The sequence below is a fragment of the Argentina anserina genome, chromosome 1, assembly GCF_933775445.1.
Source record: "Argentina anserina chromosome 1, drPotAnse1.1, whole genome shotgun sequence".
Lineage (NCBI taxonomy): Eukaryota > Viridiplantae > Streptophyta > Magnoliopsida > Rosales > Rosaceae > Argentina > Argentina anserina.
In genome coordinates this window covers 6,977,519-7,044,487 of record NC_065872.1, presented here as the reverse complement: position 1 = coordinate 7,044,487, position 66,969 = coordinate 6,977,519, and the positions used below count along the sequence as shown (strand labels likewise).

Below are 66,969 nucleotides of genomic sequence, written 5' to 3'. Positions count from 1 at the left end.
TTTATTTTAAAAGACTACCTAAAGAATGGGTATAAAACGAACTATCCCTAAATTATATGATCGATAATACCCGATGTCGATCTTCATCATGGGATATAGCCATATAGGACATGCATATATCCGGCCATGATTCCCCCAGCTAGCTCTATGAAATAGTGAAGTCATTTCGATGATAATGAAAGAAATACGGGGGTTATCACTCAAGTTATAATTATGTGATAGTTCATGAAAGGGCGATATATATCAAAATATAACATGCACTATTGATGCATACACTGTCTACGTCTTTTTTCTTTTTCGCTAATATAAGATCGAGTTAATCTATCACAAAATTATATTTACTAGCTTGTCGGACACCAATGCCTAGCTATGTTGTTGTTCATCAATTTGTTTGTTATCGATCGATCATGCATTCGAGTGACGTTGCAATATCATTTGTGCCCCCGTAGCTTAGGGTTTGAGAAAGAAACAAGTAGCTTTTAATAGAACTATATATGTATATATATATATATATAGTCATTCTTGGTTGCGGAGGTCCACACCAATGTTTTGATGCGGATTTCCATTCCATTTTTTCACAACTTTTTGATCGAATTTTCTCATCTCCATCATCTAGTATTTAGATAATATTGTGTAGATCATCTTTGCAAAAGTTCAGCTAATTTGGTCATCGTTAAGACCCTCAAAATTGCGTTATTCTGTTAAAAATATGAACGATTCATGTTTGACATAATTCAGTACGTTCATTTGTTTTTCACGTTTGAAGGTCTTAACGATCACCAAATTGGCTGAAAGTTTGCAGAGATGATCTACACAATATTCTCTAGATACTAGAAGGTGTAGATGAAGAAATTCGATCGAAAAGTGAAGAAGAAATAGTAATCCGCACCAAAATCATTGATGTGGAGCTTCTTAGCTGAGACAAAATCACATATATATATATATATATATATATATATATGAATACTGTGTATATATAGCACTTGTTATATAAACCATCCCAATCAAACTACAGTCTACACGCTAAAGACACGGTTTGCTAATATGTCTGCTCCTTTAATAGCTAAGTTTCAGAACTTATCAATCAAGGAAAGTAACCATACTGCCTTGAATTAAATCCTCGAGGATTCGCGGCCTCTCAATAATCGATAATGTGCCGATCATGTACATAAGCTGAAGATGTATCACATATATTCGAGAAAAATGTACATCACTCTTTATAACACAACTGTACTATTGCTATTGTACGAAAAATCTAAGAAAATCTCAAAAGAAAAAAAATTACCTAAGAATTTATATACAAATATAATTAATTCAATAGGATGAATGGTTGTGTTAAGCTAATATAATGTTGATTAAGAGATTGCTCAATTGACCTAATGTTGGGACCGAGTCGGCCGACTCTGCTCCACCATTGATGCATGCCCTGTTCTTACAACATCTTAGACATTCATTCTTATGTTCATGTACATTTGTTTTCCATATACAAGACCAATTAATAATGGTCCAATGTTAAAGGATAACACTTACGCACATACGTAGCCTCTTGTGTAAACTAGCAGAAGATGAGTTGCATAATATATTCTATATTCAATAGAATGGTAGTGCCCTAGAGATCGAAGAACGAAAATTACAGGAGGGGAAAAAGAGTGGTAAATAAAGTAATAGTGTGATGAGGTGATTGATGTACGAGGAAGCGTCAACGCCGATTTCTAACTGTCTCATTTGCCCGGTAGACTGATCGACTTAGAGAGCGAGAGGGATAGAGAGATAGGAAAAGGAAACATTATTGATCGAGAGGCAAAAGCAAAACATGAGCAAAGCGGTAAAAGCAAGCAGAGAAAGCGGGTTGGGTTTGGGACACTAGCTATATGATGAGAGACAGAGTGACAGAGAACAGATCGAGCTCATCCTCAAAACGACATGATCGACCAACTCGATCTCTTTCTGATATCCAGACACCAACTATTCATGGCTACTAATTCATAATGCATCAATGGTCCCTCGATTCCCTTTGTCCTTTTTTTCATGGCAATCGATTTATTCTCATATTTCTTTTTCTTGGACGATGCTTCCCACCCTTTTTTCTTCTTCTTTACTTTTGAACGCACTTGCAATCGCAAAGGGCTATTGCTAGTTTTGGAGCTGACCACAACCTTACTTGGTGATGATCAGATTAATCACTTTACACTGTATAATAATCACCAAGTTCATAACAGTATACAAATGACGTACAACGTACAAATTATTAGACTGCACAGTCATATTTTGTTAAGTTAAAGTTGTGAATTTAATTAATCGGTTTAATTTTAGTATTGCTTCACTCGTTTCATTACAATATGCTAAAATGAGTATCTCACGAGTTGAACACAGGATCTTTCATATATAAAGAGACTTGTGTCACTAGACCTAATTGTATTGGGTCACTCGTTTCATTGTGCATGGCTTGCATTTTTGGTTACGTGAGATCATGAAATTCAAACAATTAATCGTTGCAGGTTAATGATGCTAATTCAATATTAGCTCCGGCCACCGGTCCAAAAAAACAAACAAACTGTATACTCAGTATATTCCTAGAACTAGATGCCATGATAACTTGAAATGAGCCCAAAACTCAATTAAAAAAGAAAAAAAACCATGATATTCTCATTTCTTGATTGCAAAGTTGTAAACTCAGCCAAGTTGCATAAAGATAAAAGATATATATCTCTTATAGTGCCATCATCGATCCAGTTCAGATTTCCACAGTATTTATCAAGGGAGATCGATTATGACATATACTTTTTCATTAATATGTAAAGTAATTCATGGCGTTACATATACGCTTTTTGAAGCAGGTTTAAGAACAGTGACTTATCTAAAGAAAGTTAAAAACAAACCTTGCTTGGTTTTATATACTGTACGTATAAACTGAGTCTATGATGCTTACAGCTGGGGGCCCTTTCTCCCCAGTTCAAATTCACCTCAGCAGTTCCAGAAACTATACACAAGTCTCTCTGTGATGCTTGAAGTCGATGATGGTGATTTTATAGGAGTGAAATTGGACCTACCTATAAATCATGTCACAAATTTGTTCATATTCTGGTTCTCATACATCACTGATACTTGAGACCGAAGACACAACTGTAGCTCAATTTTAATAGTTTGGCACTGCATGTTTATATATATATATATATATATATATATATTTGACTATTATCCAGATAAAGTAATTAATTGATCCTTCGTTGGATAAGGATACGCGCCTATATTGTTCAGAAATCAAAATCAGATCTAACCTGTATGAATGTTCGGTAAAGGCAACTATGATTGAAACACTTATGGATCTAGTGGTGAACAATCCTAACCAGGGGTGTTTTGATCAAAATTCTTCAGAGCTGAGTTCGAGTACCAGAGAATACCGGTACCTAACCCTAGAGGTTTTTCATATCTCTTTTATTTTCTTCCTAGTGTTAGTAAAATGTCACTTGATTATTTTAGCTGAACTATTTTCTGTTTGAGTAAATAGAAAAAGAAAAGAAGAACTGATCTAAAACAATCATCTGCTGCCACAATAAGTGCAGGCAATTTATCTCCATGAAGCCAATGTCGAATTAGCACATATATTACAGATCGAGGATGAGCATGTCAAAAAGCTTTTCTTTTGTATTTTTGGTCCTGGCAATAGCAAGTTGACGTACGCCACTCGTAGATTCTAATAGTATCCAAATGAAGATGACAGAAAGCCCTCAACCCTAGCTATCTAGTAGCTAATGAGTTCCATCACTCTCCATGAGATGACAACGCCATATATGGTTCTTCGGTCTCAAATTTCCCAGATCCTGATCGACTCTCGGGAAAATTATTATACGTTTGAAAATTAACAATGAGATTTTGAAGCGATTGTAATTTTTTTTTTTATACATTCAGCATGCCATTATAAAGATAAACTATTGTGAGAAGAAAGTTGCATACAAGGCCAGTAGCGCATTACATACGTACATATATGCTGCCAAACCCGAGAAGAAGAATAAAGGAGAGAAGTCCTTCAATTTTTGTATACTTTGATGAGAACATTCACATTGGACTTGAAACTTAATTACTAGCTTGTTTTCTTCATGTCTGTAATTAATTAAATAAGAGGCAATCCATACCAGGCATACCTAATGATGTTAAGCACCAACAAACCAATTTCCTTAATCGCTTAAACCTTTCGATTGTATTTTTAAAAATAAGCCTCGTGAGTCATTCACTCCACCAAACCGCCTAGTATTTTAAAGTTCACTCCTCCCATTGGTCCAGTAAGTTGAATTAATTAAGGTTGAGTCGACGCAGATTTGATTAGAGTATTATGCAGAACGCCGTCCAATTCAAAGGGTTCATTTCAGACGTAACTTCCTTGAAGATTTGTTGTTAATTTAGTGAAACAAACAAACAAATACTGTTCAATTTGAAACAAATTAGCAATATTTATAGGAAACTACTAGGTTTTTTGTCATCTGTAAGCATGGACAGGTCAGTGAGATATTAAACTAGGAAATCATCTTTTTATATATAGTCGTACCTAACAGTTTCCCGAGCTATTAAACGATATTGCATGTAATAATTAAGTAATGAGTATGAACGACTAGGTAAATAATTAGCTCTAAATTAAGTTTAATTGAAAATTGAAGAGATGGAGACACATTAGAGAAGCACTTTTTCTACTTTCCTCGATAATCATTAGAAAATAGGAAACATATTTAGTACATTGTTATATTATATGATTTTCTTTTCCTTTGGCAAAGAACAATAGAGTATTGGTCAAGTTGAGAAGGATGCATGTAAACTTGGATGTCACTAAATGTGAACTAGGACGTCGCTCCTCCATATTTTACATCAAATTCTTCTAAATGATGAGAATGGACACAAATTATTAGCTCAATGTAGAAGCTCTCTTCAGCTCTCGATTCTATTGGAGCATAGAGGCTAGAGCACAAGAAGGCAAAAAAAAAAAACACCGTTTAGAGTGTTGACTGTGTATGATATCTCCAAAGAGATATGAACAAATCATGATTAGAAAACCCTAGCTAGGCCTTATCAATAAAATAGGAGAAATATGAAAACCCTAATTAATCAAACAAGCAGAGGCATGCACTATGGGTATGGCGGGCAGAATCTTAAGAGTTTGGTGGTTTTTCCTTGGGATTTGAGAAGGAAACAACAATGTCCTTGTCTGGAGTGGGTCAATTCACTAACATTCTCATGGTATATAGCTCCACCCTTTTCGAGATAATAGTTTTACACTCTCCCTTTTCGATTTTATTACTTTCCTCTTTTAATCATTTTCATACTCTTTAATTGTTCTTAATTTTTTAATGATGATAAGCATATATAGAATAATAGAAATACAGGATACAACTACTATAGCTCTGCATTTCTCATCAGATAAACTTCTGATGAATTCACTTTGAGTCTCCTAGTTATAAAATTTTCGATATTGATACTTCATATCAGATAGTACCTCTTACAAATTTAAAAATTTCAATATTTCATCAAGATGCTAACAGTTTTGTTCACTGATAGACGTACGTATCTTATAAATGTCTATTTGCAAGGATTTCTTTAACTAGTTAACGCTGCCAATGAAAATTTGTTTACATACATAATAAATTTGTGTGGATCTTGAAAGAATAATCGAGTAAAATGAATGGCGGTGAATTGACGTCAGTTGTTAGTTAAATTGCATAGTACAAATTAGATACTCTGATCTTGTGATTTACAGATGCGCATTGAAAACGGTTTGAGCATCAAAAGCAAAAAAATTAAAAAATTATTCGTTGGCAACAGCTTTGGGCTTGGAGGCCTTTTAGGCATGGTTGGCCCCATGAAGAAAACGACTTGAAATTATTGAAAGCTTAAGATGATAGAGCAGCAGCTAGCACCAGTACTACCACCTCTGATCACAAAAATGGAGGTGCTGCTGCTCTGTATACATATCTCCAAGGTGGTCCTCTCCGGCACATCTGGCTGAGAGTAGGGCGTCTACGTGGCACTTCCGGCAGGGGATGGCCACCGGCCACGTGAGCCGGGTGGTCCAAAGCGACGGAGCAGGGTTTCGGACGGGACACGTGTTGGTAAAAGATAGGGTGACAGGCTAGCTGTAGGGTAAGGGCATTGCATGGGTGAGGGGGAGGGATCGAGAGAGTGAGAGAGGTCCTTTTGGGAGGGTCGGTCTTGCTTTGGTTTAGGACTACAAGAGAACAACGAAACCTCTTTTTCAATCTTGGTGTTTTTCTCATTTAACTGTATTTTGTACACTTTACTCGATAGTTCATCCAAAGCCATTGCCTCCGGCTATATGGTGAAAGAAATGGAAGATGTACTTTGGAGCATCTATATGGTAGTCCAAGATAAATTTGACTGATGCAAGTTCTGACGTACAAATGTAACGATATATTACTTTTGTGTCTTTTGAAGTTGGCACTAGTTGCGGGTACCTCAAGCATCGTTTAATGAAACTATAAACAGCAAAGACTTGTGGTTTTGATCTACTAGATAAAGTTGATTGATTCAGCGCAAATGTCATTTGTTAAGTTGTTCAGAATATGAAGGAACGAGAGTTCTAACGCGCTAGTACGGTGATGTCGAATGAAAAGAACTGGAAATATTACTTCATTATCATGATTTTACCGTAACAACGGGATGTGATTCTTATTTGCGTACATATATAGGTTTCCTATTCGCATTCATTTGCTCCGGGTGTCTTCAATAAACTTTGACTCCATTCATAAATATACGATCGATATTCGATAATAAGCTTTTGAGTTGAAAGGATAGTAGCCCTATATGTAATATATAGTGCAAAGTAGACTACAGTCCAACTTAGGGTTTGGGCCTTTGAGTAACAAACTCTGATTGATAGAAGTCTGATGCATAATGCATTTGCATATACTGTCTGGATTGTTCTTTCGTTCAGTACCACATGTGATTCAGAGTTTGTTCTTTCATGTTGGAATTCAGTATCAGTACTCCTTGGGGCTCCGAGGGTAGACCAACAGGAAATTAAGGGTTCAATATAATCATTCCTCTTCGATTCCCACATACGGCGCCAATGTTAATGCAGTCTACTACGACGATGTAATTCACGCCACTACGCTAATCTATACTGCGTTGTGCTCCTTGCTCTTCTTCCTATCACAAATAGCACATCTCGTTAGAGTAGAGACCACGGTGGCGTGGTCTTCAACTCTCCGATGCTTAAGTCAGGTGAATGCTAATTTTGACAAAGTAACAGTGAGTAATTTAGCTTGCTTACTTGAAATGGTAAAAAGTTTGACCTTTTTAACAGCTGAGTAGAGATGAGCCAAACATTCATCTCTAGATGTGGGACTTGCTCCATCTAAAGGGGTTTTTTGAAACCATTTTCGGTGCGCGTGTCCGTAGTCGGATTGGGCCGTACTGCGGCCCCTTGCGCAGCTGACGTGGCTGTCCCCACACCGGTGCTGAGGTTTCGAGCTCCTCTTGGGCTTAGCTGTGCTAATTCCAGTTGTTGATTATGGTCAGGCATAAGCCTATACCAACATGTTAATTGATGATTAGATCGATTGACTGATTCATGCATTTAGAGATATAACTGAACTAATCTCACTACCCTTAACCATTTAACCATTCAAGTTAGTATCAGGTTATATTAAGTCGAATATCAAATAGAGCCTGATTGTTTTGCGGTATATGTGCCACAACGTAGCCTTATTAAACTGTGTATTGAGTTTTTTGAAAGCTTATTGCAAATCCAAGAATAACATAAGGTAATTAACCTGACATAACTTGATATAACCGTAATGAGTTCTTATCTACCGGAAAGTTAAAATCGTAGTTGGCTCATTGATCATGAGGGATCGATATATCCCATATTACAACAGACTAAGTTACATTTTGCAAAATATATAAAGGTCTCGATCTTGTCGTATGAAGAAGCAGCGTTGTATCTAGTTAAATCTGATGACCGTCTGAACTGTGATACACAATAGACAACTAGCTTTCAATTTAATATTCTTCGACTTCTCCACGTTGGTCTTGAACCACTTCTTGGTTTCTTTCCGGCCGTAATGTCTTCTTTCCTGGTAAAAGGGTAGCTTCGGAGGAATCGCTGTCTGGAAGCATAGTATTCCCGGTCCATAGGTTTGTCACGGGAGACGTAGTTATAAGGAGGAGGGAAAGAGAACGAACTAGATGTACTTACCTTCGTGTCTTGAGAGTTAATCATTGCCATCTTTGATTTTAGTGCTTGATATGTTTCTTTTCGTTTAACACTTCACTACCCATGCCACTATCCCGTAAGGATTATGTTTCCAATCAGAAGCAAAGAGGGATTACTCGATGCTCCATGGTGAAAATTTAAACCGTGTTATTACAAGATTTATAGCTTTCTTACCATTCACTCAGTGGCGAATCTTGAAATAAATTTTCAGAGGGTCCAAAATTTTCGGAGGGGTCAATATATATCAAAGTATATAATTAAATATTGATTTATACACAATTATACCATAAATAGAAGGCAATTATACCATAACTATATGTAATTGTACCAAAACTATATCAACTACACCTCATTTATAGCAATAATATTATAATTATACTATAATGTAGAGGGGAAAAAATTTCTCCCGCAGGGGCCACAACCCCCTCTGGTCTCTTCAGGCATCCGCCAATGCATTCACTCCTAACTAGGGCTAGTAATCTTCATATATCTGCATGCTTATGGCTATGTACACGTGTCACGATCTAATATAATGTAACCCGAAAATGTAGCCTGCATTACAGAAATGCAAGCTTTTTTTTTCTAACAATTTTTTTGGGAAGATTATAAAAAAGGGCAAATTATATATTAGTACTAAAAAATTATAAAAAGATCAATAAAAAAAATCTAATAATAAGATGATCATCTCATTTAAATAAAAATTAGAATAAAGTCAACAAGCTTTAAATAAAATTATAAAATAGTCCACTTCTTTTAATTTTTCTTGACTTTTTACCCTTTCTCACACTCTTCATCTTTCTATTTTTTGTTCTTCTTCTAATTTCAGTCATAACTTTGCCGTTCGACGATGAATTTGAGCGTGGTTGATACCGTTGGAAATATATGTCTTCCCTCTTTCATTTGATGTCATACCCACTCCGAACCGACTACCGTACAAGGCGCATAAACATCGCAAGGGGCTGCTGTCGTTCATAGTGGTGCTCCAAGTTTTTTCAGCGAAACCGGAGCCCAAAACTCCATAAATCTAGCTATTCTTTTCATTCTGAGCACATTCATATTGATATTTTTCGAATTTAACATAATTTTATAAATTTACAAATTTCTCTCGGCACCTTATGAATATTGTCACACTAGCAGTCACACTGGTAGCTACAGTGTTGTCACACAACATGTTACACTATCGATTACATTGCATGTCACACTGTCAATTACACTGCATGTCACACTGGCAGTCACAGTGATAGATACAATATTGACATTGTGACTGCCATTGTATTTGGTAGTGTGACATCACTTGTGACTGCATTATGTGGCTATGTTGTGATAAAATGAAAATGTGAAAAAAAGGAAGAAGATTAGAAAAGATAGAAATAACGAACATTCGATTGTTGTTATGTGATCTTGAACTTCTCAAATAAACTAATACAATCAAATATCAACATTAATGTTGTTACACTAGTAGCTGCACCAATAGTCATAATACTTTTGTGACTTCAAAACTAGTCAGCCACATTCCATGTCACACTCTCAGTCACACTAACATTGTTCTGTGACGGGTAATGTAACTGGTAGTGTGACTAATGTTGTGACTCGGCACAGTAATTTGTGAAACCCTCAATTCTACCTTTGCTGGACGAGAGTGGACGACCCATTACATTCTTTCACAAAACCATATAAATTGAAAGTGAAGAACCGAAGAAACAAAGAGACAAAAAATTATGTCATAAGGGAGGACCCATTGCCAGATGCGAATGCCGAAAGCTGTTTTCATAATTGAAATCACCTAATTTTTGTCACCGATCATGCGCGATCGCACCGAGGAAACCCATTTGACAAAGTTCCGGTCAATGAGGTTTTAATATGTCAAAACACATCTTTTCTGGTTGACTATTGGTACGGACGGTCAAACCATGTCCAAAATGGACGAAATTTTTACATGGTCCCTAAAAATATATATCCATCACATCTACTGGTGTCGATCGACAATATTTCGAAACTAGAATTTATTTGTGACTTTTTTTTGGAATGTTTTCCATGAATTATTTTATTGTTCTAAACCCTTAAATAATAGTATTATGTTTTTTTATAAAAACCCGCAAAGTTTGGCCCATAATAATCCGCAAGACCAGCTTTATATGGGCAGACTTGGATCTTCATATTTGTGAAAATACCCGGTCCGACTTGGCCCGTCACTTTATCTAAATGTACTAAGACCTGCCCATTGACGAGCATTGTTCTTGAGAATTACTAGGATTAACACTGATACTCCTCATGAGCATTACATTCTTCTGTGTATTGGGTTCTTGGGATGTAATGTCAAGCTTGAGCTGCGGCAGAGTGCAGGTACATCTCATCTTTGTAGCTTTGTTTGTCATGAAGATATTATGTTGTACCTTTTGATTTGGGTTTTCAAGTTATATATAGATGCGGCTTTTCCCTGTTTAACTTTGAAATCCTTGTAGTCATTTTCCTACAAGGAATATATCTTCTAATAGGATATAGTAAAGAAAATGAAAAATTTCCGGTAAATTAACTCACTCATTAGTTAGGCATCTTCAACAGTGGATATGTTAGTTGATTGGAATGACATGTTGGTCGGGCTCTTGTTTAATTTATATCAAAGTAAGAAACCCCATCTATAATATTTTTGTTTGTTTGTGCTGGATGATAGATTTTGTTTCTGTAAATAAATTCAAGTCATAAGCCATGCATACAATACCAAGGTGATCGAGAATGGTGTACGTGACGAAGTGAAATGGAATGGCATACCCAAAAAATGAGAAGAAATGGAAATTTAAATATCTAACCTTTTGCCATCTTTGTCAAAAGATGTCCATGAGTTATATGCAAAAGCTTGATTATGTAATATCAAACCACCATGATCCACCAAATATCATCAGTCATGCGTGATAACATTTGACATGGATTGAACGAATCCAAATTACCAAATACTCGTGGTTATGCTGCAAGTGCATGTGCATATAGTGCCATGAAACGCACACAAATGAATGAAGAGGAAGTGACACAACGACCAGGCTAACAAAGACATTGGTAGCATAACAAGATTGCTATTTTCAAGTGATAAAGCAGAATGTGACGTTTCACCCCACTTTTATTTTCATTCGAAATCACAAAACTATTGATTATATAAGCAAGCTAGTTGATTATCTGTCCTAAAGATGAATCACGATCGAGTTAGGAGCATCATATATTCATATTTATGTCTCTAGCTCTCTATGTACTTTGCGAAAGAGATGAATAAATGAGTATTAAGTTGGTTTTCTTTTTTGACCGGATATGTTGGGGGGCGTATTTGGTGGCTGAATGAATTCATTGAATTGTATTAGATTTTGGAATGTTGGCCTAAAAAAATATCACTCACAGTGTTTCTTCCTCTAAAGTAATTGGCCTAATGTGACCTGATCTTCTGTTTCGAATAATTTTTACCACTTAATCACCATATAATTTTGTTTTGTTTTGTTTGACTATCAAGAAAAAGCCAATGCATATACGTTTTCTTCTATTATCTTGGAGATATGGCCTATCGTCGCCAACACTATAGAATAAAACAATATAATCCGTGGGTAAGGTTCCGGGTACACTATTGTCAGCTCAGGTATGTAATGATTCAGGAAGGTTCCACACCAACATTATCATAGAGGTACATCATCTTCCAACTGTTCTAAAGTTCAAAAGTAGAAACCCAAATGTTCCCTGATCATTGACGTACGTTGAAGATAACCCAACACTATGAGTTGGGCCAGCAAGAATGATATGTCAGTGTAGCCAAGATTTATCTTCCACAATGAAGAAGAGATCATCACTCATTTGCATATTTGCATTATATTTTGTACAGCAAGACTTGTTTCTTCTCGGTATATTTTAAAGTTGTACACGATTAAATTTTCATGTTGAACTTCCGATCAAAAAGATTTTAAAGCTTAGCGAAAATCAGTGATATTTGGATTTTAGGATAATTAAATGAGCATAGATCGACTAGAGAAAAGAACACTATGATGCTTGAGATCCAAACAATACCACGTCGAATTAGTCATGGGATGAACATGGTGACCATGGTGACCCGAACTACGGATGACGGATACCATTTTCATCAAAGATGTCATGATGTCAAGGCATTGAAAATGATTCGTTTTAGCATTATAAAAGCATTCAACGAATAGATAATTGCACTGAACTACATCAAAATTGGTTGCACGAAATGATAAACAATTAGTAGTAGTTGCATTGCATGGCTGAGTTGTCTATTTGAATTATGAATCACGTTCGGTAAAGTGTCTTGATTTGGTGATACAATGTCTCTTGATGTCGTCTAAGGGATCTGCAATTCTGAAAAACTATAATAGTAGATTTGGAACAATGCAACCAAAAAACCGAAAGTTCTATAATGAAAATTCTTCTTACACGATCATGTCTATAAATATATATTAGCGAATAAGATGACATCGTGTAGATACACGATAATAGATATAATTTAAGAACAAAAATGTAAAACAATTATTCATATATGTAGACATAGTGAATACAATAAATTTTGATTTACGAGTATAAAAGCTTTTGAATAGTACTTGAAAGCGGCAAAATGGAGTAGCTTAGAAACTAGAAAGGAGAAGTATAAGAGGCTCTGGGCATTGAGGAAAGTTGGAGACTTGCACATTGAGATCACAGTGGTCACTAAAAAAAGAAAACAATGGAGGATCAACCATCAGCTTCTATGAGTCTCTGTCAACCAGAAAAAGGGTTCTCATGGGGTTTTTGACATTTAGTGGGAGAGTGGTGGAAGAATTTGGTAGAGGACCCACGTTGAGAGAAATCAAAGCACAAAGCATTTTGAGCATTAAATTCAATGCAATTCGATTATTGCATACAACAACAACCTCTTCCAATATTGGGTCTGGGTTTTTGATTCCTTCCATCTTGAAAATCTGTCTTATTTTGTGGCCTTTAAGGAAAAAGGCATAGTAGATAAGAAAAATCCCATTTTTCTGTTACCCTTTTCGAATTGGGACCTGAATTCTGCGTAGGAGTTTAGTAGTTGGCTTCCTCTTTTACTCCTCTTGTGTACTGGACTGGTTGGTTAACTGACTCTGATCAAAGAAAGGTCGAGTCTTTGAGGGATTTGCAGGGTGGGGAAAAATCTTTTTTGGGTCCCCATAGGAGTCATAGGTGACCATGCATCTTAGGAATTGGGAATTTTATCTGATCTGGGATTCATCAGATTCTGCAGATTCTTAAACCTGTTTCAGGTACAGTACTTTCTGAGAGACTTGATGTTGCTGTTGTTTTCTTTTCTTCATTTCATTCTCCCTCTTTTCCTTGTTTGAATGCTCCATTGCTTAAAATTTTCAGTCTTTAATGTGTTAACGGTGGTCAAGTGTGTCTTGATATGAATAGGTTGATGATATTTGATTCATTTGCTGTTTACATTGGATTATGATTGTCCTGTGATATTGGAGTTTTGGTAAAGGTGGAAGCTTTTTGGGCTAGTTTGCATCTGGGGTGGGTGATACGCTGATAGGTTCGTGTATATGTTGCTTTTAGCTTTTGAGTGAGTATAGGTAAACTAGTCAGTTCGAATTGGATTGAGCTTATTGGCTGCCACAGATTAAATATCAGAAGTTTATTGAATCATGAGCTTGAGTTTGCAGGATGATTTTGTGGTTTCTGCTGTTCTGTGATTAAAATTGGTAGTTTGTAACATGTGTGGTTAAATTTCTAGATCTCTGTCCCCTCTAGTTTCTGACTAGTTCATTTGCTCATCTTTTTGTGGCGTGCTCAATAAATTTGGAAATGATCCATGAATACCTCTATGCAACATATCAGTTTATCTGGTTCTTGTTTGTGAATGTCGTTGTGATGATATTGCGACATGAATTTGATTTACTTTCCTTTCTTCACTTTAACTGAATATTAGTGTTTTTCATACTGTTTCTCATCTTTGCTAACTGATTTCATAGTCTTTACTGGACCTGCTCTTTGATCTTTGTATCAACTCTTGAATGATTCTAACGTAGTCCTGTTATAGTTAATGGGATTAAAAATGTATATCAGTCACTCAACATCTTTTCGTATGTCCTGTATCTGCTAGCTGTTTGGCTTTAGTTTTTGCAAATGAGATATTTCTTTTTTTTCTTTTCTTTTTAGAGACAGGAAATAGTTTTGGCAGCCCTGGCAAGTAAGAGTTCTTGCATGGGTTGGCTGACTAAGATTCTGAAAGGTTCCAGTCATAAAGGGCACTATCATGGTAAATATGGACATGAAAGAACATGGGATGAGCCTCGAAATTCAGTGGTAATTACTGTGTCTACTTCTATAATGTTCATTTCTTCTTCTTACCCTTTACATTTAATTACATGGTGATCTATCTTTTCCCTAGAGTAGGTGGACTGAAATTTACACCACAGAAGTTAATTGATCAAAATAGCTCAACAATTAAATTCCTGCAGACTGATTATGCTAGCGGTACTGTTATCTTGTATTGTGCTAAGTCTATTTTTGAATTGCAGGAAGAAGACATAGATTGTGCTATTGCATTGTCCCTTTCCGAACTAGATCAGAAAGGGAAGAGTATAGTCGGTAAGTTTCACCAGTATAGGAAAGATAATTGCTAGACCCGAGATAATTCTGCAAATTTAATCGTGTGCTGATGCTTGTAGAAGATCACAATGCACCGTGACATTTTCTGCTAGGCATAGGATTCAAGTTATATATAACTCTGCTAAGGGGCATAACAGTCGATAAATTTTCAGTATAGCATTTTATTATATAATATTACATAATTGTTTCTTTTCAAAATCTGTTTCTAGAGGACTCTCAATCAGTGGATGACGAACAGCCTGCTAAAGTTGAATCAGATGATGATGAATCACCTGCCAAGGTTGAATCTGAGGATGATGAACCACCTGCTAAAGTTGAATCAGACCATGATGAACCGGCTGCCAAAATTTCATATGAGGAAGATGATGAAAGTGCTAAAGTTCAACTTGAGGAAGATGAACAACTTGCAATGGCCATTCAGGAAAGTTTGAACGTGGATTCTCCTCCTCGACATGACACTGGCAGTACCTTTCAACCATATCCATTCTTCAATACAGCTGGGAACAGGTAAATGTGATTTTTTTACTATTTGTTGCATCAAGTCTAGTAATATAACTACTACAATATGCCAAATCCTGTTATCTGTGACTATTGCATAAACTAAAATCTCTTGCGGGTTAAACTTGAATTTCATGTTATTGAAAAGTGAAAACTGTTTGAACAGATACCAATGAAATCTTAAAGGTTGTTGACAAATTGTTGTAGCAGGATATGTGCTGGCTGTAAACTTGGGATTGGCCATGGAAGACACTTGAGTTGTGTTGGCGCTGTTTGGCATCCAGATTGTTTTTGTTGCCATGCTTGCAATCTTCCAATTACTGATTATGAGGTTCAAATCGAAATCTTGTTCAGTAAGACTTTTTTTTTGTTTTTTTAAGAGTTGGCATTCAGAATTCTTGAATCCAAATGGATACTATATACTAGAAACTTTGTATGTATAGTCTACTTTAAGAAGTGCCTTCTGTTACAGTTTTCTATGTCCGGGAATCATCCCTACCACAAATCCTGCTACAAGGAGAAGCATCATCCGAGATGTGATGTTTGCAAGAGCTTTGTAAGCGTCTCTCAATTCAGCTCTTTAGATTAATGGCATTGATAGTTTGGTGATTTGATGTGTTTGTGTTTAATTGATGAGGAAAAGTAAAAATAAATGTGTACTGTTCTCAGCTTTTGTAGTTTTGGTTAATATAAAAGCAGAGACATCCTTGGAGCTTCTGATTTTATATTATCTTGTTTATTTAAAGCAAATCCTGGAGCTGTTTACGAGCCCTATCCAGCTCCTCCTCTCCTCCAAGTTTGGAGTGGATGTTTGGAGACTTTGTACTATGTCAGTTGATTATTAAGGTTCCAATTTGACAAGTCAAACATAAAAGTGGATCTGTATTATCACTTTTATGGAATTAAAAGTTTGATCAACAGGTTTTTGTTTTCTGTTTCTTTTAATTTTGTTGTGAAATTTTCAAACCAAGTATTTATTTTATCCTTTCTTACTAGTTTGATGAGGCGGTCTTGGTTTTTAGTGTCCCCTTTTCTTTTTTTCTTTTTTTTGGGGGGGGGGGGGGGGGGGGGGACTTTTTCTGTCTGTCAGCTGGACTTGTTTAGATTTATTTTTGGAGAAGGCTAGACTGGTTTAAGGCAATACATAGGCATGTGCTTTACAATTGTGTATATTTTTTTTTCTTTTTAATAATGATTTGTTCAACTGTTTTAGAAACTGTTTTTCTCTGTACAGTGTATCAGACACATATATGGTTTGGTGGTTTTGAAACTCTTTTGTAATTTCTGTTTCTGTACAGATCCCAACAAACTCAGCTGGTCTTATTGAGTATAGGGCGCATCCTTTCTGGCTACAAAAGTACTGCCCCTCTCATGAGCGTGATAAGACTCCACGGTGTTGTAGCTGTGAAAGAATGGAGGTGAGGGAATGAAATATGATCTCTCTACATTTTGCCTGCATAATTCCTGCAGAATTGAAACGGATATAGGCGTACTGAAATCACTAGCCGCAGGACATTTTTGTAGCATTTTCAAGATACATCTGCAGCTCTCAAATTTGAATTATTCTTTGTATATAATGATATGACTTCTTGCAGCCAAGGGACACAAAATATTTGTTACTTGATGATGGTCGAAAGCTATGTCTAGAGTGTCTAGACTCGGCCATTATGGATACTCATGAATGCCAACCCCTTTACCTTGAAATACAAGAATTTTACGAAGGTTTGAATATGAAAGTGGAACAGCAAGTTCCAATGCTCTTGGTGGAGAGACAAGCACTAAACGAGGCCATGGAGGGAGAAAAGAATGTAATGCATCTGCTTTAAAAGTTTTTCTATTGAAAAACACAATAACCATTTCATTTCTTTCATCTAATGTTTATTTCAATTTTCCTCACTGTGTGCAGGGTCATCATCACTTGCCCGAGACCAGAGGCCTCTGCTTATCAGAGGAACAGACTGTTACAACCGTAGGGACTTCTTCCCCCTAAATATAGATGTCAAAGTGTCATTATTTACTTAACTCGATCAGTTCGTTGAATTATAGCTTTTAATTTTTATCTGCATTATAGATTAAAAGGAGGCCAAGGATTGGAGCGGGCTACCGGATGATAGACATGATAACTGAGCCTTATACACTGGTTCGTCACTGCGAAGTGACAGCAATTCTCGTATTGTATGGCCTTCCTAGGTAATATTAGTCTGGTTCCTTCTTTGTTCTGTTTCCAGGTCTAATTCGTATAAACAATTATATATAACATAATCCTTCTATAAACACAGGTTATTGACAGGGTCGATTCTTGCTCATGAGATGATGCATGCATGGCTCCGGCTCAAAGGTGTTTGTCTGTCCTTCATTCAAGTATTTTATTTATCATGCTGTAAGCATTTTGTTTGGCTAATTGAGTATACTGAATGGTTGTTTGTCAGGTTATCCAAATTTGAGCCCAGAGGTTGAAGAAGGTATCTGCCAAGTGCTAGCACATATGTGGCTCGAAGCAGAGACGTATTCTGCGCCTGGTAGTGATGTTGGAACATCATCTTCGTGTTCCTCTTCCTCCTCCGCATCCTCTTCTAGTTCGGGATCATCTAAGAAAGGTAAACGATCCGACTTTGAGAAGAAACTTGGTGACTTTTTTAAACACCAAATCGAGTCAGATTCATCCACAGCTTATGGAGAAGGATTCAGACAAGGTAACCAAGCAGTACTCAAGTATGGCCTAAGGAGGACTCTTGACCATATTCGAATCACAGGAAGCTTTCCCTGACCTTGTAGAAAGTGAAGATACAAAGCGTTAATTAATACCACATAAAATCCGTACCCTGGCTTTGCCAGTTTGATTCTATAGGATTATAATCTATATACATATTAAAAAAGAGAAAGCAAAAGAAAAGGCTCATTTTTATGTAATCTCCTGAACAGTTTGGATAACATAGAAAATGTTTTCAAGGGACTCATTTCTATACTATTACATTACAACCAAGCTGCTGAGGAGAATTTGAAACAAAAGGAATGATTCTGAGACAATGTGTTCCATCAATAGCGTTCTACTATATATATATATATATATAGGAAATAGTGTCTATATGTGAAAGTACAGGAATATGCAAACTTGGGGCCTGCATGCAGTCATCAAATATCTGAAATCATGGATAATTGAGATACCTGAATCCAATAATTACTCTCCGTAAATTTGTTATAAATTCCAAAAAAAATTAACAAAGAACTGTTGAAACATTCTACATTTATAATGTGCACACAAAATATGTAAGATCCAATCTTCACATTCTACATTTTGCAGTGTAACTTATGTTTATTCTGAGCTTTCCCTCGTTGCCTGAATCTGTTCCAATGCATCAACAACTTCTTTCATTGAAGGACGAACTTTAGGATCTGGTACTAGGCATTTCCGGGTAATCTTTTGCCATCTCTAATGCTTCCTTGGAGGAATATTGGCCCTTTATCTTGGCATCCATGAAGGTCTCCAAATTACTTTTGTCAGAGAGAAGTGGTTTACCCCAATCGACTAAATTCTGTTTCTGGGAAGGACGGTTCCTATCAATGACCCTTAAACCTGTCAGAATTTCGAGCAGCACAACACCAAATCTGTATACATCGCTCTTCACGTACAAACAACCTGTTACAGATATAGCAGGGTTTACCTACATGAATAAATTGTGGTAACCAACAATGACATGCAATGCTTCATGCATAAACCTTTCCAATGGTGCACGGTTTTGTGACAGAGATATGTATAACTACCTGTTGCAATGTATTCTGGAGCAGCATAACCATACGTGCCCATAACTTGAGTCTCAACATATGACTCTCCATCACTTGGCCCCAATTTAGCCAATTCAAACCCTGAGAGTTTCGCATTGTAATTCTGCAGGAGTCAGGAGATAAATACAAAACATGATTTAATCAGCTTCATGCACACATTCCTATTTGGTTACAGGTTACTAATTGTACCACTGTTTCCATCTTCTCAGATACTGATCCACACAAAAGCACAAAGATAGAAGAGAAATAGAACAAATTAACCTCATCAAGAGAAATATTAGAGGTCTTGAAATCTCTGTGTATGATTGGTGTCTGTAAACTGTGTAAGAAAGATAAGGCCCGAGCAGCTCCAAGAGCAATTTTTAGTCTGTTGTCCCAAGAGAGTACTGCTTCAGTTTCCGGGTTCTCTACTCGAAATGAAAGTTGTACAACAGTTAAATCGATCAATAATAAACTTGTGAGGAAAGCAGCAAAATATACTGTATTAATTTTTCTTTTCAGATTTTCATCATTGAGTTGAAGTTTCGTACTTCTAAAAAGATGATCCTCCAAGCTTCCTTTCTGCATGAATTCATAGACATGGAGTCGCTCCTTATCCTCTGAACAGTGTCCTATTAGCTTAACAATGTTAGATGAGAAAGTCGTGCTAGCAAATCCACCTGTGTCTCCATTATTAAATTAAACGAACAATTAATCTTAAATTACAATTGTACGTAAGAAGAGTAATTAAATTGATATATCCATATATGAAAGCTGTGGTACAAGAACATTTCTCTTGTTTGAGTACTGAATCCGAAAAAGTGGTAGTTTCATATATGTCAAAGTATAATTTTCTTGATATAAGCTAAAATGTTCCACATAACATAAGCGGGACGTACATTTGCCCGTTCTCAAAAAAAAAAAAAAAAAGAGGCTAAAATGTTCCACAATTCCTCAAGTCTCCTTGTGAAAATATATAGCACGTACCTGCCACTCTGTAAGGCCTTGAAAGCTTTCTGGATTCCCTTTCTTGATAGCAACGATCATTCCGGTGCCAACTTTTGAAGGTACAAGAGTCTTCTCATCCAACCAACCCTTGAAAGTTTTTCCAAAGCCATCCTCACCAAGCAAAATTCCTTCTCGTCCAAAATTGCTAGTAGCAGTCTTTAGCTCCCTGTAAGTGAAAATTCTTGAGTCGGATGTCTCCGAAAATTGTTCCTCCAGCAGCTGTGCCTCCCAAATCGGATTTCTGGCTTGAGACTTTGCGAGAACTCTCCTTTCTCCACTTTCCTAATTGGTACAACATTTCCATAATTGTAACGACCCCAAAATTTCGAGTATAAAAACTCAAAATTTCAAAGTCGTTAAACACCAAACAATCTCGATGAAATCGAAATCATTTAAAATGCCACAGCGGATCATCTCTGAGTTCAAAATACAACTCAGTCAAACCGATTATTACAACCAAATTATAATTCAACATTATAACAAATGAAAATGTATAATCCTCACAACAACCTCACAAGATAGTCACACAAAATCCTCACACAAGCTGGAGATAAATAACTTCAAGTCCTCTGAGCGGTCCGTCAATTCCCGCTAATCCACACCTGCGGAGTTATCCACTACACCATCGAATTGGTGCACCGGGATTGTAAACACAAACCCGGTAAGCTTTACAGCTTGTATGAGTAAAATGAAAATATATAACTCGCATATCAATATATACGAAAATCCACAAATCAAACAAATATAAATGCACTCATGAGTCAGTGGACGGCCCATCTGGTTGTCCCAAAGAAAAAGAAGCGCTCATGAGAAATTAAGTAACCCTTCTGGTTACCCAAATGCATTTATAATACGGGTACCAAGAACGCTGGTACACATCTGTTACCCCTCTCGTAATACACCGCCGATATTGGATAGCCACCCGCTACCCAACATCCAAAACAATCTGAGTACCCATGAGCAGATAACCATCTGTTACCTCACATGCAGTACTAAGGCAGACAGACTAGAGCTCTAACTGTATCGTAACTTTCGCTCGGCCAAAGGCTAGGTTCCGACTTGCCAAACACGTACAATAATCTCACATCATATTGTACCAAAAATCATGTCCGAAGACAAATCAACATTTTAACAATCTCAATGTTAAAATCACGTACAATAATCTCACATCATATTGTACCAAAAATCAAGTCCGAAGACAAATCAACATTTTAACAATCTCCATGTTAAAATCACGTACAATAATCTCACATCATATTGTACAAATCAAAATCACATGCTCGATATATAAATCTCGTCATCAAAATGACATAAAACACGATAAAATCATAACAGTATATTATATATCAAACTATATATATATATATACATATTTACCATTTATACAATATATATAATACATTATATCATATACATGTCATATTTCATAAACACGTCCGAAGACAAAACTCATTCGAAAACAAAACTCGTCCGAAGACAAAACGTTTTAACAAACACCATGTTAAAACCACGTACAATAATCACACCTCATATTGTACAAATTAAATCACATGCTCAATATTTAATTCTCGTCATCGAAATGACAAATCCCAATGAATTTATAACAGTATATAATATAGCAAACTATATATATATGTACTTATTACCATTTATACAATATATATATAATCCACTATATCGTATACATGTCGTAATTCAATATTAAAAACTCTTGTAAAATCTTGAATCTCCGCAAGGGTAGATTCGTAAATATGTGAGATTTTACTCACCTTCTTTCCTGCGTGCAACTTCCACGACCCTGAAAGTAATTTCCTCACTCGTTTCGTCAGTCACCTAATAGCACGATAAATGCTTAGAAAATGATACTTAAAATATCAGGTGACTAGTTCAGCACAGCTAAATGTTGTTCATAAAACATTGTTCACGGGAACACTGTTCATGTTTACTAATCACTGTTTTTACTAACCACTGTTCACAGTTACTGTTTTACCATGACACTGTTCACATTTACTGTTACATATCACTATTCACAGTTACTGTTACAGCTTACTATTCACAGTTACTATTCGCGCGGAGTACTATTCACAGTACTATTCATGCGGCGTTACTGTTCACCGACCGCCACCAATTATCACCAAATTTCACCACCACAACCTAAACAACATTTCCAACAACTTTCTAGTTGACACCAAGCTCTAAATCCGAGCCTAAACAGTCCAAACAACGAAGAACATAAATTCGGCACTATTCACAAACCCTAGAAATTGAAATTTTGATTCGGGTACTTACACTTCGATTTGGCTCGATTCCTTTTGTGGGAATGTTGCTGGGATTGAGACAAGCAAAACCCCCCAAGAATCTCGAGCCATGGTGGCCGGAGGAGGCGACGCCGCCACAGCAGTAACTTCCGGCGGTTGCTACACCGTGTGTGGTTGTCGCCGGAGTGCAAGGCATAGCCCAAAAGATGGAGCTCGTCGAGCCCGTCAGTTTGATAGGTGGCACGACACGAGGCGACGTCGGATGGTGGAGAAATCGGCCGGAGAAGGTTTTTGGGTCGGGTGAATAGTACCCGAGCTCGGGTGAACAGTACCCGAGCTGATTTTTAGAAAAAATCTGATTTTCTGATTTTTAATCTCCTCTCCTTCCTTTTATACTATTTCCAAAATCGGAAACGAACTTCCGACGTTAATAACTTTCGCGTCCGACATCCGATTCGAACGGATGACGTGTCCACGAATTCGTATCGATGAGCTCTACGACTTTTGTGAAGGAAGTTTTCGCAACCGAGTGACGGAATAAAAGTCGATCTATACGTTGCGGTAACGTTACGTTTTCTAATTAAACGATCCGAGAACGTTTCCGTTTTCGTTTCGAAATGTCGCAAACCTCCAATTTTCGTTTTGAATTAATTTCACAAGTTTAACACTTTGAAAATACTCGACATTTAGTTTCTAAAAATTCGGGTTATTACATTCTACCCCCCTTAAAAGGAATTTCGTCCCGAAATTCAAGTTCACTTAATAAACAACTGTGGGTATCTCGTCTTCATATCCGACCCTAGCTTCCATGATGCATCACCTTCATCATGATGGCTCTACAATACCTTGACTAGCTCCACTTCCTTCCTCCAAAGCTTCTTTGTGGATCTATTCAAAATACAAACCGGCTCAAAACAAAAGTGGTATTTTCCTTCACCTCAATGGTGTTATGATCGATCACATATGCGACACATCAGGATCATACTTCCTCAACATGGAAATGTAGAAGACATTGTCAACGTCCGACATGCTAGTAGGCAAGGCTAGTTTTCCCACCTTCTCGAGAATCTCAAAGGCCCAACATACCTCGTCCAACTTTTCTTTCTTGTCAAATCTCACTACACCCAACTTTGGCCCAACAGATAGGTGATCGACATGGTCTACCTTAAGTGCCTCATAGGGTACCATGCCGATGCTGGAATGGTAACTGTCGTTGTAGGCGAACTCAATCAATCTCAAATGATTTCACACCTACCTTAAAATCCAGCATACAAGCTCTCAACCTATCTTCCGTTACCTCAAACTTCCTTCATCAGACAATCTGTCACATGTCCTAACAATAATAGTCGCATGTGAGCTAGTCAAAATATAATCATCCTCCCGAAACATAATGATGTTTTCAGCATGGAGGCGTCGACGCCCTCTTTTGTCTAGTTCACCACTCTCTTGCAATTTGACAGACTATCCTCAAGTCATGAGTTAGCTCCTACCACTAAGCATGGTCAAAACTCTCAACATCTAACATGAGTCAAATCAACACATGCCTACTACTTTCATCACACATAGTGGTTTTCAAATAAACGTGCTTTATCACGACAATACCTTCATGACTTCACCACAATGCATTGCTAGAATAACGAACCTACCATTCCTTCCAATCAACAAAATAATCTATTTTCATGATCATCTTATTATAACCATAAAAAGTTGTCGTGCATGATACCCACTCAAGTACCATATTTGTATCGGCAACACGATAAAGAAATCTTAACTCATTGAGTTCACAACCACCACAGAACACCACCTTGGATTAAGAATTACTCTCAAAAATTTCACTAGAGAATCGACTAATATACGCACAAGGCAGTAGAGAACCTCTACCGCCACCACAAGAGTGATCGCATCACGCATCCCATCACACTCACCAAAACTTACCGTCGAAAATTAATTACAACTTCTTGCTTCCATGAGTGGTATGTCACAATTTGGGGTTCAGACAAAGAATGTATTTATCTCACAATGGTGGAACATGAAAATTAGGTGAACTTTACAGCGCAAAATCCAACACGACCACAACTGAGATATACTTTACCCCCTGGTTCATACATGCCTCAAATGCGTGACATACGGTCCCACACAAATGCCCCAGTGCATCATCTAAGATATTGGTTTCTCCCACCGTTGTAGTACTAATAAGTTTAGTAATTACTTCAACAGAACCCGATATTAGGTACACCATCTCCTCAAAACTAACCCAAAATGATCGCTATACCACCACTCTAAACAGTTGTTTCTTTACTTTCATTAAGAACTCTCATGGCCAACGCATTCGGCCAAAATAACTTCTCTGCAAGCAGTAATATAATTGGGTACTCTTTATTGTAAAATTTATCCCTTGTTGAACACTTCAGTCAACTTCTCCTTATCCAACAATAAACAATCTGATGCATAGAGGAAAAGAACCTCTAAGTCTCCAACATTAACGCCACTTGCACTTGAAAAGAAAATTTAGTCCTCAACCATTTCTTTACCAGTTAGAAGGTACTTGTCACGACCAAATCGTTAAAACATCATTAAGCTAAGGTCATCTCATACCTTACCTTCAATAGAGTTACTTCACCGCCATTGCGTCTCATTTGGACCTGTGGCATTGTGAAGTTCCAATCCCCAACACCAAAATAATTAAATCCTGAAAGATCAGCGTTCTCAATTAAATGCTCATCTAGCAAAATAATTAATTCGTGACGTCAAAATGAAATTTCTTTAACACATTAGATATCTTGCTCAGCCAAGAACAATGTGTAACTTCAATTGTCAATGTCCGAAACAAAACGAGTTGGAACGCAACAACGATGTAATGTGAATCTCAGTTTAATAATTGTATCACCACCTTAAGGACGTATCACATACATCATCAATCCTAGGTAAATGATACATAGTCTTGATGGTCACCTTAATCATTCCCCTATAATTCACACTCAACCGCATGAGACTTCTTTCTTATTCATGAATAACATCGGCACAACTCAAGCTGAGACACTAGGTTTGATGAACCCTAGGTCTAATACGTCATCTATCTGCTCTTTCAATTCTTTAAACTCGTTCTTTCCCAATCCCATAAGGCGCCTTTGATACAGATGCTATACCAAGCACATCATCAATAAAGAATTCAACAACTCTCGAAGAAGGTAACTCAGTATCTCCTGAAACACCTCACTATACTCGAATAGTAGAACAATGTCTGTGATAGCTACTTCTAGATCCACAAACTCCACATTTGCCAAGAATCTAGCTATCATGGCATTATCCGACTCGAGGCACAGATACGAAACTCTGGTTTCCTGGGTTTATGAAAGAACTCATCATGTCAACACAATCAATCACCGCGTACTGCGGCCTCAACCAATCAATTCCTCAGATCACATCATAGTGTGGTCCGGAATCACTATCAAATAAGCAGATAACTCTCTACTTCCAATCACAATAGGACAAGCCTTTCATTGTCTCCAATTTCGAGGAACACTCCAAAAGCGAAGTGACACATAAAGAGTTTCCCATAGGCGTAGGAATCAATCCTAACCCTTCCACTGCCAACTATCAATAAATGAATATGGCTATCATCCTCTTCTCTAACTCAGAGTACTCAATCATCACCAAGTAAGTCCCAATACTCCGATCCAATGGTCCGCTACCATATGATCCAAGCGTCATGAAATGACAGCACTAGCAGCTCACTCATGTCCTTGATCAACCTCAACACAAGACTATCGTCTCTAACGATAGCAACAAGATCAACTTGTCTTTCTAGTGGAGCAGCCTCCTCATAAAGGTTCTCCACATTGCGGACTCGGCCTGCAACCCTAACTCGACCTCGACCTCTCGTCCGTCCTCGGCCCTGTCCACGGCCATTTTCCAAATTCATCACCATTCAACAATTAACACTCAGTCATATATGTGAAGTCTCGAATTCGACAAAATAGATCCAACTGATATCAATCATGAAATTTCAGAAGAAAGTGAATCATCAGAGTATCATCACAATACTCCCTACATGACCAAACCATAAGGTATGGCTCCTAACACTCTCGCGTACCCGACGACATATCAATACCGAGGAACATGTGATGGGTGCCCGCCTGCAGTCGGATCATCGCTCCCGGATGATATTGATAATCGCCAAATAAACACTTAGGCTCTGATACCAACTGTAACGACCCCAAAATTTCGAATATAAAAACTCAAAATTTCAAAGTCGTTAAACACCAAACAATCTCGATGAAATCGAAATCATTTAAAATGCCACAGCGGATCATCTCTGAGTTCAAAATACAACTCAGTCAAACCGATTATTACAACCAAATTATAATTCAACATTATAACAAATGAAAATGTATAATCCTCACAACAACCTCACAAGATAGTCACACAAAATCCTCACACAAGCTGGAGATAAATAACTTCAAGTCCTCTGAGCGGTCCGTCAATTCCCGCTAATCCACACCTGCGGAGTTATCCACTACACCATCGAATTGGTGCACCGGGATTGTAAACACAAACCCAGTAAGCTTTACATCTCGTATGAGTAAAATGAAAATATATAACTCGCATATCAATATATACGAAAATCCACAAATCAAACAAATATAAATGCACTCATGAGTCAGTGGACGGCCCATCTGGTTGTCCCAAAGAAAAAGAAGCGCTCATGAGAAATTAAGTAACCCTTCTGGTTACCCAAATGCATTTATAATACGGGTACCAAGAACGCTGGTACACATCTGTTACCCCTCTCGTAATACACCGCCGATATTGGATAGCCACCCGCTACCCAACATCCAAAACAATCTGAGTACCCATGAGCAGATAACCACCTGTTACCTCACATGCAGTACTAAGGCAGACAAACTAGAGCTCTAACTGTATCGTAACTTTCGCCCGGCCAAAGGCTAGGTTCCGACTTGCCAAACACGTACAATAATCTCACATCATATTGTACCAAAAATCATGTCCGAAGACAAATCAACATTTTAACAATCTCAATGTTAAAATCACGTACAATAATCTCACATCATATTGTACCAAAAATCAAGTCCGAAGACAAATCAACATTTTAACAATCTCCATGTTAAAATCACGTACAATAATCTCACATCATATTGTACAAATCAAAATCACATGCTCGATATATAAATCTCGTCATCAAAATGACATAAAACACGATAAAATCATAACAGTATATTATATATCAAACTATATATATATATACATATTTACCATTTATACAATATATATAATACATTATATCATATACATGTCATATTTCATAATCACGTCCGAAGACAAAACTCATTCGAAAACAAAACTCGTCCGAAGACAAAACGTTTTAACAAACACCATGTTAAAACCACGTACAATAATCACACCTCATATTGTACAAATTAAATCACATGCTCAATATTTAATTCTCGTCATCGAAATGACAAATCCCAATGAATTTATAACAGTATATAATATAGCAAACTATATATATATGTACTTATTACCATTTATACAATATATATATAATCCACTATATCGTATACATGTCGTAATTCAATATTAAAAACTCTTGTAAAATCTTGAATCTCCGCAAGGGTAGATTCATAAATATGTGAGATTTTACTCACCTTCTTTCCTGCGTGCAACTTCCACGACCCTGAAAGTAATTTCCTCACTCGTTTCGTCAGTCACCTAATAGCACGATAAATGCTTAGAAAATGATACTTAAAATATCAGGTGACTAGTTCAGCACAGCTAAATGTTGTTCATAAAACATTGTTCACGGGAACACTGTTCATGTTTACTAATCACTGTTTTTTACTAACCACTGTTCACAGTTACTGTTTTACCAAAAACACTGTTCACAGTTACTGTTTTATCATGACACTGTTCACATTTACTGTTACATATCACTATTCACAGTTACTGTTACAGCTTACTATTCACAGTTACTATTCGCGCGGAGTACTATTCACAGTACTATTCATGCGGCGTTACTGTTCACCGACCGCCACCAATCATCACCAAATTTCACCACCACAACCTAAACAACATTTCCAACAACTTTCTAGTTGACACCAAGCTCTAAATCCGAGCCTAAACAGTCCAAACAACGAAGAACATAAATTCGGCACTATTCACAAACCCTAGAAATTGAAATTTTGATTCGGGTACTTACACTTCGATTTGGCTCGATTCCTTTTGTGGGAATGTTGCTGGGATTGAGACAAGCAAAAACCCCCAAGAATCTCGAGCCATGGTGGCCGGAGGAGGCGACGCCGCCACAGCAGTAACTTCCGGCGGTTGCTACACCGTGTGTGGTTGTCGCCGGAGTGCAAGGCATAGCCCAAAAGATGGAGCTCGTCGAGCCCGTCAGTTTGATAGGTGGCACGACACGAGGTGACGTCGGATGGTGGAGAAATCGGCCGGAGAAGGTTTTTGGGTCGGGTGAACAGTACCCGAGCTGATTTTTAGAAAAAATCTGATTTTCTGATTTTTAATCTCCTCTCTTTCCTTTTATACTATTTCCAAAATTGGAAACAAACTTCCGACGTTAATAACTTTTGCGTCCGACATCCGATTCGAACGGATGACATGTCCACGAATTCGTATCGATGAGCTCTACGACTTTTGTGAAGGAAGTTTTCACAACCGAGCGACGGAATAAAAGTCGATCCATACGTTGCGGTAACGTTACGTTTTCTAATTAAACGATCCGAGAACGTTTCCGTTTTCGTTTCGAAATGTCGCAAACCTCCAATTTTCGTTTTGAATTAATTTCACAAGTTTAACACTTTGAAAATACTCGACATTTAGTTTCTAAAAATTCGGGTTATTACAATAATCATAATAGGACACTGATATTAAGGGGATGAAAGCAAAGAAACTAAGAAAGAGAGATGCTCAAAACTGCAACAATGTCAAGTTCTATATATATATATATATAATAGAAAACATTTCACCATCAGTACTCCAACTATTCAAGGTAAATGTAGTACTCCAACTCTGAATTGTACCAATGTAGTTCCAAAACTTGTAATTCGCTATCAACGAAGGGTTTGAGCCCAATTTCTATTACGGCTCCGTTATCTCGGTCACGTGTCCCACGTCACCACAAAAAAAATTCAACATTGGTACCTAAACTCTTGTGACAATATCAATGTAGTACCCCAACTCTGAGTTGTACTAATGTAATACTCAAACTTGTTTTTCTCTATCAACGAGGGGTCTGAAACAAATTTCTATCATAGTTCTATCTTTTGGGTTACGTGTTGTAACTTCTTGTCTTTTCTCCCTTTCTTTTTCTTCTCCTCTATTCTTACTCCTTTCACACTTTATTTTTGAGCTCAGATTTCGAGGGAAAACAAAACTACGAGTTGTGTTTCTTCCAATTTCTTCAACCACGATGATGACTTCTCCCAACTCGGCAGCTTCGCCTTGAGCCACCACATCGTCTCCCCCACCTCCTCCACCTACGACATTCGAGGCGTGTAAAGCGGTGCGATCGGCGGTCGAGAATCTCAGAGTGAAGGCATGTGAGCGTGACGTGTCGATGGATCGGGAGTTCCAAGGAGAGGTGGAGGAGCTCGAAGATGGTGTTGGTGGTGAAGGAGGAGGCAGTGGGGATGAGAGGAGGTGGAGCTCCTCAATGCCGCACCGTGGTGGTGAGGTGTCCGGAGTGTAATGAGAATGAGTTATTGTTTTGCCCAATTTGTAAGTTGTTTATGAATTCTAGATATTTATTGTAAGAGTTTCTTATTTAGGGTCTTATAACACACATATGATTATTTAGGTAAATACCATTTTATTTTGACCTATAAGACAAAGCCGTGATGTAAATTGGCCTCAAACCCCTCATTGATAGCGAAAAATGAGTTTGAGTACTACATTGGTACAACTAAGAATTGAGGTACTACATTAACTTTGCCACAAGAGTTTGGGTACCGCTGTTAAATTTTTTTGTGGTCACGTATGAGACACGTGACCAAGATAACGGAGCCGTAACAGAAATTAGGCTGAGACCCGTCTTTGATAGCGAATTACAAGTTTTGGTACTATATTAGTATAACTCAAAATTTGGGTACTACATTTAAGCTTACCACAATAATTGGGGTACCGATGATGAAATTTTTTCTATATAATATATATCTAGAAAACTCTACATAAACGAAAACACTTCGAAATTTAACCCGTAACTAATACGTTTGGGAATACAACTTCCCCGAATATCACCTTTGTTGACTGAAAAGAAAAATGAAAGTGACCTTTGTGAGGGCGAGGTACCAAACGTTTTATTCGCTTGACCACCCTGTTTATTTTCCTAGTCAAAACCAATGTCTCCTTGCAATCCCTTGTCACTTCAACAAGTTGGTCACCATTTTTCCTTGCCAAACCAAAGTCTCCTTCCCATCTCTCACTCCTTGCACCTTCAATACGTCAAGCAGTCTTCTCAAACACCCATCAAGGTGATCAAGTTCCACAAGTTGGTCCATGTACTGAAACTTCATGCGGTTCCACTTACTAACCTTTGATGACCTACGAACGAGCTCGACGCCCTCCTCCATTTTTTGTATGAGAGACTTCATCTCATCCTCCGGGAGATCCAACTCCACGTTCTTCTTTGCAATATATCTTTTCGATCACCGGTTTTAGGAAGTCTAAAGTGGATTTGATGTTCTTGAGAAGAGAATATTAAACGTTGTAGACTTGTCGATCGCTTCTTTCACCACATCGGACAGCAAACCGAATGCTGCTCCGAGAGCAGACCCGCCTAGAAACTCCCCTGCCACAACCATTCTCTTGGCTGCATGCATAAGAAAAAAGAAAAAACTGTAAACAGTTGGAAACTAAACTTGAATCAATCCAATATCTCGAGTGTTAGATATATTTCTCAAACATTAAAGATTAAAGAATCAGAATCATTTGCTAGCAGCTAACAGAAACTTAGCTGCTCCAAATGGTTAATTGGGAAAGTTTCTAAGAAAAAGAAGCATATTGAGGATAAATTAGTTATAGTTTTTCTCACGTTTCATGACTAGTCCTGTAGTCCAAGTCCACATACCGACTGGATTAACATACAAGAAAGGATCGACGGAGAAAATGATAAATTAATTAGTGCATGTTTCATGCATAATTAACTTTTTACTAACAAAACCGGTACCATAGCACCTACGACATGCAAAGGTGACTAGTTCAAACATTCCAACTATATATTATATTCACTTCATAAATGTTACAACCCTGAAATTTTGAATGATAAAAGTTCGAATTCGAAGTTATGAAAACTCTAAAACAATCTCAAATATATTGAAATCATCTTATAATAACAATGTATCGAAACTGAGTCCACAGCACGACTCAGTCGACTTGAATAATACATAACCAGTTTATACCTCAGTATTATAACCAATGAAAATGTATAATTCACTGAATCCTCACTAACAAACAGAGAAAGAAATCTTCAGAGTAAGCTATCTGAATCAGCTATTACCCACATGCAAAACTATCTCATACACCATTGAATTGGTGCACCGAGGTTGTAAACACAAACCCGGTAAGCTTTTCAGCCCGTATGAGTAAACCAACAATATAACATACATCACATACAAAGGAAATATGACAGATAACATTTAAAGACAAACAAACTCATGTGATACTGGGCAACCCATCTGGTACCCAATATCACTCAAAAACATGGGTACTCATGAGACTCAGGCAACCCATTTGTTACCCCTTATGCAATACACTGACAGGCACTGAGCAGCCCATCAATGGCTCCTCTTGTCCTCCTCCCACACCTATTCTGTTGTTGCGCACCATGTCCACATGCTCTAGATCCATGATCCTCATGACTCCTAATTTTGATTCATAGTATGATCTGATTCCATGCTTAAAAGAAAATGGATTTGAGTCTCGTGTCTTTAATTATTGATAAAACTGGATCCTAAATTTGTGCTTGTGTTCAATACATAGGTTGAGTTTGTTCTTTATACTTCACAGCTTTACGTCACGTCCTGTTTTTGGGAATGTCAATCGTGGGTGTCGCTCCAAGTGGGATTGCTCCAAGATTAAAAGTGTGGGAGATATATGGCTGCTTCTTCTGAGGGGTTCAGGCAGGCCGACCCGGTTCAGTTTGGGGAGCTTGTCGCTAGTCGGGGACTTTAACGTCGAAGAAAGAAATTGGCCGCCCTACACATAAGTTGGGGTCTGGAGCCGATCCCCTGATGAGCCCAATGTAGGGCGAAACCAGTGCATTGCCCCGTTGGATAAGGCTGGCTCCATGGGGATGGAGCGCTGGAGGGACTAAGTGTGGCATCCGAATGGCTAGGTCTGTGAATTCCATGGATTCGTTTGCACAGTTGACTACGACATTCCTCAACCGGTTCATCCTCATGGCCGGCGCAGCACACACAACGGACGGTTTCTTCCAGGTAAAGCAGGAGAGCAGGGAGACGCTAGGCCCCTTTGTCATGCGATGGCAGACGACCGCATCCAAATGCCGGAACCTCAACAAAACAATTCCCTTGGCTGCATTCAAGGAAGACTGCGGTTTGAGAATTTCATGTTCCACATCAACGTGGACCCTTGAATGCGCGACACCACCTACGATGAAATTATGACAGAGGCGGTGCGGTACGCTCAGGCAGAATATGTCACATACAGGGAAAAGTGAACTCCAGTACCATCAGACAAGAGCAATACGCCGCAGTCATCCGTACCTACAAACACGATCCCCTTCCAGCGCGAGCTCTTTCCTGGTACAGAAGACCGCAACAAAAGAAGGAAAAGAGAGTGGCACCAATCAAACCGCCATGACGGGCGTAACCATGATCGCCACAGAGACCAAGATAAGAACAGGAGACTCGGCGATGAGCGTCGTGACAACAGAGACCCTCGCCAAGTTAACGCGATGGGTCGCCGTGGTGACCACACACCGCCGAGGGAAGAAACCCTAGAAGACTTCTTTCACAAACATCAGAGGACATTCAGAAAGCCAGGGCGGTCACAACGTCCTCAAACCAAGGCGGAAACTGGTAAGTGGTGCAGGTTTCATGAAAATGGAAGCCACAATATGAATAATTGCATAACCCTTCGCACACTGAGAGCCAACGGTAATACAGGGGTTTGGGCAGCGCATCCAAGAGCACAACATAACGTGGTGGCCGCAATTCAGAACCTACGCCACATCAACGTAATTGAGGGCGGGGCCCCAATGACGAGCATGTTCAACCGTGTGAAAAAGCTCTTTGCCCACAGCAACCACCCAAGACAAGTGTGCGCCATTATGGGGGGAAACGCTAAAAGGCAGAAGGAATGAAGGAAGTAGATGACCTTCATTGAAGAAGAAGAAATAGGCATCTCTTTACCTAACGATGACACATTCCTCATAGATGCAATCTTGGGTGGACAGTGGGACGTGGATAAAATGATGATCGATACGGGGTCCACAGTTAATGTCATATTTAAGGGATGATACGAGAAGATGGAGCGTAGTGGTAAGAAGTTAATACAAGACCACGAACCGCTGATCAACTTCTCCGGAGACATAACTCAACCTCTTGGCTCAAACTACATGACGATACGCATTGGGACTGCGCCATGCACAGTCTGCGTCGAAGATGAGTTCATCATAAGTGATGCCTACAGTTCGTATAACGGGATCATCGGTCGGCCTACTCTTAACCGAATGTGAACCTTCATTGCTGGGTACATGATGCTCATCAAATTCTCAACCCTAAACAAAACAGGGAAGGTTCGGGAATCATGGTCGGTGGCGAAAGAGTGCCAAGTACGCGCAACCAGCACGAAATCTTGGCGGTATATGCTGCAACTTGACCGACAAGATCATCGACGCGCGAGATGATGAAATAACAAAAAGTAAGGGCAAGAAAAAGACTACGCCTTACGAGGCCAAGACTCCGGCGAATCCCGAATCTTCCTTGAAAAGCATCACACCCTTCCCGCACCACCCGGAGCGAAAGATCAAGATCGGCGCTACCCTTAGCCCCACAGTGGAGAGAGACCTAACAAACTTATTGGGAGAAAGCATGGAAGTATTTGCATGGTCATACGAGGATATGCTTGGAATCTCGCCTGACATCATCATGCACGAGCTACACATCAAACATTCCGCATATCCAGTCAAACAAAAGCGCCATAGCTTCGACGACGAAAAAAGTATGGTAATACGCTAGGAGGTCGACAAGTTGAAGAGCATGAAGTTCATTAGGGAGGTCCAATATCTAGAGTGGATTTCAAACTGTGTCATGGTCCGTAAAGCCAACGGAAAATGGTGGATGTGTGTGGATTACAAGAACGTGAATAAGGCATGCCCTAAGATAGCTTCCCCTTACCCAGAATCGACCAACTAATTGACGCAACAGCAGGCCAAGAGCGTCAAAGTCGAGAACCACGTAGCCAACCTCCGAACCATCTTCAACGTGCTTAAAAAGTATAAGATGCGGTTGAACCCAGAAAAATATTTTTTCGGCGTAACGACAAGCAAGTTCCTGGGCTACATCGCTAATCAACGCGGCATAGAATCAAACCCGGAAAAAATACAGGCCATTCTGGACATGGCGCAACCAGTACTTAAGAAGGATGTGGAGGCCCTTCAGGGTAGACTCGTGGCATTATCACGATTCATCTCAAGGCTGACTGACAAATGTGAATCATTCTTCAAGCTATTAAGGCGTTCCAAGAGCAAACTAATTGAGTGAACACATGACTGCCAAAAAGTCTTTCACGGGCTAAAAGACTACCTCGTTCCGGTGCCATTATTGTCAACCCCGCAGGCAGGAGAACCACTGTACATTTACCTCGCAGTATCCACAACCGCGGTTAGTAGTGCATTAGTTTGCCGAGATGGAACTAAAGAGTTGCCAGTCTTCTATGCTGGCAGGGCCCTGAATGGTCCAGAGACGAGATACCCGACACTGGAACAATTAGCTCTTGCGCTTATCGTGGCAGCTAGATGACTACGCTATTACTTCCAAGCTCATAGTATCCACGTGCTGACAAATTAGCCCTTCAAACAAGTATTGCAGAACCCAAAACACTCGAGGCGACATAGTAAGTGGGCTATTGAGCTGACATAATTTGACATCGAATACAAGCCACGACCCGCTATAAAGGGCCAAGCCGTAGCTGATTTTATTATAGAATTGATTCCCTGAGATACGGCTGAGACAGCACCAGGCGATGTCATAACCCGCACCACAATTTCCTCATGTAACTTACACGTGTATGTTCTAGTTGCGCCAAGTCTAGTGGTGCAGGCATCATCCTGAATGGACCAGGGGGACTAGAGCTGGAGTACGCTCTCAAATTCAATTTTTTTTACCTCCAATAATGTAGTGGAATATGAGGCACTGATTGCAGGACTACAGTTAGCCCTCAGCACTGGCGCAACTAGTATCAATATATTCAGCGACTCTCAGCTGGTAGTCAATCAAGTCACCGGGTCTTTCACCGCCAAAGATGAGCAATTAGCAGCCTACCTGGCATACGTCACGGTGTTATTAAAATGATTCGAATCCTATCATATTACCCAGATCCCGAGGGCAAGTAACACAAGGGCGGACACCTTAGCCAGGCTTGCCACGGCGCAACCACATCAGTGTCACAAGGATACCAGGGTCGAAGTGCTCTACCATCCTTCCATCTCCCAAACTTTATAGGAGATATGCCAAATAGAGTGACGCCAAGGCTCGTGGATGGATGCGATCATAGCATTTAAGCGTGATGGCAAGCTACCCGAGGACAAGGATGTTGCAAGACAGCTGAAGAGACGTGCGGAGAGATACCACTTACAAAATGGCACACTCTATCGCCAGGGCCTCCTGAATGCTAGTTTAAGATGCGTTACAACTGAAGAAAGCAAATGGATCTTGCAAAAAATTCACAGTGGCGACTGCGGTAACCACTACGGCTGTCGTGCACTAGTTGGAAAGACACTGCGGACATGCTATTACTGGCCCACACTTACCGCCGACGCACAAGAGCAAGCCAGATCTTGCCATAAATGTCAAATCTATACCACGACAACCCTCAGAACCACTATCATACATAGTCATCCCATGGATTAATTGCCTCTGGGGCATGGATTTGATTGGCCCACTTCCCGTCAAGAAATGCCTATTTAAGTGGGTCATCTTGTGCATTGACTATCACTCCAAGTGGATTGAAGTCGCACCCTTGGCCGCAATAACAACTGAGAAGGTCCAACATTTTCTATAGCGCAATATCTTTTACCGCCACGGTACGCCAAAATCTATCATCACGGACAATGACACACAGTTCAATAACAACCACCTCATCACGTGGCACAAAGCAAAGGGGACTACCCTAAAGTTTGCCTCTGTCACGCACCCCAAGACTAATGGGCAAGTGGAGGCCGCCAACAAACTAATCAAGGGTCTCCTTAGGAAGAAATTGAATGATGCAAATGGGCTTTGGCCCAAGAAGCTTAACGAAGTACTATGGGTAATCCGCACCACGCCAACAGAGGCCACGGGTTGGACACATTTCTATCTCATTTACGGCACAAAAGCAATACTCCTCATCGAAGTAATCCAGCCAACACAACAACTTTCGTTGTTTAACCCTGAGACCAATTCGGAAAATATGCAACTAGATAAAGACCTCTTTGAGGAGAAGCGCATTGCAGCGCACCACAACAACATCATGAACAAGCAGCGCGTGGCACACTTCTACAACTCTAGAGTAAAGAGCAGAACACTTCAGCTCGGTGACTGAGTCCTCAAGAAGATTCAAACTAAGGTCACCGGATTACGCTTGAGATTGGACATACCATATAAAGTCGTCGAAATTGTTGCACCCAACACGTACTACCTAGAGGACAAGTACGGAGAAAGACTATCCCACCATTGGAACATGAAACAACATAAGTACTACTCCAAGTAAAGGTCCGCGCATAGCGCAACACATATGGACTTAGACTATTTTAAGTACTTACGGCACACTGCCAAATCTATCTTTGTACATTCGGCTACGGCCAGGCTATCAATAAAATGAGGAATTTTTCAAACCATTGATCCTTACTACGCCAGTACACTAGCGTATCAAGGAAATTGAATTCATTCGACAAACTTTCATTGTGCGCACATCAAAGATAGTATTGAGCATGTAGCCAAAAGTAAAACAACACACACAACGTTCGCTATGACAATAACACGAGAAATAAAATAACTTCGAATGCCCTAGTGCTTTAGTTCATTAAATTAAACAGTACAGCACGTGGCCTATTACAGATGAAAGCTTGAAAAATACAAAGGAAACAAGGAAAAAATGAAGAAAGCGCATCAGGTACAAAAGGGGTTCTTCCATTATGCCCAGCTTAGGTAACATCTTTTTAGATATTCCTTTCTCAATCCTCCCCCGCAACTTGGACTACATCATGCTATTCAAGCCACATCACTCGTCCGCGCAGTATATAAGTCCGCCGCTTGCCCCGGTTCGCCTTGCGACGATTGTGCATCTTGGTGCTCTGCGAGAGAGGAGTAGGAGAAGGAGTCTCCGGATTAGAATCAAACCTTTTATTATCACAAGATAAACCAGTAGAAAAAGAGTCAGAAATTTCCTTACCATTTTCCTCTTGTGCTTCGACCTTCGCAACAGAGGGGGACTACAAGAAGGGCGGTACCACCTCATGCGGCATAGGTGGTGCTTCCAACCCCTTCTCCCTCAGCCGAACCTCGTAGTCCGCTGGATACAACATCCCTAGCTCCTGGAGCTGCTCAACCATGTTACCCACGGCTGTGACGTAGTACCCTTCTAAGTACTCTGTCATTTCCGGTGATGCCTTAAATGCTGCCACTGCGCTGGCTGCTGCCTCCTCCGCTACGCGCGACTTATCTACCTCTGCTTCCTCCCTCACTTTCTCGAGTAGTCCGTCTGCCTTGACCAGAGCCGACTGCGCCGCATCCCTCTCTACGGTCATTTGCTACGCCAGAGACTCGGCTACCTCCCGAAGGTCTTCTTAGCGAAGGTCTTCTTGCAGGTTCACTGCATTCTCCAGCTTGGCCCTGGCATTAGCCAAGTCAGGGTGTTGCATGATTGTTGTCGTGCTCAGTCACTTCGGTGAGCAAACACCACTCCTCAATGACTTCCTGCTCCACATCCAGCAAGTTGAATACCATCTTTGCCGCCCTAGTCGCAGCTAGACCGAGGAGACTACGCACGTCCAAGCCCGATCCCTCAGGTCGCCGTAATTCCCGGAGCCCGGCGTGTTGGCCTATTAAGACCAGCTTCTCCAAGTCTGCAGCGCCCAGCTGGCTTAGTGGACTACGATCCAGGGCCGAGAGGTCCTCGTACACCCTGGATTCCGTGAAGGTTATTGGCCCCTTCTGGGTAGTCTTTTGTCTCTTGGTCTGCAGCGCATCAATTGTCATATCTACCACATCCTTAGTTGCGGTGGTAGACTTCACCTTACGTTGAGTGACGACCGCTTTTTGTGCCTTCTTCTTCTTGCCGCCCTCCAATGGCTCTGCCTGTGTGGCCAACCGCGGATTGGTGTCTACCCGTCCCAAAGCCTCCGCATTGCTACGGCGCGGCAAGCCTTGCTCATTTGGCAAGGATGCGTGTGTTGGAATGGTCAGGTCTATGGCGTGGGACGCGTCCTCAACCCGCTTCGTGGCAGCGTTCACCTCCTTAGTCGCCGCCGTTGATTGCTTAGCCATCACACGTTGTAACATGGTTAGAGCAAGTCCTTCAATATCCGCAGTCACGTTGGGATCTTTTTGTTGCAAAAACTTCGCGTAGCAAATGCGCTCCGACTTCTCGAAGTTTCTGTTTACCGAAAGCGTCATAGCTGCGTACACAATCACGGATCAGTACGCCAAAAAAAACAAGGGGCGTAGTGGCATCACTCACGATGGCGACGGAGTAATCCTTGCTCAAATAGTAGATACGGATTGGTCAACACCTTCAAGTCCTGACCTTGGCACCTCCACAGATATGTCACACGAATGACACGGTTAACTTCGTGTTCCGATAACACTAGCCTTCTTCCTGCTGCGCAACATAAGAACAACCATACATCAGCACACAACTATTATGAAGAACATAATCAATAAAATTACCACCTACAGTTAAATGCTTGAGAGTGTGAAGGGATGCGCTTCTCTGGGAGATACTTTTTCTCATTGATACGCCTATATTCCCACCCACTTTCTACGACTAAGCTATTCTTTCACCAGTTAGCTTCCGATGAGGGCCAATTATCCAGGACTTGGAACTCGCTACGCTCATCCCATCTAACGAACCGCACAGTCCCTCCATTTCCGCCGCAGTGGGAGACCAGCATCTCGACAGGTGGAAGAGCGAGCAGAGGCTGAGAATAACCCGCCACATATTATAGCTAATCTGCCCTAAGGCCAAGCCGAACTCCGCCACCAAACATTGCAGCCGCGGATCCAACGACAATTCCACACTAGCCGCAATATGGAGGGACTGATCATCGCGTATCCCTCGGGCAGTATCGAGCCGTACTCATTCACCGCAATGGCCCGTGCCACGATCGTACTGCGACAGGGTCTGTCCATGCGGCTCCTCCACCTCCGATTTTTACACCCCCCCATCTAACCAACTCCTCAAATGTGCCGGATTCAACGCCCGACTCGACGTACTAGTCCCAGAAGCGCTCGTAATACGCTCCCGCACACCCCGGTCTTAACTAGGAACTAGGAACACCTCACTCTCCCCGATTTCCTCACGTCTCGACTCCATCATACTAGTCGACTCGCTACTTTCCCAATTTTCTAGCACCCTCGCAAAAACTGCGGCACGATCCTCATAACGCGACTGGCTACCCCTGCTTCGCCGTACCGGGTTCATGTAGTTAGCCTCTAACTCACTCGTCCACGATTCAGACGATGTTGATGCGAACCAACTTCCCTCTACAGGCGCGGAATCACTGTCAGTTAATATATTTATCCTAGACATTACACCACAACAAGCAACACCGCTGTCAAAGACGAACAACCTAAACCTAGAAGGTTCAGGTAGTTAGCCTCCAACTCACTCGTCCACGATTCAGATGATGTTGATGCGAACCAAATTCCCTCTACAGGCGCGGAATCGCTGTCAGTTAATATATTTATCCTAGACATTACACCACAACAAGCAATACTGTTGTCAAAGATGAACAACCTAAACCAAGAAGTTAGAGAGTCAATCAAATCTAGCCTAAGAATATCGCAATGAAGAACATGAAGATCATGAAGAACATGAAGAACACCAAATCCAGTTTCAGGCTAGACTCATCGACAACCGCCTACACAAACCCCTTACTTAGCTGGAAAACACTTGCCCAAAGATCAAACAAACCCAAAACTGACCAATTTTGACGGAAAACCCAAGCCTAAAAACCGTTGTATCACCCTATAACCCAAGAATCACCAAAACCAACCCAAAATGCACACACAAATTGGAAGTTTCGACCAATACATACCTTGAAGGCCGATTTGCACAAATAATCCCGGCAAGATTCCGTCCAAGCTTGAAGAATAAGGTCGAGAGTAAAGGAGTGAACGAGAGAGCTTTTGGAATTCAAAAAGCTTGGAACTGTCGATAATGACAGTTCCTCTCTCCCTTTCACCCTTTTATATTAAACCCACACTTCATCACGCCCGTTAATCTTTCAAAGACACGTCCCAACCATCAATATAGAAAGACGTTACTCGCATCTTAGCCGTTGACCCAAAAGACGTCATCCCAGATCTCGCCACGTCGTAGGAGTTACTGAGACGACGCCTCGGTAACGTATGCAATAATTGCCTCAGCCACTAACGTCACCCTCTCCTGAAATTGAACCGTTCGCGACACGTTCACCCAATGCATGTGTGTTGCCCACAGCGAGAATACCGCCTCTCTCGGCCCACGTCACAATGCTCAAAGACGTCCTACACATAAATATTTATTATGCCATGACGGACGCACTACGCTCAAAGATAGCGTCTAAAGACGTTCTACGTGTAAAAATTCACTAAGCCAGGACGGACGCACTACGCTCAAAGATAGCGTCTAAAGACGTCATACGCGTAAAGATTCACTACGCCATGACGGACGCACTACGCTCAAAGATAGCGTCTAAAGACGTCATACGCGTAAAGATTCACTACGCCATGACGGACGCACTACGCTCAAAGATAGCGTCTAAAGACGTCCTACGCGTAAAGATTCACTACGCCATGACAGACGCACTACGCTCAAAGATAGCGTCTAAAGACGTTCTACGCGTAAAGATTCACTATGCCATGACGGACACACTATGCTTAAAGATAGCGTCTAAAGACGTCCTACGCGTAAAAATTTACTACGTAATGATGGACGCACTACGCTCAAAAATAGCATTCAAAGACACCTTACGCGTAAAGACTTACTACGCTATGACAGACGCACCATGACCAACAACATCAACACCCAAAGATGCTCACCACACAGTTTATTACGCCGTCCGCAACTTAGGCGGTATTCCTTAACCGGGGAGTGGGGGGGGGGGACTCCGGGGGGTCCGCGGGACCCACCGCTGATTTTGGCAAAATACTTAATTTTAGCTTCCCATTTAAGAAATTGTCTCCCTAGACTGGGAACTTGGGGCACTTGTTAGCATATGCTTATGCCCAGCCATAATCAGTGCAACTATCAGAACATTAAGGCCCATAAATAGCCCAGCCTCGCAGTACCAGCAGAAAGATAGCCGCACTAGCTGTGTAACAAGCCGCCCCACAACCCAAACAGATTATGGACGCGTCCTCACGCACATCCCAAAAAGAGCTCCAGAGAAAACCTCAACTGGACTTAATCCCACATCGGAAGATGAGGGAATGATCTACCTCAACTCAGCTATAAAAAGGACAAACCTTTGACATCATAAGGTAAGCAAACTAAATCACTCACTGTTACTCTGCATAAATTATTATTGACCTGACTTGAGCATCGGAGAGTTGAAGACCACGCCGCCGTGGTCTCCACTTTGACGATTCGTGCTACTTGTGATAGGAACGGAACAAGGAACACGGCGTATCTTTGTGAACGAATAGTGAAGCATATTGTCATAGCGCAATACACTACATTAACAAAATGGTATCCTGATTTTCATGCCAATGGTTCGATATTAATTGGAACAATCATAATATTCTCTTGCTTTATGATTTCAGTTCTGGTGGACGATCAAAGAATTGGTTTTCAGATGTTGAGTTGTTGACTTTGTACATAGAAATGGTAGTCGGGACAGCTTGAGTTGTTGACTTTGTACATAGAAATGGTAGTCGGGACCGACAAGCTGCCGGCCTAACTTTGTGTTGTGCTTTAGATTAATCTGATATATTTTGTGTTTCTTAGCAAGAAGAAGTTTTTTAGTGCAGAAAATGTTCAAGTATGGGAAGGCTGCTTATATATGGATGTATATTGTGTCTGAAAGTGTGAGAGTGACCTGAAAGATGCTTCGAATTCTGCAATTTTTTTTATGATGACCAATGCTAGAATAGCAGAACAACTAAAACAAGACTTGTTCTACAAACTAGGGTACCTTGGATTATAAATATCAGGTTTTATATATTTTTAAATTGGGATTGACAGTTCCTCTTTGTCTGATGTAGTGAACTTTCTAGCAAATATACAAAACCTACTTGATAGCCTCCGTATGGTAACTTGTGGCAATGGCAGTCTCCTTCCTATGTTCATCAATGGTCTGTATTCTGCTACTGTTCTTCTTCACCACTCAAATTTTAGCCCAGGCAACACAATCGAACTCGACCACAAGCTTTTCATGTGCAGTAGATGCACCATCTTCATGTGAAACATATGTATCTTACTTTGTGGAGTCTCCAGGGTATATGAACCTGGAAAACATATCTGATCTATTTGGGGTCAGTGTCTCATCAATTGCTCAGGCCAGTAATCTAGCTTCTGGTTACACAGATCAGACCCGATTGGTTCCAGGCCAACTCTTACTAGTACCTATCACCTGCGGTTGCACTGGAAACCGATCTTTTGCAAATATCACTTATCCGATCAAGCATGGAGATAGTTACTATGTGGTTTCGGTCTATACATTTGAAAATCTCACCAACTGGCAGTTAGTGCAAGAGATGAATCCGACTCTGACTCCCAGCCTCTTGCCGGTTGGTGTCAAAGTGATTTTCCCTTTGTTCTGCAAATGCCCCTCGAAGATGTACTCAGAGTTAGGAATTCAGTATCTCATGACTTATATATGGCAGACCAATGATGACATCTTTAGAGTGAGTGCCAAGTTTAAAGCTTCAACATTTGAAATCTCAAAAGCGAATAACCTGCGGAGCTTCAACAATGGAAGTGCAGTAGTGGGACAACCGGTGCTGATACCACTGACAAACTTGCCTGCTATTTCCCAATCCCTGCCCCTTCATGAAAAATCCACCCACCGGTTGATGCTCATTGTCATCATATGCTTGGGAGTTGTTCTATGTGCTGCTTCCCTGTTGGTGATTTATGTGCTGTACACTCGGCGTCTGCGCAGGAGACAGAAGCTTTTGAATGGTAAGAGTTTATCTGTGGAGACTGCTGAATGGTTCCGTATGAAAGAAGCAAAAAGTGAAGAAAAGATTGAGCTGAAGTTCATACAAGGCAAGCTTCTTCGTGGAGTTTCAAGCTATCTAGGAAAGGCAATTCTCTATGATATCAATACAATTATGGAGGCAACCATGAATCTCAACGATCATTGTAGGATTGGAGGTTCTGTATACAGGGCAGTAATTGATGGTAAGGTCTTGGCTGTGAAGAAAACCAAGGAAGATGTCACTGAGGAACTAAATATCCTGCAGAAGGTAAATCATGCAAATCTGGTGAAACTAGTGGGCATCTCATCCGGGATAGATGGGGATCGCTTCTTGGTATATGAATATGCAGAAAATGGATCACTTGATGAATGGTTGTTCTATAAATCATCAACCAATCTAAGTTCCGGGGCATTCCTCACATGGAGTCAGAGATTAAGCATAGCTCTAGATGTCGCCAATGGCCTGCAATACATGCACGAACACATACAACCGAGCATTGTCCACATGGATATAAGGACAAGTAACATACTTCTGGACTCGAAATACAAAGCCAAGATAGCAAACTTTTCCATGGCTAGAACATCTGCAAACAGTGTTACACCAAAGGTGGATGTCTTCTCCTTCGGTGTCATTCTGTTGTCTTTGCTTTCAGGGAAGAAGGGCATGGAAACGACAAAGAATGGTGACATCATTATGTTGTGGAAGGATATCAGGGGGGTTTTGGAATCTGAAGAGAAAAAGCATGAGAAGCTGAGAGCATGGATGGATCCAACTTTGGAGAGCTTTTATCCTATTGATGGTGCTTTGAGCTTGACAGCCTTGGCAAGTGCATGCACACAGGAAAAGTCGTCAGCAAGACCAAGCATGGCAGAAGTTGTCTTTAACCTCTCTGTTCTTACTCATTCATCAGCTGAGTCGACTATGGAGAGGTCTTGGAATTCTGTATTGGACGCAGAAGAAATTCTTCAAACTATCAGTCCTATCACAGCTCGCTGATTCGATGTCAGGAATCTTGTAGAGCAATCTGATGTATACTTCTATATACAGAGTCCTGTACTTCAATGTACAAAACAACTTTCATTTTGTTCCTTCGTGTAGTTTTTTCTGTGCATTAGCGAGTTATACTGTATTCTTGATAGAAAGGGATATCAACTTTTCATGCAAGGTGATGGATATCAGTGTATATTAGACCTCATATATTAGTGGAGCATAATAATATTTCTTTCCAGTGATGGAGCTGCAGAGTGAAGAGAGTTAGGGCATTAAAACCATGAAGAATTTCCTTGTTATGAAAATTTTCAAGACTGGTTTAAAGTAGGAAACAAGCTTTATAAGTAGTCGCTGTCGGCAAACGCCGCTCCTGGTTAAGTATTTAAAACTGTTGGTGGTTGCAAAACCATGGTGATGATCATACTGTTGTTGAGTTTCCACTTAATGTTATGTTTTCTTGGTCAAATAATCATATCTCAACTTGGGCGTGCTGCTTTTTTTTTTTTTTTTTGAGGGGGAATGAATTTAATTCATTTGGTGATAATGTCATGACCGGCCAGAAGGACCAAATACAGAAGGTGATAAGCCACCTCTCATACAAGCTAAAACTTAAGCAAGCTAATGAAACTGCACAAAAAAAAAACTCGCTTATTATACAAACCTCTCAACTTGGGCGTGCTGATTTCTTGTATATCATTGTAGTATAATGAAAAAAGTACACGAGAGACACGAGAGAAGATCATGACATCAATATATGTTACTTTCCAGTCTATTTTGTCGGCGTGAATCACAGATTAATTTATAGGTAGATTAGGCTATATATAGGATTAATCTTTGTATGAATGTATAACAAGCAATAATCAATAGAATTCAAGTTGGTATCAAAGCCTTCTTGCTCTATTTTTCTGTTTTTTTTTTCGGCCGGTCGCCCTCTCGTGCTCACCGCTGCCCTCCAGCGCCTCTCGACGTCGTTGTCGACCTTCCGCTGCTCCTCACCAGCGCTCATCGACCCGCAGTTGCCGCCCACTCCGCACTCGGACCCGAAGTCGCTGCCCTTCGCGCTCCGTTCTTCCGGCTCCGTCACCGCTGCTCCCTTCCCCCCCCCCCCCCCCGACACCGCTGCTCCTCACCGGCGCTCCTCGATCCGCAGTCAACCCGACATCGCTGTCCTCCACCACTCCTGCTCGGACCCGACGTCGCCGTCCTCTCCCTCCGCAGTCGCCGCTCGGACCCGACGTCGATGTCCGTTCTTTTTCTCGACCCGGTTTTATTTTGCTCCGACCCGGCCCAGCCCAGATTCGGTGCGACCCGACCCGACCCGACCCAGTTCGGCCAGATTCAGTCAGTGCATACTGACCGTCAGTGCAAGTGCACCGGAGACAAATTGTTCTCCATTTTTTGTGCTTTTTGCTGTCTAATCCCTGATTTTTTACATTGTTTCTTTTTCAATGGGTTCTGGACACGAAACGGAGGGTTCTCAGCTCCCTGATGTTCCGACCTTCGAAGTATCTGTCAAAGGTTCTGACAGTGGTTCATTTGGGGGCGCCAAACTCAACGGAACCAATTTCCGTAAATGGAAACAACTTATGGATGCTCATCTTCGAGGCATGCACAAAATGAGACATGTCACCAGCTAACTAAGGCTCCTAATCCTGAGGATATTATTGCCTACAATAAATAGGACGACGACGATGGTCTTGTCATGTCCGTCTTGTGGAAAGCTATGAATGATGAGATAGTTGATCTGGTGGAGGTATGTGCCACTGCGCATGCAATATGGGAGACACTGGTCGGCTTATATACTAGTGACTCTGATTTCTTACAGGTTCATGAGTTAATGTGCACAGCTTTGGCAATACACTAGGATGAGCAACCGGTGGCGCACTATTTCAGCAAACTAAAGAATATTTGGGCTGAGATTGATGTGAAACGTCCTTGCATGATCAAAAATCAAGAGGATATTGTTTGGTACCAAAAGGAGAAGGAGCTTGAACGAGTTCACCATTTCCTGAAAGGTCTTGATGCAAAACATACTAGTGCGAAAGACGAATTGCTCCGAATGACCGAACCACGTAGCCTACTCACCACTTTCACCTATATCCGAAATGATGAGTCTCAGCAGGAGAGTATTCTTCAGGCACCGGCTGTCGTTTCCAGTCTTACTGTTCATGCTCGACCTCCAGCACCACCCCTTCCGCAAGCAACTTCTGCTCCCCTTCATCGACAAGGACCACCACCAGACTTTGGGAATCAGCCCCGCCCTCCTTGCTCTTATTGCCATGATACTAACCATACTCGTGCGACCTATTGCAAATTGTATCCACACCTTAGGCCTAAGAGGTCTACTTATCGTCTCCAGGCAAAAGTAGCTATTCAATTAGTTCCGGAACCAGATATCTATGGTGTGGTTGGACATGATCATCATACCGCTGGAGGAGCACCTACAACCTCCATCGTTGGTTTTGCTCAACTTGGTATGACTTTCAATATTTCTCACTTTGTTAGTTTTGATACATGGATTATTGATTCTGGTGCATCTGATCATATGACTTATGACAAATCTTATTTTACCGTATTGTCCCTTCCACCCGTACCCTATGTTACTAATGCTAATGGCGAGGCATTTCCCGTGTTAGGGATAGGGCCCGTTCGTATTACTCCCACCATAGAGCTTCACAATGTACTTTATGTACCTGCTTTATCTCATAATTTGATATATGTTCCCTAATTGAACGTTGGCGCTCAGTGTTCTATGACCTTTTTTCCTATGTATGTGATATTTCAGGATCTTCTCACCGGCAGGGTAATTGGTCGGGGGTCTCTGAGGTGCCGGTTGTTTCATCTAGATCTGACATACGCCGGGGACAAACTAGGGGGACAGTCTCGGACCGCTTTACTCTTCACTTCTGACAAGCTAAGTGAAGTTTGGTTATGGCATCGTCGCTTAGGACATCCATCTTTTAGTGTTATGAAAAAATCCATGCCTATTTTGTTTATTAGTGTCGACGAGTCTTTTTTATGTTGTGAGACATGTGTTTTGGGCAAGAGTCATCGATCTACTTATTCTCCTAGTACTTATACTAAAAGTTTTCTTCCTTTTGAATTAATTCATTCTGATGTTTGGGGACCCTCTAAAGAGTCTATTGTGTCCGGAATGCGATATTTTGTGTCATTTATTGATGATTACACACGTGTTTCATGGATTGTTCTTCTTAAAAATAAAGATGAGGTTTTTTCAGCTTTTCGTGCCTTCCATACCTCTGTCCAAACACAATATAATTACACAATTCGAGTTCTTCGTTCTGATAATGGGGGGAATATGTGAATCATGTCTTTCAGGAGTTCTTTATTACACACGAAATTGTTCATCAAACAACGTGTCCTTACACACCTGAGCAAAATGGGGTTTCTGAAAGAAAAAATCATCATTTACTTGATATGGCTCGGTGTATTCTTTTTAGTGCCCATATGCCTAAATACCTTTGGGGTGATGCTGTCATTACTTCCGCCCACCTCATTAATCGTCTTCCATCTCGTGTCCTTCAGGGGAAAGTTCCCTATGAGGTGCTTGCATCTCATGTCTCATTACCCTCTTTTCATAATCTTCATGTCCGTGTTTTCAGTTGTGTTGCTTTTGTTCATCTTCCACAACATCAGCGTTCTAAGTTGGATGTCCGGGCAGTTAAATGTGTGTTTGTTGGGTACAGAGGACATCAGAAAGGGTACCGGTGATATCATCCCCCTACCCGGAAGTACTATGTCACTATAGATGTGACATTTTTTGAGGACATGAGTTATTTTTTCTCTTCTTATATTGCTCTTCAGGGGGAGAATTCATATTTTAAAAAGTTGTATCATGGAGAGGGGGAGACAAGTGAGCCAGTCGATATGGTAACAGGTTCCGTTGAGATTACCAATGTGTCAGCTACACAGGCACCACCGGTTGTCGTCACTCTAGAGATTCAGACACCAGAAGCTGACAACACAACTGCCCCTCATCTCTCTCGTACACTGTTTATACCCTTGACCAATGCTCTCCTGGTACAGAAGATCACTCATATGAGGTTAGTCATTCTATTAGGGCTAATAGTAGACAATATGTTTTGCCAAATAGGTCTACTCGGGGTCAACCAACAAAAAAATATGAACCTACCCTTCAGACTAAAGCCAAATATCATGTGGTAAATTTTATATCTACCAAAAGATTATCTAAGTCATATGAGTCATTTGTGAATCAAATATCTATTGTATCAGTACCTAACAAAGTGGAAGATGCATTGGGAGATCTAAAATGGAGAAAAGCAATGGAGGAAGAGATGGAAGCATTACAAAAGAACAATACTTGGGAGCTTGTACCTCCACCATATGGCAAGAAGGTTGTAGGATGTCGTTGGGTGTTTACTGTGAAGCATAATCCAGATGGATCAGTAAGCCGGTACAAAACACGCCTAGTAGCGAAGGGGTTCACCTAAACATATGGCATAGACTATGATGAGACATTTGCACATGTTGCAAAGATAAACATTATCCGGGTATTGCTCTCTATCGTTACTAACCTAAATTGGCCACTTAGGCAGTTTGATGTTAAGAATGCATTCCTTTATGGAGAATTAACAAAGGAAGTATGCATGGATCTTCCGCCTGGATATGTGGCCGCTTCTCCAAGTAACTCCGTATGCAGATTGAAAAAGTCTTTGTATGGTCTTAAACAGTCACCTCGTGCTTGGTTTGGAAGATTCTCATAATTCATGAGGAAAATTGGCTACAGACAGAGTAATTCAGACCACACGTTATTTCTCAACATCAACAAGGGAAGGTAACAGCTCTAATTATATATGTTGATGATATGGTAGTTACTGGGAATGATACTATTAAGGTGGATAGATTATAGAAACAACTTGCCACAAAGTTTGAGATGAATGACCTAGGTACACTCAAGTACTTCTTAGGCATTGAAGTAGCCCGGGGAAGTGATGGTATCTATCTGTGTCATACGAAGTACATCATTGATCTACTAACAGAGACAGGTATGTTGGACTGCACTCCCACTGATACTCCTATTGAGCAGACCATCGGTTAGCAGACTATCCAGATCAAGTCCCTATTGAAAAACCTCGTTATCAGAGGCTAGTTGGACGCCTGATTTATCTATCACATACCAGACCAGATGTTGCGTATGTAGTAAGTGTAGTGAGTCAGTTCATGTATAATCCCAGTGAGGACCACATAGATGCTGTTGTAAGGATCTTGAGGTACTTGAAGTCAGCTCCGGGGAGAGGAGTAATGTTCTCTAATCACAATAATATCCTTGAAATTTGTGGCTTCACAGATGCAGACTGAGCTAGAAATATTACAGATCGGAGATCCACATCAGGGTATATTACCTTTGTTGGGGGTAATCTTGTTACATGGAAGAGTAAGAAAAAAAAGTGGTTGCTCGATCTAGTGCTGAAGCAGAATACAGAGGTATGGCTCAGGGAGTGTGCGAATTGTTATGACTTAGAAATTTGCGACAAGATTTGGGTATTAAGCCTAAATGTGCTATGCAACTGTACTGTGACAACAAGGCAGCTATTGATAATTCACATAATCATGTGCAACATGATCGTACAAAACATGTGGAGGTTGATCGTCATTTTATAAAAGAGAAGCTAAACGCGAAGATCATTAGTTTTCCTTTTGTTTCTACAGAAGAGAAACTTGCCGATATGCTCACAAAATGAGTGTCTAAAAAGGCCTTTTATGATTCACTTAGCAAGTTGGGCATAGTTGATATGTATGCACCAACTTAAGGGGGAGTGTCGGCGTGAATCACAGATTAATTTATGGGTAGATTAGGCTATATATAGGATTGATCTTTGTATGAATGTATAACAAGCAATAATCAATAGAATATAAGTTATTTTTGGTCTATTCTATGAATTCTGATTCCATCACCAGACAAGACTCGTTGAAAATTGTCACGACCCCGAATTTCGAATATAAAAATTCGAATTCAAAGCCATGAAAACTCAAAAACAATCTCAAATATACTGAAATCATCTTATCATAACAGTGTATCGAAACTGAGTCCACATCATAATTCAGTCAACTCAAATAATACACAACCAATGGAATTGAAAAATTCACTCAATCTTCACCACTAACAGTAGAAAGAAATCTTCGACGTCTTCAGAGTAGTCCGTCAATTCCGCTAATCCACACCTGCATAACTATCCCATATACCATCGAATAGGTGCACCGGGACTGTAAACACAAACCTGGTTAGCTTTGCAGCTCGTATGAGTAAAACAACAATACAACTCGTGTATAAATACAAAATAAACATACTGAAAACATATATTTATAAATGTACTCATGAGTCATTGGACGGCCCATCTGGTTGTCCAATAATATCTCAAAATATAAGTGTTCATGAGAAATAGGGCAACCCCTCTGTTTACCCAAATACATTTATAATACGGGTACTCATGAGCGTTGGTACACCTCTGTTACCCCTCATGAAGTACGCCGTCAGACATTGGGCAACCTCTCGCTACCCAATATCCAAAAGAAAAATACTGAAAACATTTAATTATAAATGTACTCATGAGTCATTGGACGGCCCATCTGGATGTCCAATAATATCTGAAAATATAAGTGCTCATGAGAAATCAGGCAACCCATCTGTTTACCCAATTACATTTATAATACGGGTACTCATGAGACCCAGATACTCATTTGTTATCCCTCATGCAGTACACCGCCGGGCATTGGGCAACCCATCTGTCACCCAAAAATCCCAAAAATATGGGTACTCATAAGCTGGTAACCCATCTGTTACCCCTCATGCAGTACACCGGCAGACAGACTAGAGCTCTAACTGTATCGTAACTTTCGCTTGGTCAAAAGCTAGGTTCCGACATGCCGAAGACAACAACACGTCCGAAGATAACAACACGTCTGAAGACATAAACACGTCTGAAGACAAAACACGTCCGAAGACAACAACACGTCCGAAGACAACAACATGTCCGAAGACATAAACACGTCCGAAGACAACAACACGTCCGAAGACAAAAATGTTTTAATAAACTCCATGTTAAAACCACATACAATAATCATCGCATTATATTGTACAAATCGAATCAACATGCTCAATACATAAATCTCATCACCAAAATAACTTATTCGCAACGAAATCATGACAGTATATAATATAGCAAACTATATATATGTACTTATTTACCATTTATACAATACACATTCCACTATATCATATACTTGTCATATTTCATCATTTAAAATTTAGCATAATCCCGAATCTCCGCAAGAGTAGATTCGTAAATGTGAGATTTTACTCACCTTTTTTCCTGCGTGCAACTTCCACAATACTGAAAGTAATTTCCTCACTCGTTTCGTCAGTCACCTAATAGCATGATAAATGCTTAGAAAATTATACGTAAAATATCAGGTGACGATTTCAGTATAGCTAAATGCTATTCATAAAACATTGTTCACAGAACACTGTTCATGTTTTACTAATCACTGTTCCAATGTACTGTTTTTACTAAAAACTGTTCACATTTACTGTTCTTACAATGACACTGTTCACAGTTACTGTTTTTACCGAAACATTGTTCACATTACTGTTTTTACTAAAACACTGTTTACATTTAATGTTACAGACTACTGTTCGTAAAACACTATTCACTGTACTATTCATGCACCGCCACTGTTCACCGACCACCACCAATGATCACCAAATTTCACCACAAAGTCTAATTCGGAGCCTAAACACTTCAATTTAACAAGAACCGAAAAACCCCAATTTAAAAACCTAGAATTTCTTTTCTTCGATTCTCCTAGCACACACCGATTGGGGTTAAATATTTTGGAGGGTTTGTAGTATGGAAGGAGATCTTCAAAATGAAACAAGAATCATACCGATTGGTTGCCGGAGGAGGGAGATCGGACGAGTTGAAGTTCGGCGAAATATGCTTTTTCGAGAGAACTTCCGAGCTTCACTGCTCCTAAACGGTGGCGCGATGGCGGGTGGCGCTACCACCAATCGACAGGGGATGCAACAACCTTTCAAACGTGACTGGTGCGCCGCTCTATGGTGGCCGGACGACGGAGATCCGGCGGCCCAAAATCAGCTGCTCGGGAGAGAAATGTTTGGATTATTTTTCTGGGTGAACAGTACCCGTGAACAATACCGATCCGAATTTCTGATTTTTCTCCCATTTCTCTCTTTAATTCTCCTATTTATACTATTTTCTAAATATCTTTTGATTCGTAACTTCTTCATACGAACTCCGATTTAGGCGTGCCACGTGGCCACTAATTCATATCGACGAGCTCTACGACTTTCATGTAAGAAATTTCCTAAGAAACCCAATGAGTCAAAAGTCAACTCTTAGACTCGTCAAATTGAACGTTTCCGAACAATTAATATTTCGAACCCTTTCGTTTTCATTCTCGGCTAATAAAATTGGACAATGACCAACTTAATATTATCCGTGAACTCATTGAAAATTAAATATGAATTTTTCGGGTTATTATAAAAATGAAGGCCGAAGCCTGCAGAGGTGAGACAAGACATGTTTTAACTAGTCTTATAACAACTCATCATGTTCATGTTCAACTAATTGGGATGCTAATTTCCAGCCATAGCTGCAGCAATCACAACATCTTCTTGCCGGCTCTCTGGGACAAATTTGAAGCCATGGACATGGATTAATTTATAGTTTAACAGTGCATAATCTATCTCGATCATGTTCAACATAGGTCGACTGTTTGACATTACTTGCCAATCCAAGAAAGGCTTGCAACCAAGCAACTCAAGAATGAAGAACCTCACCACTACAAACTGATAAAGTGATCTTGGGTTCACATCCAAAACCAATTGACTATGAATGGAGTGGCTCAAACCCTTATAAACTCACAGGCTATGTTCTAATTCCCAATGTGAGATTTATATTCTCAACACACCCCCGCACGTGTAGCGAATTTTCAAACCATACACGTAGACAACATTTTGGGTGACGTGGAGTCCGTGTGGTCATTTGAGCTTCACACGTGGACGTAGGTAACCCGCTCTGATACCATGACAAAGTGATTTGGGGTTCACATCCAAAACCAATTAGCTATGGATGGAGTTGTCAAAACTCTTATAAACCCACATGTTAGGTTTCAATTCCCAATGTGAGATTTATATTTTCAACACAAACATGGTGAATACTTTGAGTCCTGGTATAAAACTGGCATTTTGTCATAGCAGGAATGTAACATTCTATTTCCCTAGTTCTGCGAATCCCCCACAAAGACTCAATCTAGATAGTGGATTCAACTCTCTCGTCACTTATATGTGGAAAGTATCTTGGCATCAGTGACAAGTACAGCTGAGCATTGTCTACTGGAACTTCAAAACAAAGAACATACTCCGCTTCAAGTAAAAGGCCAAGATATCAAAAATCAAAATGGTTACCTGCTACAAATGCTACCATGCCTGTAGGCTGAAGTAGCAAATTTTGTTCGAGTTTGATGACAAGGTTGTTATAATATTCTGAAAGGCAATAGTAGTTGACAAAAATGTGAGTTTTAATATCTTGCAGAAGCTTACACATACATGATGCATAAGGAGTTCTTAATTAAGATACAGAATTATTGATTTTGCTACTAGATCTATATTACATAATGGTTCTGCATTTTCCTATTTGCATCCAACTGTATTTTCAGCACAGATTGGGAATCTCACTGCAAACTCCATCAAGTGCCCTACATTCAAATTGGGATCTACTAGTGCAACAAGATCAACTTCTCCATTCCCTCCTTCCATCACTGAAACTGTAGCATCTGAAAGAAATACTTCTACCCCATCCTCAGTAAAAGCAGCTTCTTTTCCTGTTACTAATTCCAGCATAACTACCCCAAAAGCATATACATCCATTGCAGGTATCACCAACCCGTATTCAATATATTCTGGTGCCATGTAGCCCTTTGATACCTGTGCAAATTTCCGAGATGAAAAGCCATATGTTTGCTTCTCCACTGATCTTGCGAGACTAAAATTTGCAATCTCTGCCCTTAAATTTTTATTGAGCAGCACCTTGGTACTTTTTATATCCTTGTGCACATAGGCTGGATTGGTGAAGTTGTGAAGATAGTGAAGCCCATTGGCAATGTCCAAAGCAATCTGAACCCTGTGCCTCCATCCCAAAACTTGTGGACAACTTAGCCAGTCTCTTAGTGAACCATTCTCCATGAACTCATAGACAAGGTAGGAATCCTTTGAGTGTTCGCACGCGCCCAAAAGACTTATCAGATTGAAGTGGTTGATCTTTTGCAGTAACTTCACCTCCTCACTCACATCTTTGGCCATCTTTTTTATGGCTACTATGAAAATACAAGATAGAACAATAACGAGTAATAGCAGCGGAATATGTAGAAGAATTTTACTTTTCTATTGAATAAACGATATTACAATGATTACACCTTAATCAATAATAATGTTATTCTCAAAAGTAAAAATACTTCTTACTTGATAGTCACAATCAAGCATGAAACAACCTCACTAAGATTTTTGCTTCAAGTGTCGATACAACCTCACTAAGATCGTTGTAGTCACACGGATGATCAACCACACTAAGAACGTTGATGTTGCCACTAAGGTCTTCAATGGAGTCACAAAGATCTCCTAGCACTAAGCTTCTCTTTTTGTGAACTTTCTTCTCTTTGGTTTCACCTTCTTTCTCCTCTTTTTTTTCTTGTTCGTGTATCTCCTAGAGGCCACACCACCTACTGCCTATATACATCATATATATAGCAGCCACATGTATTCCCTAACCCTAGGAATTAAACCTAACTTCCCTTCCTAATACATCTCACATAGAAAAGGAAAAAAATCCATATGAATATGGAATACACCTTTTATTTTGAATCATTTTCTATAACAATTCCCAAACACCATTTAACTAAATATATATTCCCAAATATATATCAATCTACCTATAATCAAATCGGTGGAGACTTCTTTGGTAGGACAAACAAACCATAATCTTTTCCTAGTCCAATTAGGAAACAACTTCAATTCTCCTTTTGCATATCAAATCTTCATGACTTGTCCTCCACACCTTTGGATCTTCATCAACTATATGGAGGCCAATATATGTACCTTCAATCTCCCCCTTTGGCCTTCCATGCAACTTTCACCATCAAGTACCTACAAGACCACCATGAACAATGTAAGTACAATTTTTTTTTCGATAAACAAACCTCAAACATAAACACTAATGTCGTAAGAACTTGATTTAATGTCATAGGGACTTGATTCTCCCCCTAAGTTGATGAAGCCAAAGGAGGAGAAAGTAATCGGAACATCATCCTCTTCTATCTCATGACGAGTGCTCCTTGCTCCACTCATGTTAAAAGACATAGTTAGGAACCAATAAAGCAGAATAACATATTTGAGGTAGGAGACGTAAACCACGAAGAGGAAGTCACAATTCACAAAAACTTGCAAGACATTAGTATCATAGAGATCAAAGAGTAAAGCCGCAATATGCATGATGAAGAAATAATTCATGATTCGAATAAAACTCTGGCATTCAAAATGACAGCCGCTGCAGGAATAGCTTTTGGTCCAACCTTACAGACATGTGCAAGAAGTCAGATGCATACATATTACTATCTCAAAATAACTATGACATATAAGAGATATCCGTCCATAAAAGAATGCACATCATAAAAATCAAGCACACGGCAAGAATACCACACATGTAAGAAGTAAAATACTTTATATTCTTCCATATAATCAATTATCATGAAAACCAAACTCTAGAAGCATTTTCACAAATAGTCACTGCATGCAAATCACATATATATTAGTACATGACTACTAATAAATAAGAACCTAGAGAAAACTTGCACTACTAGTCACACACATACGGTTCAATTTTGAAGAAGATTGCATGTAATTAAAAATAGAACTAGAGTACGTTAGTTTGAACCACCCAACATAGATACTATTCAAGGCATGAGGGAATTTTTGAATCTATAAATAAGAAACAGGCATACCACTCTAAGAATATAAACCATTTTAAGACCTTACATGCACTTCGCTCTCAACATTACTTGTAGGGGCATGACAGAGACCATAATATCACAGTAACACAAGCGGTCCAAGCATATCATACAACCATAGTAAGAGTTAATACAATGACCTGAAAATTCTTGTTGAGCAAGACAACACTTTATCAACCACACAAACAAATATCCTCGAGTAATATGCATGATCATTAGCCAATAGTAAGATGTGTGATGTGCATTTGAATATACTTCATAATGGGAATGAAAAAGAGGAGTGATTAAATACGCAAGCCAACTTAAATGACACTCTCCCCTATCTCTCCATATAATCACCTTATAACATCATAATTCGTATTTTTCTTATTTTGATAATATAAGCTCAGTACATTGTTGAAACAATTTTTTTTTCAACCACCGTGGAGACCAAGCTAGCCCATTCCAACAGGTATCGAGTAGTTAGTCAATCCCTGGAGAGGAGAGTTAGCCCGGCCTAAACATATCATATCCTCCAGGGAGACCAAACCAGTCCATTTCTCTAGGAGTCGAGTAGTTAGTCAACTCCTGGAGATGTAGAACTAGCCTGGCCTAAGACTGCATGCACAAATTCCTTACACATTTTTTTTCGCATGCAGTCACAATCTATAACATGTATTCAACTACACCGGCTCCTGATTAGGTGACTCAACTCAGATTTGTCCACCACTATGAAGTATGTGTACGTGAGAATCAAACATAAAGGCTAATAATCATGAATAATATCCGAGAACATTAGATGGGTGATCCAAAGTAACAATGTCAAGAGCCCTAAAGAACTAACAGGTAAAATGCAGTAACTCATCTATAGTAAGATAAGATCAAGGACAAGGAAATGTTACCTTGACATATGTACTCACCAAAGCTGTTATTTGTCAATATTGAGAGCAAATGCCAATGGCATTACGTAAGGTCAGAAAGCGTTATGTATCCAGTGGTTTGGTGAACAAATCTGCCCATTGATAATTTGTAGAAACAAATTCTAATGATAGAATATTCTTATCAACAAGTTTCCGAATGAAATGATAACGTATATCAATGTGTTTAGTCCTAGTATGTTGAACATGATTTTTGGAAATACTAATAGCACTTGTATTATCACATAATACAACAAGCTTTCCTTGCGGAATACTATAATCCTTAAGCATATTTTTCAACCAAAGCATTTGTGTACAATAACTACATGGATCAACATATTCAACTTCTATTATAGACAATGAGTGCAGATTTGTTTCTAACTATGTCATGCAACTAAATTCTTACCAACGAATACACAACCACCACTACTACTTTTCCGATCTTGCAGATTACCTCTCCAATCAGCATCAGAATAACCTGTAATTTCAGCGTTAGTTCCTTTAATTTTCTCTTTAATAAAACTTACTAGAGCTTTGTTAATTTCCACATTTTCAGTGTCGGAGCTTTCTGCGTTTTTTCCTTTGTGTGACGCAATTTCCATTGTCCTTCCTCTGGTCCGAACGCCTTCTCTAATGACATCTCTAGTTGAATGATCTTTTTGAACCTGTTTAAAAACTGTACGAAATTTTGTTGCAGGTTGTAAACTTTTATCAACTTCTCTTGATTCTCCATGTGACTGCACATTTGTATTATTAGTTCTTGGCAACCCATCATCAGATAATTCAGACAAATCCACATAATGATCAGCAGTTACATTTATAGAGTCAATTACAGTTCTATTTTCTTTATCATTAGATTCATAATCTATATCAATACAACACAGATTACAATAAGCTTCTATGTGACTCTGGTCTTCCTTTTTTCTCCAAACTTTCTTACCTGGATATCTCTGAGTCTTTTTCACATCCTGTTTATTTTCTTTATAAGATTTAGATAAACCGACAAAGTGAGAAATATCAAGTAAAAACTGACCATGTTGTTTCAACTTACTTTGAATATCTTTAATATCTTTCTCATATCTGTCATTCGAGTTGATCACTTTTGAATTGAAGGAAGTCTGAATATTCTCAGTTTTTTCATGTTTTCCAACATATGTTTCACTTGCCTTTGAACCTGTTTGTTCACGAACAAAGTTAGTAGAGAAATTATAATTTTTATTTGAGCTAGACTTACCAGTATATCCAAGTCCGGTTCTATCATTATAGCTCTTCCTTGAACTTAAAATGTCAGATAACGATTTTGAACTATTTTGAAATTTTCCAACCTTGTTATCTGTTCCATCAAGCAAAACCTGCAACTTGCCAAGTTTAGAGTTTAATAAATCAATTAGATTGTCTTTTTCGATTACCTTATCCTGGAGCATTTGAATCTTTGCTAGAAGCCGTTTTCTTTCAAGCACATGATCACCATTGTCATTTTTTTTCTCAGGTTTAGTTTCTCTACTTCTCATTCCATTTTTTCACCTTCTAGCTTCTCCACTTGTTGCTTTAATAGAACATTCTTTTCTGAAATTTTCTCAGCAGCCTTGATAACTTTTGCTTGATATTCAAACATCTCATTATCCTCATAGCTGTTTTCTCCATCTTCTTCTTGATCCTCTTCATCCTCAGTTTTTGAACCTGCATAATCTAAAGAGAAAGAAGACACAAGAGCAAAAGTGTTGTCTCTTTTCAGGGAACTATCATCATCATCACTCCAAGAGGACTTGTAAGCCTTATTACCTGAATCAAATTTTTTATTTCCGCAGTTAGTAGCAACGTGGCCAATGTCACCACAAGTATAACACTTCTTATTATTATTACTACTACTTCCATACTCATACTTCTTTTGTGAGTAATTATCATTACGTTTCTCAAAACGCCTATTATTTCCATTAAAATTCCTCCTAGAATTTTGATTATTTTGTTCATTTGAAATTGACTTTCTCTGACTCAAAAATTTCTCGAATTCTAAAATCAACTGTTCATTATTTTTAGCTTCCTCAGAGCTTGATTTAGGATTTTTTGTAACACTAAAAGCAATATTTTTAGAATTCATACCTTTCGGCCTTTCATCCTCTTCAAGCTCCATCTCCCAAGCCTTCAGGTTTCCAATCAACAAGTCCACAGAATATGTGTTGAGATTATATTGTTCCTGAATCGTTATCTTTTTCATCCTGTAAGACTTTGGAAGAGACCGTAATATTTTTCTTACAATATCAGATTCTTGTAACGGTCTTCCAAGGCTTTCACACAAAGTAGAGAGATTAGTAAAACGATTGTAAAAATCATCAATAGTTTCATTATCTCTCATTTTTAAAGCATCGATTTCAGAATAATAATGTTGTAATCTTTGTTCTTTTACACAAAGTTTATTCCAAACCTGTTTGGCTGTAACGCAATTCTGAACTCTTTTTCTTTCTTCTCTGCTCATTGACGCATATAGAGCATTAAGAGCCTTGTGATTTCCTTCACTAGCCTTAATCTCTTTTTCAGTCCACTCATCTTCATCTTTTAATTCACCAGTGGATGTCCCCTCAGTAGCTTTTGAATTAACATCTTTCATTGGAGGTTTCCATCCACGTTCAACGCTTCTCCATGCATGAAAATCAATACCATATATAAAGGATCTCATTTGAAGCTTCCATTGAGCGAAATCCATACTGTAAAGCATGGGTGGTTGATTCAATCCTTGACGTTCCATCTTTAATCTCACAGATCTCACTAAGTACATCTAGTTACCTGCTCTGGTACCAAATGAAAATACAAGATAGAACAATAACGAGTAATAGCAGCGGAATATGTAGAAGAATTTTACTTTTCTATTGAATAAACGATATTACAATGATTACACCTTAATCAATAATAATGTTATTCTCAAAAGTAAAAATACTTCTTACTTGATAGTCACAATCAAGCATGAAACAACCTCACTAAGATCGTTGCTTCAAGTGTCGATACAACCTCACTAAGATCGTTGTAGTCACACGGATGATCAACCACACTAAGAACGTTGATGTTGCCACTAAAGTCTTCAATGGAGTCACAAAGATCTCCTAGCACTAAGCTTCTCTTTTTGTGAATTTTCTTCTCTTTGGTTTCACTTTCTTTCTCCTCTCTTTTTTTCTTGTTCGTGTATCTCCTAGAGGCCACACCACCTACTGCCTATATACATCATATATATAGCAGCCACATGTATTCCCTAACCCTAGGAATTAAACCTAACTTCTCTTCCTAATACATCTCACATAGAAAAGGAAAAAAAATCCATATGAATATGGAATACACCTTTTATTTTGAATCCTTTTCTATAACAATTCTCAAACACCATTTAACTAAATATATATTCCCAAATATATATCAATCTACCCATAATCAAATCGGTGGAGACTTCTTTGGTAGGAAAAACAAACCATAATCTTTTCCTAGTCCAATTAGGAAACAACTTCAATTCTCCTTTTGCATATCAAATCTTCATGACTTGTCCTCCACACCTTTGGATCTTCATCAACTATATGGAGGCCAATATATGTACCTTCATACTAGCCCATTTCCACTATCAAAACCACAATACACAGAGCCACCTAACCAATTCTTGTTGCTGAAATCCTGTGTAGCACTTTCCAGCTCTTCATATCTTTAGAGTTTCAAACCTGCATCAGCTTTAGCTATGGATACATGCAACTCTTCTTGCAAATCCAATTCCTTTTTGGACTTTGGAATCCCTTCTGTATCCTTTTGAGAATCCTTTTCCGGTGATAGGAAAGGACCGCATAGATAAACAATCAAAGGACTAGTACACCTACAAGAACGCCAATCCCTACCCAAACGTATACTTTCCTTGACCTTTTTTCTCGATGAATATGCCTAACTGGAGGAGAAATCATTGGAGGTGGGTAGTGAATTCGGGTTTGAAGGCGCTACTGGAAGTGGGATAAGAATTGTTGTGAAGGGAAACAAAGTAGGATCATCTTCTGTAAACCCATTGGCAAGAAGAACGCTTTTTTCACTGACATTAAATCTCTTACTAACTTTAGAGACGGAGTCATCCTTGCTGACCAAGTAAGTCAACATAAATTTAGTGCCATTCAGGGTTTGGTTTACTGAGGGACAAGCACACCTAAGTGGTACCTGTAACTTCGAACCAGGTTCCACGCTGAATACACTTACATTGTTATGGCTCATTAGAGCATCACAAGTAGACAAACCTTGATATGTGTTGTTTGCTATTGTAAAATAGGTGTCAGGAAAGCCGGGAACTAAGAAAGAGGTTTTGGCCTCATAGTACTGACCTGAGCAAGAACAGACCACAGGAACAATCACCTATTTCCCTGTAGGCAACAACTGTGTGTTGTCAGAGATGATGTTGATTTGGGAAAGCTCAGATGGGTCTGAAGATGTAAGGTTTGAGATGGCGGAGAGCGAATTGTAAGGAGGTTGATCAAGAAAGACTTGCAGGACTGCTTCTGACCATTGCAGGTGTAAAGGAAAGCCGAGGATGGCCCTGCATCATCAGTACTATTACAGTCCAGAACCGAGTTTCCGACATAGCTTTGTTGAGCTTTGAGTTTCGAGTGCATAGCAAGAAAACAAGAATAGAGCACTTCATCATCAACTCAAGTTCTTTGTTGCTGGGAATACTTAAACTTAAACAAGTGTTATATAGTTTTTGGCAATGATAATGTCTGCAACATCAGCATAACCGCGTCCACGTATAATGTATTGAAATTAACTATTGTGCTTTTGTTGACTAGTTCATTAGATGAGGAATTCTCAAGTTTAACATAGATATAGGACCCAAATTTAACTTATTTCATGGATTATAATGTTCATGGATTATATATTGCATCTAGATTTTAGTGTTTAAAATAAATATAAGACACCTTATAACGTTTCGTTTTCTGTGTATAAATCGATCGAACACTTTCGTTTTCTCCTTCGTACTATATAATCGGATCACCACTAATTTAAATATCTCCAAATAATAATTAGTAAATAATTATAAATTTCTGGGATATTACAAAATCCAGGAACAATCAAGGTAGTAGGAAAAGAAAGTGCTTCTATTGTAACAAACATGGTCATATCATCAAGAATTGTCGTCTTCTCAAGAACCACGAGAGATTTTCACTCCAAGGAGAAGTTTGTGGCAATAGTATCTGAAGTAGTGAATAAGCTTCGGGCAAATAATGAAGTTTTTCCATGAACTCTTGTAAATTAATGTATTGGTGACTCTAAGGATGTTACCCTTTGTATATGTATAATTATTATGTATTATTACTTCACATTTTTAATTAAGTTTCAAGTCATATATATATATATTCAGATATGTGCGTTGTTTTATAGTTTTGGGTTCTGATATGTTTCATACTTTCATATACAGAAACATGATTATACATTTACTGTTTCATATGCATAAGTAATATAAGTATGTTTATATATTTGCATGTTTTTGATATCATATTTATTGCATGACGTTGCACTATGCATCAGCTTAGACATACTTGTATGTTTCTACTACTCCATTGCTAGTAATACTTGTATGTTTCTGGTATGTATGATCAGACCAAATTGATAGGCCAAATGAGATCGGAAGTTTGATTAAGTTTTATATTGCTTTGAAATGATTTGTTAATTGCATGATCAAAGTGGTTTCTTATTTGCTATGATAACTTGGTGCATTTTCCCTTCCATGTTTTGTTTTATTACATTACTAATATGTGTATGTTTTGCAAAGATACATAACTTATATGCCTTGCTGATATATGAAAGAAAAATGCTCATTTAGGTGCCTGAAGTTTGGTTATGGCTTTGCAATATATATCTATCTCTGATTGCAGAAATGCAGTTACAAGTTAGTTATTTTGAACTGATCGATTTACATTTTTATAAAGATTTGTCTAATGAAAAGGCATAGATAATTCTGTATGTTTTTTGAAAGGTTGCATAAGTTATAATATATTTGATATTGATCTAAGATCTGTTATGAGGACTTATTCTTCCTAAGCATACGTGTGTCTATATATAACCGAGATTTACACGAATGGTTCACGTTGAACAGCTTTAATTCGTTTATTGATTTAATCTAATTTCAATACCTAATATCCGAATTGGATGAAATTTTGTAGAAATGATCTTGAATAGCACACCTAAATATTGAATGACTTATGGTGAAAAAATATGACCGAAAAGTGTGCCAAAATTAGAACATCACTTTGTAATTTCAGAGTGAATGTTTACTCTGGATAATATATATATATATATATATATATATATATATATATATATATATATATATAAAGAACCAACATCGTACCATCTAATGCATGTTATGTAATGTTAAAATTTTAAAATCTCTAGGAAGAAAGATCAAAGAGAAGTGATGTGTGTAATTGTGTGCGTGTGATCTGCTCAAATGCAAGAAATGTGATTATGTCTTGAAAATACCAATTGCCATAATTGATTTTGAATTCAATTCCAAATCATAGCAGTTTGTAATTGTATATACATGTTGGTCGATGAAGAGTTAATACTCAAATTGAAAAGGTTTGATGATGGTTTCAAAAAGCATAAATCGATTACATGTGGATTCATGTGGATTTTATTTCCTTGTGTATGTAAACATATCATATGAAGGCTGATTTGTTGCAAACAAAAATATGCATGATGTCCAAGGACATGATATACCACATTCAGCACGTTTTGACTCTCTTTAAGTACAGAGAGATCAAAGAAAGACTATGATGAAAGAAAGTCTCTATGATTTAGACACAAGTATATGCTAGCTGTATCATATTCAGATACTAACTAGTTGATTATATAGAATATCCGAAACGCAACCTCACTAAAATCTTTGTAAATGTCTTTGCATGATATTCATTGAAGCATAATAACAAGCGCTAGAATTGAATGCGACCTAACTCCTAAGTTTGATCACGGAATGTAATTGCGCAAGAATGAGTATGCCATTTGATACAAAGATGAGCTTGACATACTACTAGTTGAGATGTCAATCCAATTTTACAATGTTTAGACGGATCCTAAGTTATGGTCAAGAAATTTTTTGATAGCTTTAGCTTTCAGAGACTAAAATGACGATTCTCATTTCATTGAGTCATAGCTATGCAATCCAAGTTATAAGTAATGAGTCACTAAATTAGATTTTAACATATTACTTACTTGTAAATTTTAAATTTACAAGGATTTGATGGGTGATACATCAAATGGGATGGGGAAGTCCATATTTTAATCACCAATGATGGAAACTCAACTCAACACTTGAAACATCAAGCCTTGAGTTCAATGAGTACAGTATCATATGTAGTGATTGCAAGCATTAAAATAAATGAATTAATATGTTACATCCATATATATAATTTCCATCCAAAGTAAAGTAGTGCTTGGTACCTGTAATAAATGGTGGAGGTTTAGTTAATTCTCTTAATAGATATGATTGAAAGTACTATCGTTATAGGGTACTACATGTCTACTTATATGAGTGTCGAAGGTGGGGCCGTCTTCTATGCGACTTGGACTAGTTTCTAGAGCACTCATGAAAATGGATATAGGCACAAGGCCAGTTCACATGTTAGCTTTAGAACACTCGGAAGAAGTAGAAAACTAGTGTGTGATGTATGTCTGGTTGAGTTACAATAAAATCGTAAGTTCAAAGTAATGCTACTTCGCCATCTTAATTCAACTTTGATGTACTTTCAATAAGCTAAGGTTCAAGTCCACAAGACACCTTAGTTTATGCATTATGTTTTCCAAGATCTTGCTCAAGAATTTTCAAACTCATGAATGTATACAAAGTCCTTTATATTTTGAAAATGGTGGAGGATTGCTAGAACAATTTCAAATTATAAAGAAAATTGATTAGAAGCAGAGATGTGTATAACACCAAAAGGTGGATATACTTGTCAGTTTGAATTTAACCGAACTATGTGACTGTTGGTAATTGATTAAATCTCCTAGATATTAAATTAAGTGATATTTAATTGTTAGCAAATCAGTAATTCTTGCAGAAGAGTTATACCCCAACATGAAGAGTCACGTCAGTTTCAAAAGACACAATACACCTCTATATAAAGAAATAGTTCTCTGCAAATTTGATACATTCAAACATTCATTCTTTCCTTTCTGTAAAATCCCTCTCTTTTAATTCCTTATTTTTCACATATAAAATCTAGAAACTATAGTGTTGCAGTTATAGTTTCTGGTAATCTTGAGCCCCTCTTGAAAATCTTTAATTGAGTGTCAGGTTAATTTTCGTAAGTGCAAGACGACGATTAACATTAGCAAGTTGCTAGGCTTGATTGTATCCATAAGACTTATTTGCATCAACTCATTTGCACACACAGGTAGTGGGGGCAAATATAGTTTGAAAGATAACGGTTGCTACAACGTGCCTTGAAGCATTAAACTCATTTAAATGATCACAAGCCACATGTAATAACCCTATTTTTCAGAACAATATTGGTTTGATTTGAATTCTATAAAGTTATGAAATTCAATTAAAATGAATTTGATTGTTTGCGACTTTACGAAACGGAAACGGAAACGTTCTCGGAACGTTTAATTAGAAAAACGTTACGTTTCCGAACGAATATATCAACTTTTATTCTGTCGCTCGATTGCGAAAACTTTCTTCACGAAAGTTGTAGAGATCGTCGATACGAGTTCGTGAGTATGTGACGCGTTCTAATCGGACGTCGGACGTGGAAGTTATTAACGTCGGAAGTTCGTTTCCGATTTTAGAAACTAGTATAAATAGGAAAATTTAGGGATTAGGGTTTCCATTTCTGGAAAACCCTTCACCCGCCCCCATTTCCCTCTCTCTCCTCTCGCGGCTCTCTCCCCGATCGCTCTCTCTCCCTCCCTCGAGCTTCGCCTGCAACCTCACCGACCGGCCGCCGTGGTGCACACCGCCTAGCCCAGAGGCATCACCCACTCCTCCGCAGTCGACCCCGAGCTTGCGGCGCTCCGTCTCGCCGCCGAGAGCCTCCTCTCTCTCTCTCTGA

At 39.2% G+C, this 66,969-nt stretch overlaps 3 protein-coding genes, 1 long non-coding RNA gene and 1 pseudogene across 7 annotated transcripts; 2 read left to right on the top strand and 3 right to left on the bottom strand.

The window, feature by feature from the left end:
* The first annotated feature begins 12,930 nt into the window (after nucleotides 1-12,930).
* LOC126805344 (protein DA1-related 1-like) lies at nucleotides 12,931-18,355 on the top strand. 4 transcript variants are annotated; one of them, XM_050532265.1, is made up of 12 exons: nucleotides 12,931-13,485; nucleotides 14,384-14,530; nucleotides 14,746-14,815; nucleotides 15,061-15,343; nucleotides 15,545-15,665; nucleotides 15,807-15,890; nucleotides 16,633-16,752; nucleotides 16,930-17,142; nucleotides 17,241-17,303; nucleotides 17,406-17,524; nucleotides 17,614-17,672; nucleotides 17,764-18,355. In XM_050532265.1, exons 2-12 carry the CDS (start codon nucleotides 14,429-14,431, stop codon nucleotides 18,099-18,101), a joined length of 1,572 nt encoding a protein of 523 aa, XP_050388222.1. In that variant the 5' UTR covers nucleotides 12,931-13,485; nucleotides 14,384-14,428; the 3' UTR covers nucleotides 18,102-18,355. The 4 variants fall into 4 exon arrangements, with proteins under 4 accessions (XP_050388222.1, XP_050388221.1, XP_050388219.1 ...); XM_050532264.1 differs by having other exon boundaries at nucleotides 15,542-15,665; XM_050532262.1 differs by having other exon boundaries at nucleotides 15,046-15,343; nucleotides 15,542-15,665.
* Nucleotides 18,356-18,504: 149 nt separating this feature from the next.
* On the bottom strand, nucleotides 18,505-20,408 carry LOC126800830 (probable serine/threonine-protein kinase CST). The gene is given in 7 exon segments (XM_050528241.1): nucleotides 18,505-18,755; nucleotides 18,757-18,971; nucleotides 19,097-19,220; nucleotides 19,379-19,524; nucleotides 19,648-19,776; nucleotides 20,084-20,154; nucleotides 20,251-20,408. Coding segments are annotated over 7 exon segments (951 nt in total). The 3' UTR covers nucleotides 18,505-18,647.
* Nucleotides 20,409-20,643: 235 nt separating this feature from the next.
* LOC126782112 (uncharacterized) lies at nucleotides 20,644-22,487 on the bottom strand. The gene is made up of 3 exons (XR_007670738.1): nucleotides 22,394-22,487; nucleotides 21,874-21,937; nucleotides 20,644-20,721 (listed from the first exon to the last, which is right to left on the bottom strand). It is a non-coding gene; the product is annotated as an uncharacterized LOC126782112 (long non-coding RNA).
* A 20,595-nt stretch (nucleotides 22,488-43,082) lies between these two features.
* Nucleotides 43,083-45,108, top strand: LOC126805276 (serine/threonine receptor-like kinase NFP). Its single transcript, XM_050532257.1, has one exon. The coding sequence runs from the start codon at nucleotides 43,083-43,085 to the stop codon at nucleotides 44,955-44,957; it is 1,875 nt and encodes a 624-aa protein (XP_050388214.1). The 3' UTR covers nucleotides 44,958-45,108.
* Nucleotides 45,109-54,645: 9,537 nt separating this feature from the next.
* On the bottom strand, nucleotides 54,646-62,561 carry LOC126800819 (lysM domain receptor-like kinase 4; annotated as a pseudogene).
* Between the last annotated feature and the right edge of the window lie 4,408 nt (nucleotides 62,562-66,969).

Bases quoted from the DNA above. Each gene is read 5' to 3' on its own strand.
- LOC126805344 (XM_050532262.1), top strand. From the start codon at position 14,429: ATGGGTTGGCTGACTAAGATTCTGAAAGGTTCCAGTCATAAAGGGCAC. The intron at 15,344-15,541 runs GTAAATGTGATT...AAATTGTTGTAG, and splicing joins TTCAATACAGCTGGGAACAG to CAGGATATGTGCTGGCTGTA. The intron at 17,304-17,405 runs GTAGGGACTTCT...TCTGCATTATAG, and splicing joins AGGAACAGACTGTTACAACC to ATTAAAAGGAGGCCAAGGAT.
- LOC126805276 (XM_050532257.1), top strand. From the start codon at position 43,083: ATGGCAGTCTCCTTCCTATGTTCATCAATGGTCTGTATTCTGCTACTG.